General features: G+C 30.4%; 4 protein-coding genes across 5 annotated transcripts in view; 1 reads left to right on the forward strand and 3 right to left on the reverse strand.

The window, feature by feature from the left end:
- The window catches only part of LOC112777118 (uncharacterized), a 5,481-nt gene extending 4,692 nt beyond the window's left edge, over positions 1-789 (reverse strand). The window contains exons 1-2 of one of the 2 annotated variants that reach the window (XM_025821401.3): positions 128-789; positions 1-16 (exon numbers count right to left, since the gene is read on the reverse strand). The exon at positions 1-16 is cut by the window's left edge and continues 40 nt beyond it. In XM_025821401.3, coding sequence (XP_025677186.1) covers positions 1-16; positions 128-609 — 498 coding nt within the window. In that variant the 5' untranslated portion in view covers positions 610-789. The remainder of the gene's footprint in view (positions 17-127) is intronic. The other variant, XM_025821402.3, reaches the window with a different exon arrangement.
- Positions 790-27,245: 26,456 nt separating this feature from the next.
- On the reverse strand, positions 27,246-29,642 carry LOC112779219 (F-box/FBD/LRR-repeat protein At4g26340). The gene is made up of 4 exons (XM_025823469.3): positions 29,366-29,642; positions 28,208-29,181; positions 27,932-28,081; positions 27,246-27,843 (listed from the first exon to the last, which is right to left on the reverse strand). Exons 2-4 carry the CDS (start codon positions 29,168-29,170, stop codon positions 27,559-27,561), a joined length of 1,398 nt encoding a protein of 465 aa, XP_025679254.1. The 5' UTR covers positions 29,171-29,181; positions 29,366-29,642; the 3' UTR covers positions 27,246-27,558.
- Positions 29,643-39,109: 9,467 nt separating this feature from the next.
- On the forward strand, positions 39,110-43,545 carry LOC112779557 (protein CHUP1, chloroplastic). The gene is made up of 4 exons (XM_025823857.3): positions 39,110-39,722; positions 39,928-40,019; positions 41,387-42,175; positions 42,484-43,545. Exons 1-4 carry the CDS (start codon positions 39,536-39,538, stop codon positions 43,318-43,320), a joined length of 1,905 nt encoding a protein of 634 aa, XP_025679642.1. The 5' UTR covers positions 39,110-39,535; the 3' UTR covers positions 43,321-43,545.
- A 399-nt stretch (positions 43,546-43,944) lies between these two features.
- LOC112777663 (GDSL esterase/lipase APG) lies at positions 43,945-47,064 on the reverse strand. Its single transcript, XM_025822062.2, has 5 exons — positions 46,498-47,064; positions 45,717-45,847; positions 45,253-45,486; positions 44,649-44,904; positions 43,945-44,385 (listed from the first exon to the last, which is right to left on the reverse strand). The coding sequence occupies exons 1-5, from the start codon at positions 46,745-46,747 to the stop codon at positions 44,189-44,191; spliced, it is 1,068 nt and encodes a 355-aa protein (XP_025677847.1). The 5' UTR covers positions 46,748-47,064; the 3' UTR covers positions 43,945-44,188.
- Positions 47,065-72,089: the final 25,025 nt, after the last annotated feature.

A 72,089-nucleotide genomic window follows, 5' to 3' on the forward strand; every position in this document is an offset into this window, starting at 1 on the left:
TCCACAAGGACCATTTCTGAAATCAAAGCAAACCACAAAAAATATAACACTTGCCACATTGTTTCTTCAATGGTAAATTGCAAACAAATGATCCATTTAAAGCTTGTATCTTTTTGAAAGAACCTACAATGGAATCCTCCAATGAAGCTGATCAAGACCTCTATTGACCTCAGACAATCTCAATGGACGCAACTGAGTTTCTTCCTGGTGAGGTAGCCATGACCCAACAGCACCATCCATAACAGCAAAACCACTCACCTTGTTGTCACTTCCTTTGGTTTCATGAAACTCTTTCATGGTTCCAGCTTCACCACATGACCTGCACACACCCCACCATTGCCCTGCACTGTAGCCGCAATTGCTGCAAACCCAGTGAACCTTCTCCTTGGCCTTCTTCTTCTTCGGAGCGCCACCGATTCCCTGAACTGGGTTTGTGGCAAAGTCTTGAGCTTTGTGATCAGAAGAAGAGGGGTTTGCATTGGCGGTGAATGGGTGTTGTGGGTTGTGAAGGTGAAGGTGAAAGGTTGAATTTGGTGGAAATGATGATTGGTTTAAAGGAAGCAAATGGAAACGAGAGAAGAAGGGCACGGAAGCCATTTGGATTTGCATGGATTGAAGCTCGTCCAAATAAACCCTAGTGGAGGGTTTTAACTTTTGACTCTTGAGAGTTTCAGTTGAAAAAAATCAAATAGACATGAATTTTTTCACTTTTTTATTTTTGATATTGGGTTAGTGGTGGTGTATAACCGCACTATGGGGGTGCATTGGTGCAAGGTGCTTGACGGGAGTGTGGCACTTAGAAATCGTTGGGTCCGAATTTATGGTTCCCAAAAATTTTTTCCATCTTGCCAAGAAATTGTTGAGTCCGATTTCTTTGTGCAAAAGAAAAATCTGAACGTTAAGCATGAAATTGGTGGGTCCGATTTCCATGCACTGCCCTCCATGAACCACAAATCGGACGATCCAATTTGTATCCCTTTTCAGCTGCAGTAAATCGGACCGTTTGATTACTTCTCTTCACCTGAATGCCGTCACACCGATGTAAAATTCTCCATAGTTTCATAACCCAGCATTACACCACAGTCGGTGTCATATCAAAAAAAATTAGCCGAATTTTTTTCCTGACCAACAAAAAAAAAGACATGAATTTAAGCAAGTATTGTGACAATTATATTTCTTACATTTTAATCTCTTCTTGTCTAATAATCCTTTTATATATATTTGCAAAGCTACATGGAAAACATATTTTAGTAACTAAATTTAATTAAATTAATCAAATAATTTATTGACATAATAAAAGTTAATTAAAGATAAAGAATGAGACATATAAAAAAGACTTGATTAAATTTAATTATATATATTAGCGGTTCAACAGATACGTTGAATCGCATTTTTATTGTTTTTAAAAATTAATTTTATTTTTTGTTAATATATCATTTACTCTTTAAATTTATTAGATAAGTATTTTTTTATTTTAATATTGATGTGATTTTATTTATATCATATTTTATTAAAATTAAAATTACTATAAATCAAAATATAATTAAAAAATAATAATAATAACATTATTTTGATTCAAAAAGAGTATATATAAACCAAAATACATGAGTAAGTTGTTATTCAAATTTTGAATTTTGAAATGGAGAGTGGAGAGAGCGGGGGAGAGTCTTCGAGGGTGGCACATAGCGAGGCAGCCGGCCATGCCGGCGAGAGCAATAAGGGGGAGAGTGGAGGTGGGCATGCATCAGGTGAAAAGGAGGGAATTAAAGGAGACAATAACAAGATTCAAGGTCAGCGGATATCGTTCAGAGATAAAGTTGTGGGTGCCTCAACAAGGAGAGCTTTGGAGGTTGCTGATTCTCTTGATGGGGATAAGATGGCTACAGTAGTTGGTAAGCAAGGCGATTCGGAGATACCAACTGTGACGTTCACTGAAGAAGCAAAGGAGATATTGGCAGAGCCCTACAAAGATGCCATCGTGATCAAAGTTCTTGGAAAAAACTTTAGCTATACGGCGATCACGCACAGGCTTAAAGGAGTCTGGAGAACCAAAGGAGGATATGAGGTACTAGATGTCGGTTTTGGCTATTTCTTAGTTAAATTTGATCTCTTGGAGGATAGAGAAAAAGTTCTCCTTGGCGGACCGTGGATGATTACTGGTAGTTATGTTGCGGTTAAACCTTGGAGTTCTTCATTCAGACCTTGTGAAAATACTTTTGGATCTACCATGGTTTGGATAAGAATTACAGGTTTAAACATTAACTATTATCAAGAGAAAGCCATGAAAATGATTGCGTCAGCTGTTGGTAAACCGATCCGCATCGATTTAGCCACCAAGTCTGCAGAGAGGGGAAAATATGCAAGAGCATGTGTGCAAATTAACTTGGGACTTCCAGTCATAAAAAAGATTCAAGTTGATGGTCATATGTATGACATAGAATATGAGCACTTGAATTTAATTTGTGAAAAATGTAGCTGCTTTGGGCATGTAACAAGAGAATGTGCGAAAGAGAACAACAATGACATTGGGAAGGAAACCATGGTGAAGGAGAAAAATTTGCCGTCACTGTTTTCGGTGGATAATAATGAGAAAACGGCAGAAGGTAGTCAAATCCCAGTAAAAAATCAAAATTCAACTTTTGAATTTGGAATTAATGCCAAATCAATTCCAATTATGGAGAAGCATGGAGCAGCGGGTCTTGTGCATGATAATTTACAAGAATCACGCATGGATAGGGATACTAAAGCAAAAGAGGATGAATGGGTTACAGTTAGTAGAAAAGGCAAGGAAAAAGTGGGTAAAGGCCCCAATGTAGTGCCAAAAAAAGCCAATGTAGCAATATGCTCCAATTTGGGGAGTAAGAAATTTTCTTTTGGGTCTAATAAAATGCATGCTGGATCCTCATCAAATGCAAAGGTGAAGTCTTTATCAAATGCAAAGGTGGAGCCTAAGGAAAAGAAAGATCCTCCATCCACGCTTGGCTCTTTGGGAACAACTCAAGTGGCTTTCAAGGATCAGAGTACTCCTTTTTTTAAAGCAGGGCACAAAAGGCAGCGTCCTATTTCGCTTCAAAACTCACCTATTGAAGCATTGTCAACGGATTCTCGAGTACAAAAAGAGCTTGATAAAGCTAGTGTAACAACAAACTTGGAGAACCAACCTCAACAGAAGAATGATGGTTCTGCGACGCAAGTCCACCAGAAGACAATTGGAGACAGGGGTCCATCAACGTGAGGTAGAATGATTATAAATTCCAATTATTTAATTTATTTTTATGGATTGTGACCATTTAAATATTATTAGTTGGAATGTAAGGGGAGCGTCAAATAAGATGTCTCGGGTGCACTGTAAGGAGTTAGTACGAAAATTTCAACCAACTTTTTTTATTTTGGTGGAAACTCATATTGGGTTTGAAACTATGAAAGAATTTTGGGGGAGATTAGGCTATTATCCTGTAGGGATTGTAGATGCTGTTGGACATAAGGGAGGAATTTGGTTCCTCTCTGCTAATTTAAAATTTTCTTGTAAAATTCTTTGGGTTATGAATCAATGTGTAACTTTGGAAATTGATGGTGGTGGGCGAAGATGGATTTGCAGTGCGGTTTATGGCAGCCCTCAAGCCACTAATAGAGTAGAATTATGGAGTCATCTGCTTGATATTGGTTTGTGCATTCAGGACCCATGGGTGGTGGTTGGGGATTTTAATGATATTTTGAGTATTCATGAGGTGAAGGGGGGTAATTACTATTCGACTCGCAGTAGTGTCTTTGCAAGTACTCTAGATTCTTGTGGTCTTTTTGATCTGACAACCTCTGGAAGACGGTTTACTTGGTTCCGTAAAATTCAAGGAAACAGAGAAATTGCAAAGAGATTAGATAGAGTTTGCTGTACTGCAGAATGGCGTCTTCTTTTTCCAGAAGCTTTTGTTGAAGTTCTTAGCCGTTCCCACTCTGATCATTGTCCCCTACTTATCCGATGTCAAGGAGTTCCTATCAAGAAAGGAAACCGGCCTTTTAGATTCCAAGCGGCATGGGCAACGCATCCTGATTACAAGGCCATTGTTCAGAAATCTTGGAATAGTACAGACTTTGGCATCCATAGGAAGTTGTTGGGGGTTCAAGAAACTTCGTTGGAATTCAACTCTACGGTCTTCGGCAATATTTTTATTAAAAAGAGGGAATTGGAGGCTTATTTGAATTGTATTCAACGAAAAATGGAGGCTGACGATGATCCGATTTTGAAGCACAAAGAAGAAGAATTGAGAGTTGAGTATAATCTAGTTTTGGCCCAGGAAGAATTGCTTTGGTACCAGAAGTCAAGAGATCAATGGGTTCGGTATGGTGATAGAAATACTAGCTTTTTCCATATGCAAACCATCATTAGAAGAAAATCTAACAAGGTTCATGGGTTGCTGGTCAGTGATGGGTCCTGGTCTGATGATCCGGAAGTTTTGCAAAGAGAGGTCGTTCATTTTTTCAAAAATATTTTTTGCTCTACTGAGCCTGTTGAGGTTAATTGCATGGGAGAAATTCCTATGCCATCTCTTAGCCAGGATGCTTGTGATAATTTGTCTAAACCAGTAACAATGTTGGAGGTTAAAGAAGCTCTGGATAATATGAGCTCGTTCAAAGCTCCTGGGCCGGATGGTTTTCAAGTTTTTTTCTTCAGGGAATATTGGGATGTGGTGGGTCATGAGGTGTGGCGTACTGTTCAGAAAGCATTCTTAGGGGAGACTTTAAGCCATTCTTTGTTAGAAACTTTGATTGTTCTTATCCCTAAATGCGACCCTCCAACTAGATTGAAGGATTTTCGGCCAATAAGCCTTTGTAATGTAATTTATAAGCTAGTGACTAAAGTGCTGGTTAATAGATTACGACCTTTTTTGGATGAGATTGTTAGCCCAACTCAGGGAGGGTTTATACATGGTAGAGGAGCGCCTGATAATATTATTGTGGCCCAAGAAGTTCTTCACTTTCTTAAGCGGACAAAGTCTAGAAAAGGAGCTATGGCTTTTAAGATTGATTTAGAAAAGGCTTATGATAGAGTTGATTGGAATTTTCTTGAGCACACTCTTGAATCTTTTGGCTTTCCTTCTCTAATTATTCGGCTTGTAATGAATTGTGTTCAGGCTTCAAATCTTTCCATCCTTTGGAATGGGAATAGATTGGACAGCTTCCAACCTCGCAGAGGGCTCAGGCAAGGAGATCCAATTTCTCCTTATTTATTTGTTTTGTGCATGGAAAGATTGGCGTGCTTCATTTCCAAACAAGTTGACGAGGGTATTTGGGATGGTGTGGCTGTTTCTAGAGGAGGACCTAGAGTTTCTCACTTGATGTTTGCAGATGACCTCCTCCTTTTTTGTAAAGCAAAGAAAAATCAAGTTCGGAATGTTGTGCACACCTTGGAGTTGTTCTGCAAAGCTTCAGGTATGAAGGTTAACATTGAAAAATCTAAAGCTATTTGTTCTAGAAATATCTCTAATAGAAGGAAGGAAATGTTGTCTGGTGTTTCTCATATTCCTTTTACTAGTGACCTAGGCAAATACTTGGGAGTGAACCTTAATCATCCTCGAGCTGCTAGGTCTCTTTTTTCGGACTCTTTAGAGAAGATCAAGAATAGGCTGGCTAGTTGGAAAGGTCGGCTCCTTAACAGAGCAGGCAGGCTTTGCTTAATTAAATCTATTGCTTCTTCTCTTCCTATTTATCAGATGCAAGTGACTCTTTTTCCTACTTCAATTTGTCAAAAGATTGATTCTGTGCTTAGACAATTCTTGTGGAAGGGAAAGGTGGGGGAGCGATGCTTAAATTATGTCAAGTGGAGCAAAGTTGTCACTCCAAGAAAATATGGAGGCTTGGGAATTAGAGATACCCAGTGTGTAAATTTTGCTTTATTAGGAAAGCTTGTTTGGCAATTACTGCATAATAATGATAAGCTTTGGGTAAGAATTATGTTGGCAAAATATTTATCTGGGAGGTCTTGCTTTTCATCCAGTTTTTCTAATAATGTTTCAAGCACTTGGCGAGCGATTTATAAGACAATAGAAAAGCTTCGTGATGGTTTTGATTGGTGTACAGGCAGGATGTCTCAATCCTTTTGGTATCATGCTTGGCGACCATGTGGAACGCTAGCTCCTTTGGTTCCTTTTGTGCACATCTCTGATTCTCACTTGAAGCTAGAAGATGTCTGGTACCATGGACATTGGCGATGGGATATTCTTTGCACAATGATTCCGGAAGAAGTTAAACTTGATTTGATGCTCTTTGATCCTATCAAGCAGGCAGGAGATAAAACAGGTTGGTTTTGGACAAATTCAAATACTCTCACCTACTCGACTAAAAGCGGGTATGAATGGCTATTGAAGAAGAAATTTGGCTGGAACGATAATGAAAATTGGCTTTGGCTTTGGCGCTTGAGAATACCGGAAAAGATAAAGTGTCTGCTCTGGCTTTGTCTCAACAACGGAGTTCCCACAGCTAGTTACCGGTTTCAAAGAGGTCTTGCTACTTCTGATTTTTGTCAGCGATGTTATCTTGCTCTAGAGGATATTAACCACTGCTTTAGGACTTGCCAAAAAGCTCGTCAGATTTGGATTAGCTTAAATTTGGGAATGACCGCTGAGGACTCTAGTTTGGATTTTGTGTCTTGGATTCGTTCTAACCTCAACAAAAATGAGTTTCTCTTTGCAGCGGCCTTTTGGTGGATTTGGAGGGATAGGAACAATGACATCTTCCATCAAGATGATCCATGGAGTAAGGAGAAAATTGTTCACTTAGTTCAACATGCTGCTCGCGATTTCTCTAAGGTTGTTACTAACCAAAAACATATTATTCCTTCCTCTTTGCAATATAACTGGGAACCACCTCCAATGAATGTCTGTAAAGTGAACTGCGATGCAAGCGTTTTTGAAAATGGGCAATTAGCGGGCTTTGGATGTATTATTAGAGACAGCATGGGAATTTGGATGAAAGGTTGTTCTGCCAGTATACCTCTTTCTAGTGTTCTCTCTTGTGAGCTTCATGCTATTTGGAGAGGGCTTGTTATGGCTTGGGATTGCGAGTGTAAAGAGGTCATATGTGAAACTGATAATCTTGATGCATTTCTTCTTGTTTCGCGAGGCACAACCAGCATGATTACGAATGACTCTGATCTGCTTGGCAAAATCAAAGAGATGCTTCAGCGCAATTGGACAGCTACTTTAGTGCTCATCCAGCGTACAGCAAACAGAGCGGCTGATTTAATGGCTAAGACTGCTGCTTTAAACAAGCAGGTGTACCTAGAGTGGTTACAACCCCCTAATAATTTAGACATTATTATTAGAGAGGAGTACTACTCTTTCTCTTAGGTGTTTTTTTTTCTTTGTGTTATGTTCAGTCACCAAAAAAAAAAACCAAAATACATGTTAGTTATTTACAGAAGATAATTTTTACTTAAATGTCATGGATACTTATATTTGTCTTCTTCTTTTTTAAATGGTAGGTCAAAATATGAATCTAAATACGAAGAGGTCTTCATTTTTTATAAATAGTGAAAAAATAGAATAAATGAAAATGCTTATTTTTTTGTTTTTAAATATCAAAATATAAGAATAATTAATAAACAAAATAGGAGAGTATAAAAATTGTGTATCTGAAAAAAATCTTTCGTAATTCATCATATATCTTCTTATCAATAATTTCTTTAGTCTTAAAAAATCGCCAAATTTATTGACCATAAAAATAAATATATAAATCCTTCAAGATTATTCAATTAAAAATTATGTGTAACAAAATCAAAATAAAAATTTAAAAATAGTATTTACAAATTAACTATTTTTAAACGTTATTAAGTTTAATTATTTATTTTTAATTAGTATTTAATTTGAAGCCCAAATAAAAATTTATATTCAAAGCATTCTCTATCTTCATGCATAATTTCAATTGTTAAAAAATATTTTATTTTTTTTAATTTTATATTTAATTTTTTAAATTATCTTTAATTTTATTATTTTTTCAAAATTATTAATTTATATTTTTATTATATCCCTTACTATATCAAACACTATTCTCTCTTGCTATTATTCTCTATATGACAAATACAATACTTTACATAATTAAATATCAAATCTAGTACTCTAAATAATTAATTATTTAGAGAAAAGAGTAATTCTCCACATACAAGTGATTTTCCATACAAGTCCTACAAGTCATTTATAAAAACGCCGTTTCACGTTTTTTTTTGTGCTTCTTCTTCTTCTTTCTCCGTACTTTCTCTTCCTCTTCTTCTTCTTCGTGTTAGGCCCAACTTGTAAGACTTGTAAACAAAAATGACTTGTATGTGTAGCACTTCTCTTTAGAAAATTAGTATACTAATATTTTAAGAAACACTTGATAGGTGTGATTTTCTTGGATGCATTATATACCAATTAAATAACTAAGCCAATATGCCAAACAAATAATATTATAAAAGATAAAATTAATAAATTTTTTTGTAATATAATTATTTATTTTAGTTTAATTTAAAAATATTTATATACTCAAATTTTAAATACAATATTCTAAGTAATTAAGTATTTTAGAAAATTAAAAAAAATTATCTCATTAAAAGTAATTAAAAAAAATATTAAAAAATATTTATAAAATTTTTTCATCCTATTGGTGACAAATAGTTAAATACAAACATGTCAAAAAAAATAAATAAAATATACATATAAAATGTAAAGAAACTATTTTTTTTGTCAAATCAAATTAATGAGAGAAAAAGACATAACGCTATTTGTCTACATAAAAAATTGGTAACAAATTAAAAAAATAAAAAATAGATTAAAAATATAAATTGAGTAAATAAATTAAAAAAAAATTGTAACCGCAGTGGAAGAAGGCAAAAAAGGAGGACGAAGGCAATTCAATTGAGAATGTTAAAGAAAGGAAAAGAAAAATATCAAAAGAAATACCAAAATGATAATTTTTTTTAAGAAACTACAACAAAAACTCTAATAAAATAATTAGAGTGAAGCTAATTATTACATTGTACTCAGAACACGGTACAAACTAAAACTAAGATAAAACTAAATAAAATATAATTTAAATAAAGAGAAATGTTAGGGGCCAGCAACTTTTAGAATTTATAGCCATCAAATAGTCATCAATGAGGCTTTTAATGGTGTAAGATTAGTGTGAGATTTCATCCAATGGCTCACTCTTCTTTGATCGTTACATGCTGGCCAGAATTTGATAAAGTTGCTGGCATCTAGACTTTTCCTTTAAATAAATTAGGGGCTGCCGTGTCTGTTCAGCCGCTTTTTTTTTTATAGGATTTAAAGTTAATTATTTTAATAAATTTTAAAATTTTAAATTCGAATAATATAAAAATAATAATATAGTATGTGAAAAAATAAATTAATAAATTTTAAAGTTAATTATTTTTAATAAATTTTCTTGTAATATAATTTATTTATTTTAGTTTAATTTAAAAATATTTATATACTCAAATTTTAAATACAATATTATAAGTAATCAAGTATTTTAGAAAATAAAAAAAATTATCCCATTAAAAGCAATTTAAAAAGAAAAATATTAAAAAATATTTATAAAATTTTTTCATCCCATCATTGACAGATAGTTAAATACTGACATGTCAAAAAAATAAATAAAATGTACATATAAAATGTAAAGAAACTATTTTTTTTTGTCAAATCAAATTAATGAGAGAAAAAGACATAACGCTATTTGTCTACGTAAAAAATTGGTAACAAATTAAAAAAATAAAAAATGGATTAAAAATATAGATTGAGTAAGTAAATTGAAAAAAAAAAAAATTATAACCACAATGGAGGAAGGCAAAGGAGTAGGATGGAGGCAATTCAAATGAGAATGTAAAAAAAAAAAGGAGAAGAAAAACATCAAAAAAAATACAAAAATGATAAATTTTTTTAAGAAACTACAACAAAAATTCTAATAAAATAATTAGAGTGAAGCTACAGATTACATTGTACTCAAAACAAAACGGTACAAACTAAAACTAAGATAAAACTAAATAAAATATAATTTAAATGAATATCACAAAATATAATAAAATTTACCAAAAATTACTTACCAATACGACATATAATTTAATTGAACACTTCCTCCATCATAAATTATTCTTTTATTCTTTTCGTACATGCTTCTAAAACCAACATTTATCATAGTCATAGTCTATTTTCAAAAGGTGAAAATATTAGAGTTGAGTAAGAGAAGTAAAGAAAATGAAAGAAATGATAAAAAAATAGATTATTTAAGTGGAGGATTGAGAAAGAAGTTACGTGTGAATTTTTTTGTAACTGATAGTGAAATGCATAACTGTAAAGTTAGTTTTGGATTGTGTTGACACTTAGCAGGGTTAAAATAGAAAAGAAAATTGGACACCAAATTTGAGGTTTTCGCATTATATATTGTTATAGATAAATAAATATCACAAAATATAATAAAATTTACCAAAAATTACTTATCACTATTATTGATGATAATTGACTACTTCTTTCATCCTAAATTATTCTTTTGTTCTTCTCGTACATGCTTTTAAAACCAACATTTATCATAGTCATAATTTATTTTAGAAAGTTGTCTAAAGAGTTATTCAAAAGGTAAAAATGTTAGAGTTGAGTAAGAGAAGTAAAGAAAATTAAAGAAATGATAAAAAAAAATAGATTATTTAAGTGGAGGATTGAGAAAGAAGTTACGTGTGAATTTTCTTTGTAACTGGTAGTGAAATGCATAACTGTAAAATTAGTTTTGGATTATGTTGGCACTTAGTAGGGTTAAAATAGGAAAGAAAATTGGACACCAAACTTGAGGTATTCGCATTACTAGCGGCTCAACAGGCACTAACGTGCCTCTTCAGCCGCTTTTCTATTGTTTTTAAGAAATTTATTTATTTTTTTTATTAATATATTATTCACTCTTTAAATTTATTAGATAAGTATGTTTTTATTTTAATGTTGACGTGACTTTATTTATATCATATTTTATTAAAATTAAAATTATTATAAACCAAAATATAATTCAAAAAATAATGATAATAACATTATTCTAATTCAAAAAGAGTATATATAAACTAAAATACATGTTAATTATTTACAAAAAATAATTTTTACTTACATATCATGGATATTCATATTTGTCTTTATTTTTTTTAAGTGGTAGGCCAAAATATGAATCTAAATATGAAGAGGTCTTCATTTTTTTATAAATAGTGAAAAAATAGAATAAATGAGAATGCTTATTTTTTTCGTTTTTAAATATCAAAATATAAGAATAATTAATAAACAAAATAGGAGAGTATAAAATTGTGTATCTGGACAAAACTCTTTGTAATTCATCATATATCTTCTTATCAATAACTTCTTTAGTTTTGAAAAACTGTCAGATTTATTGACCATAAAAATAAATATATAAGCGCTTCAAAATTATTAAATTAAAAATTATGTGTAACAAAATCAAAATACAAATTTAAAAATATTATTTACAAATTAACTATTTATAAACGTTATTAAGTTTAATTATTTATTTTTAATTAGTATTTAATTTGAAGTCGAGATAAAAATTTATATTCAAAACACTCTCTATCTTCATGCATAATTTCAATTGTTAAAAAATATTTTATTTTTCTTTTTAATTTTATATTTAATTTTATTAAATTTTTAAAATTATTAATTTATATTTTTATTATATCCCTTACAATATCAAACACTATTCTTTCTCTCGCTATTATTCTCTATACAAATACATGCCATTGTCTCATCGTCATTATTATTACTAGCGGCTCAACAGGCACTATCGTGCCTGTTCGGCCGCTTTTCTATTATTTTTAAGAAATTAATTTTTATGTTTTTATTTTAAAATTATAAATTTAATAAAATAAAATATAAAAAAATTTTATTATGTTGTTATTATGTGAAAACAAAAATCAAAATAAAGATTTAAAAATATTATTTATAAAATAAATATTTATAAATGTTATTATGTTTATTTATTTATTTTTAATAGTATTTAATTTGAATTAGAGACAAAAAATTATATTTAAAGTATTCTTTATTTTTATGTATAATTATAATTGATAAAAAATATTTTTTAAAATTTATTATTCATTTTTTAAAATTATCTTTAATTTTATTTTTTTAAATTATTAATTCATATTTTTATTATTGTCTCAACGCCACTATGATATTGCATTATTCTCCTTTCTCGTCTTCTTCTCCTTCCACCTTCTCTTCACTCTATGGTTATTAATTATCACCAAATATCATTATCACAACTTTTAATTTTGTCTATCACTTTTATTTATAACCAACTATTTTGTTAAATTTTATAAGTTGTTTAAGTTTTACTAAAAAATTTTTTTGTGTCTTTTGAATATCTGAATGTATAAAAATTATATTTTTTTTTTTGATGTGCGTGTTAGTTGTCTTATTTTGTTCGATTGAGAAAAAATTTAAGACAAAAAACATTCAAAATTTTTGTTATATTAGCAAAATTTGATGTCAATAATTCTAAAAAATAATATCAAACTATATTATTTTTAACTAAATAATAAAAATATAAAAATACATCGTTGCAAGTTTTTTAATTAATAATTGTAAATTAAAGTCCAGTTTAATATAGTACCTTGGACAAAAAGTAATCATTGTTATTATCGTATTTGACTGCTACTATATAAGTTTTATGTTTATTTTATTATGCACATTAATTAAACTGTACTTTATTATTTCATTTTGCGTGTTTTGAAATAATGTCATCGTATTATAAAAGTGAAATTAATTTATCATTTGAATATTATCGCTAAAAAATAGTTACTTAAAGTGAAACGCTAAATAAAGATAAATAGAAAAATTTTGTAATTAGTTAGAAAATTTTATATCTCTCTCTCCAAACTCAATTTTGTTATGAAATTTTTTTTAGGTAAAAATATTTTTAATTTCCTATATAATAAGTGTTATTTAAATTATCTAATGCATAAAATGTCACATCTTTTTATTTATCTTCAAAATTAAAGTTAATTTTTGTTACTTTTTTACTTTCTTTTGGTTTTCTAAATTAGCCCATATATTATCAACTTATATCTGTTATTTATGCAATAATTTATCTCTTCTAGTAGTTATTCATTAATAAATGTTAAATTACCCAAATTCAAATCTATTCTCTTAAACCACTTTTTAATCATCTGGTTTGAATCGTTTGAATAGGAGTTCTTTAGACTATAAAATTTTTAAAATAAAAAAAAAAACAATAAAATAAATTAAAATGCCTAATAAAATAAAATAATCCAAAAAATAAAAGATATATAAAAAACTAATAAATTAAAAAATCAAAATTAATTAACAAAGTTCTTATCTTATCCATTTTAATGTTATATGGAGTTTGTTCACTTTATTATTGATATGTGCATACTTTTTGTGTCTTCTGTATGACAAATACAATACTTTATATAATTAAATATCAAATCCAGTACTCTAAATAATTAATTATTTAAAAAATTAGTATACGAATATTTTAAGAAACACTTGATAGGTGTGATTTTCTTGCATGCATTATATACCAATTAAATAACTAAGCCAATATGCCAAACAAATAATATTGTAAAAGGCAAAATTAATAAATTTTTTTGTAATATAATTTATTTATTTTAGTTTAATTTAAAAATATTTATATACTCAAATTTTAAATACAATATTCTAAGTAATCAAGTATTTTAGAAAATAAAAAAATTATCCAATTAAAAGCAATTTAAAAAGAAAAATATTAAAAAATATTTATAAAATTTTTTCATCCCATCATTGACAGATAGTTAAATACAGACATGTCAAAAAAATAAATAAAATGTACATATAAAATGTAAAGAAACTATTTTTTTTTGTCAAATCAAATTAACGAGAGAAAAAGACATCACGTAATTTGTCTACGTAAAAAATGGTAACAAATTAAAAAAAATAAAAAATGGATTAAAAATATAGATTGAGTAAGTAAATTGAAAAAAAAAAATTATAACCGCAGTAGAGGAAGACAAATGAGTAGGATGGAGACAATTCAACTGAGAATGTTAAAGAAAGAAGAAGAAAAACATAAAAAAAAATACAAAAATGATAATTTTTTTTTTTAAAAAACTACAACAAAAACTCTAATAAAATAATTAGAGTGAAGCTACAGAGTACATTCAGAACAAAACCGTACAAACGAAAACTAAGATAAAACTAAATAAAATATAATTTAATTGAATATTACAAAATATAATAAAATTTACCAAAAATTACTTATCACTATTATTGATGATAATTGAACACTTTCTCCATCATAAATTATTCTTTTGTTCTTTTCACACATGCTTCTAAAACCAACATTTATCATAATCATAGTCTATTTTAGGAAGTTGTCTAAAGAGTTATTCAAAAGGTGAAAATATTATAGTTGAGCAAGAGAAGTAAAGAAAATTAAAGAAATGATAAAAAAAATAGATTATTTAAGTGGAGGATTGAAAAAGAAGTTACGTGTGAATTTTTTTTGCAACTGATAGTGAAATGCATAACTATAAAATTAGTTTTGAATTATGTTGGCATTTAGCAGGGTTAAAATAGGTTATAGATTATTATATTGTTATAGATTATAGATTATTATATTACCTTGTTCTCCTTTCTCGTTTTTTTCTTCTCTTTTCATTTTCTCTTCACCCGAATTAATTATTACCAAGTATTATTATCGCAAGTTCGCAACTTTTAATCTTGTCTATTACGTTGATTTATAATAATCTATTCTGTTAACTTTTATGAGTTGTTGAAGTTTCGCTAAAAAAAATAAGACATAAAGCATTTAATTTTTTTACCCAAATTATCAAATTAATTTTTAGAATGTATAAAATTTATAAATTTAAATTAAATAAGATATTAAACAAATTTATTATGTTGTTATTATGCATAAAAAAATTAAAATAAAAATTTAGAAACATTATTTACAAATTAACTATTTATAAATGTTATTAAGTTTAATTATTTATTTTTAATAGTATTTAATTTGAAGTCGAAATAAAAATTTATATTCAAAGGACTCTTTATCTTCATGTATAATTTCAATTGATAAAAGATATTTTATTTTTCTTTTTTAATTTTATATTTAATTTTTTAAATTTTCTTTAATTTCATTATTTTTTAAAATTATTAATTTATAACTTTTATTATATCCCCTTACTATATCAAACATTATTCTTTGTCTAATTATTATTATTCTTTGTACACATATCTGTCATTGTCTAGTCACGGTTATTATATCACTATGTTCTTTCTAGTTTTTTCTTCTCCTTCCACCTTCTCTTCACTCACCGTAATCAATTTTCACTAAGTATTTATATGTTACATCTTTTTATATGTTAATTAAATAACCAGTGTCATGTGCCAAACAAATGATATTATAGAAGTCAAAATAAATTATATTTTTGTAATATAATTCATTTATTTTAGTTTAATTTAAAAATAAATATTCATGTACTCAAATTTTAAATATAATATTTTGTATAATTAATAATTTAAAAATTAAAAAATATTATCCCATATGAAGTAATTTAGAAAAGAAAAAAAAATAAATTTAACAAAATATTAGACTTTTCAATTCATCATTGATAGGCACAGACATACTTAAAAGAATAAAAAATATATATGAGATGAAAAAAAATAATTCTTCCTTAGTAAGAGAAAAAGATAGAACATTATCTTTGTACATGAAAGATTGGGGACAAATTAAAAAGATAAAAGAATGATGAAAATATTAATTGAGTAAGTAAATTAAAGAGAAAAAAATATAGGTGGAAGTTATATGTAAATGTAGTAACTGCAGTAAAACTAAATGAAATTTGTAACAATGGATGTGATGAAATTGATAGTGTTGAAGGTAAAAAAAAATAATAGTAGCAAGAGAAATATAACAAAGTGTATTAAGAAGTAAAAAAAAAACAGTAGAATAGATAAAATTATAAAAAAAAAATAAAAAGATATATTTTTTATGGTTACAAAAGAAATTCTAATAGAATAATTAGAACCAGGCTAAATTGCTGGATAGACCATCAGAGTACAGTACTCACAGACATACTCAAAATAACACTATAAACAAAGACTAACATAAAATTAAACAAAATATAATTTAAATGAACAGAATATAATAGGATCTATAAAAAAAATTATTTATCACTACTAGTTAAACACTTGTTTTGGCTTCTAATTTTTTTTCATTTCATATATAGCCAAAAAAAATTAAAAAATAAAAAAGAGAGATTGTGGGGGTAAAGAATTGAATAGAAGTTATGCGTGAGTTTTTGCAACTGTTAGTAAAATATAGTAGAAAAATAAATAAGTGTAAAATATTTTTGAATTATGTTAGTAGGGTTAAAATAGGAAATAGAAAATTGGACACTAAATCTCATGTTTTGGCATTATATATTGTTATAGATATATTGTTATAGATATAGAAAAAAAAAATACAATAATAATAAAAGAGGATGAAAAAAAAACTAAAACAAAAGAAGAAAAATAAAAAAAAGCCGACATTATTAAAAAGAACCGCATAGAAGAAAAAAAAAGACAATGATGATATAAAGAAGAAGAAGTAAAAGAAGAAAAATATAGCAATGATGATAATAAATTATATTTTTTATTTATTACATATTTTTATATTATTTAGGTATTATATTAATTTATAAATATTTTATAAAAAATACATGTTATACATATAAGCGTTTTTTGCTTACAAGTCATACAAGTTGGGTCAAACCCAACAAAAAGAACGCTCACCCATACCACTGTATTAACACGTGCTACTCAACGGTTTTTATAGCGCACTCACTCACCATTATGAAAAACGCTTCTTTTTCTTACTCGAACGAAATCACAACTGTCGTTTTTCTTTTTCGCGTTCCTTCTCCTCCTCATTCTCTTCCTTTTTCTTCTCATTCTTCTTTGGATTTCTCTTCCTTTTTCTTCACGTGTTTCATCTTCATCGTCATTTTTTATTACTGTTGTTGTTGTATTTTTTCTCCTTCTCTCTCTATTGATTTTGCAACATTATGAATTTTTTTCTTTTTTTGATTTTTTCCTCCCAAAAAGAATTATGAGAATATGAAATAAGAAGAAGCAGCAGAAGATGAGGAGGAAGGAAAGGAAGAATTTTGAATTATACAGAACTTATTAACACACATACACCAAAAATTCTTAAACAATATGCCCAAATATCTTCGTGTTACACCCAAATTTGCTGCAAATATTGAAAAATATTTGTTCTAATGTTGCATTTTTTTTGTTCTTTTTTTTATTTCTTTCTTTCTTTTAGTTGAACAATGTAAGTCCATCCTCTTTCAAATAATTTTGTACCATTATGTATTTTTTCTTCTTCTTTGTTTGATTTTTTTTATTCTTGTTAAAAGAGTAAAATAAAAAGAAACTTGAGAGGATAAAACAAGAAAAAAAAATATAGATAAGAAAGAAAAAGAAGAAGAAGATGATGATGATAAAAAGAAGAAGCAAAAGATGAGAAGAAGGGAGAAGAAGAGTTTGAATTATGCAGAACTTATCAGCACACATATACCGAAAATTCTTAAATAATACACTCAAATATCTTCGTATTACACCCAAATATAAAAAAATATTTTCTTTAATACAAAATTTTTACATTATATTCAATTCAAATCATCAACGATGAACAACAATTTTCACAAACAAAAACAACATTATTCACCTACAAAATCATAAACTACTAACGAAAACATTAATTAGAATCGAATCACACCATAGCCACTTGATTGGATTCAAAATAATCAATTTTGTTCTGATTCAATTGACAATCTGAATTTGAATTATTCATTATTTTCAACAACGAGATAACTGATGATGGAGGAGAAGGAGAAAAAGAAAAGAGGAGAAAAAATTTCTAATGAAAAAAGAAGGAGAAAGAAGAGGAGGAGGAGGAGGAGGTGTTGGTGAGAGAGTAAAACAAAAAGAAACTTGAGAAGTTAAAACAAAAAGAAAAAGATGAATAAGAAAAGAAAAAGAAGAAGAAGAAGATGGTGATGATGATGAAAAAAAGAAGAAGTAAAAGATGAGGAGGAGGAAGAGGAAAAGTTTTGAATTATGCATAACTTATCAGCACACATAGACCGAAAATTCTTAAACAATATATCCAAATATTTTCGTGTTACACACAAATATCTTCGTATTACACCCAAATTTGACAGAAAAATATTTTCTCTAATGCTGCATTTTTCTTCTTCTTCTTTTGTCTTTATTTCTTTCTTTCTTTTAGTTGAATGAATGTAAGTTCACAATCTTCCAAATAATTTTGTACCATTATGTGTTTCTTCTTATTCTTCTTTGTTTGATTTTTTTTGTTTTTATTTTTGTTAAAAGAGTAAAACAAGAAGAAACTTGAGAAGATAAAACAAGAAAAAAAAGATTAATAAGAAAAAAAAAGATGATGTTAATGATGATGAAAAAGAAGAAGAAGAAGCAGCAGAAGATGAGGAGGATGGAGAAGAAGAGTTTTGAATTATGCAGAATTTATCAGCACACATACAACGAAAATTCTTAAAGAATACACCAAATATCTTCGTGTTACACCCAAATTTGCTGCAAATTTGTTACATTACATTCAATTCAAACTATCAACGATGAAATATTATTCACCTACAAAATCATAAACTACTAACAAAAAAATTAATTAGAATCGAACCACATATTAGCTACTTGATTGTCAAAATAATAATCAATTTCGTTTTGGTTCTGTTTTGTAAAGGATACTCTTTTTCGAGCTATACGTTGGTCTTTCACTATTCCGAGGTATCTACTCAATCCAGAATTGGAGTACCCTCGTGAACTCGGATCCAAGTGTGGTACTTGCAAAAAAGACTCCGATACTCAAGTCAGTAAGAAATCACTTAAGAAAATGAGTGTATAATTAGTGGAGTGATACTGAATGCTTTGCCCCGTATCGTGGGCCCTCATCCTAATTTATAGTTTGATTGGTGCCGAGATCTTCGTAGCCAACATCAGAGAGAGAAATTTGGGAAGAGGTTTGTTACGTTGAGGGGTTTGATTTGATTTTAATTTAATTTGATTTGACCGAAATATAAGCCAGTTTCTCCGACGTATAAGAGATACGATACATAGCTCCCAAACTTAACTTGTTGAACTTACGTTTTAGTAAGTTGAACTTTAGAATGTGGTTACACTTCGGTCATGAGTAAGTATACTAGCCCCCAAGCTCAACGTGTGTTGGCGTTCCTCAAGCTTGAGTTGTAAGTAAAGAATAATAACAAAATAAAAAAAAAATTTACTTTGTGAACCGTGTTTGTAATAAATGCATGTTTTTTTTTTGGTCAGCTAATAAATGCACGGTTTTTTTTTTTTGGGCAGAGATAAATGCATGGTTTAATTTCTCTGATTGGTTTTGGGCCTTGGAAGCCTCTCGAGCATTTGAACAGTTCAACAGTTACGCTTCAAATTGCCCACTAAGTTAGTGGGTTATAATCTACCTTTATTACCGTTTTTCTCTTAGAAAAAGACACAAAAGTTGACCCAAATTTTTTCTACTTAAGTGAAAAAGACATTATTTCTAGAGGTTAGTTTCTTTGTCATTTTACCTTCACAATGGTTAGAAAAAGAGAAAGAGAGTGAGAGAAAGATAAAGAAAAGAAAAAGGTGGTTGAAGTGAAAAGTGAAAACCCTTACCATTGGGTATAACTTGATGTGAAGACTCGTTCTTCTTCCTACTGCGACGAGGAATCACTTCGTGAGCTTAGGGCTTTGAAGTTAGTTAAGTATGGTTTGAATGTGGGTGTTGAGTTACTTCCTTGCGACAGTGATCAGAGAGTGTGTGAAAAGAAGGGGGATTGGGGTTATCAATGTAACTTCCAAGATGAAGGAGAGGGAGGAGGAGGTTTACCGCCTTCAAGATCAGATTCGGTTGCTGCAGAATGAAATAAAAGAGAATGATAAAACTAAGGGTGAGATGACTTCCCGTATCCATGAAATTAAAGAGGAGGGAATGGAGATGTTCGTCGCTGGTTTTGACTTAACTGTCAGTCAAGTAATGCTGTTTTCTCCTAAGTTTGATGTCAGGAGACTTGACGTAGCTAAAATAGTGGTCCATGAGAAGCTTGTAGAAGACGAATCTTCAACACCACTTCTGTGAAAATTATGCTAACTAGCGGCTCAACAGGCACGTTGTGCCTATTCAGCCGTTTTTCTATTGTTTTTAATAAATTAATTTATTTTTTTGTTAATATATTATTTACTTTTCAAATTTATTAGATAAGTATTTTTTTTATTTTAATATTGACGTGATCTTATTTATATCATATTTTGTTGAAATTAAAATTACTATAAAACACTTTAAAATGTTAAATTATAAAATAACACAATAAAGAGGTAATATAAAATGATCATTGTTTAAAGTTCTAGGTAATATATAAGGTGAAATATTCGATAGAGTAAATTTTTATTCTTAACTATACTAAAATATACAAAAAGTATTTTCAGAATGATAATGCTTCTATTATATTTCTTTAAAAGTTTTGAATGTTGTCTATTAATTTATAATATTTTTAATTTAATTTTTTAAATTTATTATGACAAAATAATGATATGACGAGGATTTTGTCCGCTAAAATTGCAAAAATATTTTTAAAAATTAGTTTATTCATTGTACTTTATTTTGTTTTTTTATTTTTGGGTATTTATGTTATATTCCATACATTATTAAATTTTAATTTAATAAGTTTTTTTTTTTTATCATCAAGAGCTTATTATCTAGTTACTGTAATTTAATTAAGATTTATTTTTCATCACTAAATGATGTTATGTGTATTACGGTTATTGCCATTAAATAATATTTGTAGTAGCATTTTTTTTAGTTTGTACTTAAATTAGTTATTCAATAAAAATTTGTCCGGTAACTCATAAAAATATATACAATGTTATCTATGTTTTTAATTTGAGAATATTTAATTTAGTTACCTATTGACTTGTAATATTTAATATAGTATTTAGATATTTTTTTAAGAAATTAGAACACATTTTGCTATGATCAAATTTTACTATCTATTAAATTTTTAATTGGATAAATATTCTATAATAAAAAGGATCCATATAATTTGTACAATACATTAATAAATACATGAGATAAAATAAGACATATTTTTGTACTATTTTTCAATAGTTGTTGTTTTGTGTTTAAGGTAGATTTTTTCTAATTTTACTATTTAATTTTAAAAGATATATGTTGTTACCAAAATTTTATTACAAAGTTATTGTTATTATTAGTCTTATGAATGTATTGCCTATTTAAAATTTATAGTATTTGTTAATTATTTGTTTTATTTTTTTATTATAGAATTCATAATTTTGTTTGACAATAGGCATTTTATATAGTAGTGTATAATATCAAACCTCTTAATTTATTCAATACAAAAAATATTTTAAATGAATATTATACGATGAAGATAAAATATTAAAAATATAAGTAGAGTAAGTGAGTACTAACTATTCATATTTGCATGGCTTTTAGCATTGTTTGTAAGTGATTCATTATAAAAGATTGATGGAGGCATTGAATTAGTAGCAGTGGTGTCTCGACCTACACTTATAAAAAAAAAAAAAATACAAACTTAATATGTTGAAGATTATCTTAAAAGAATTAAAAATTAGTTCTTAATTTTGTTAATCTTCTATATTAAAATTTAATGTATAGGCAAAATGACTTAAAATAACGTGATTACATGTTTTAAATATATAGGGTACTAATCAGTTAGGATATCACCACATCTTTTACTTGAACAACTTTATTATAATGTGATTCCACACCTATATTTTTAAAGAGCAATACAAATAATAAGCATAATTTAAATTCATAAGAGTAAAATTAGTTATCATGATTAAAGTTAACTTTTATGTCGCGTATAAAGGTGATTTTAATTATTTTAAATTTGTTTAATTTTATTCTAAAACAGAGAATATTTTAAAAATAATATGCTTCTATTATATTTTTTTATTGATTTTTTCAAAGTTTGAATATCGTCCATTAATTTGTGACATTTTTAAATTTATTTTTTTAATTTATTATGATAAATTAACAATATGATAAGTATTTTGTCCGTTAAGATTGCAGAAATATTTTTTAAAAAATAGTTTATTTGTTATACTCTAATTTATCTTTATTTTTTGTGTTTATATGTTAACATTTCACATTAGGAATTTATTACATATTTAATATTATTAAATTAATATATTTTTTAATAATAAATAATGTTACGTGTTTCATGATTATTAACATTGGCTGATATAGTAGCATTTTTTTATAATTGATATTTAAGATAGTTATTCAATAAAAATTGATTCAGTAACTCATAAATATGTAAAGCGTTATCTATGTTTCTAGAGGAGGACCTAGAGTTTCTCACTTGATGTTTGCAGATGACCTCCTCCTTTTTTGTAAAGCAAAGAAAAATCAAGTTCAGAATGTTGTGCACACCTTGGAGTTGTTCTGCAAAGCTTCAAGTATGAAGGTTAACATTGAAAAATCTAAAACTATTTGTTCTAGAAATATCTCTAATAGAAGGAAGGAAATGTTGTCTGGTGTTTCTCATATTCCTTTTACTAGTGACCTAGGCAAATACTTGGGGGTGAACCTTAACCATCCTCGAGCTGTTAGGTCTATTTTTTCGGACTCTTTAGAGAAGATCAAGAATAGGCTGGCTAGTTGAAAAGGTCGGCTCCTTAACAGAGCAGGCAGGCTTTGCTTAATTAAATCTGTTGCTTCTTCTCTTCCTATTTATCAGATGCAAGTGACTCTTTTTCCTACTTCGATTTGTCAAAAGATTGATTCTGTGCTTAGACAATTTTTGTGGAAGGGAAAGGTGGGGGAGCGATGCTTAAATTATGTCAAGTGGAGCAAAGTTGTCACTCTAAGAAAATATGGAGGCTTGGGAATTAGAGATACCCAGTGTGTAAATTTTGCTTTATTAGGAAAGCTTGTTTGGCAATTACTGCATAATAATGATAAGCTTTAGGTAAGAATTATGTTGGCAAAATATTTATCTGGGAGGTCTTGCTTTTCATCCAATTTTTCTAATAATGTTTCAAGCACTTGGCGAGCGATTTATAAGACAATAGAAAAGCTTCGTGATGGTTTTGATTGGTGTACAGGCAGGATGTCTCAATCCTTTTGGTATCATGCTTGGCGACCATGTGGAACACTAGCTCCTTTGGTTCCTTTTGTGCACATCTCTGATTCTCACTTGAAGTTAGAAGATGTCTGGTACCATGGACATTGGCGGTGGGATATTCTTTGCACAATGATTCCGGAAGAAGTTAAACTTGATTTGATGCTCTTTGATCCTATCAAGCAGGCAGGAGATAAAACAGGTTGGTTTTGGACAAACTCAAATACTCTCACCTACTCGACTAAAAGCGGGTATGAATGGCTATTGAAGAAGAAATTTGGCTGGAACGATAATGAAAATTGGCTTTGGCTTTGGCGCTTGAGAATACCGGAGAAGATAAAGTGTCTGCTCTGGCTTTATCTCAACAACGGAGTTCCCACAGCTAGTTACCGGTTTCAAAGAGGTCTTGCTACTTCTGATTTTTGTCAGCGATGTTATCTTGCTCTAGAGGATATTAACCACTGCTTTAGGACTTGCCAAAAAGCTCGTCAGATTTGGATTAGCTTAAATTTGGGAATGACCACTGAGGACTCTAGTTTAGATTTTGTGTCTTGGATTCGTTCTAACCTCAACAAAAAAGAGTTTCTCTTTGCAGCGGCCTTTTGGTGGATTTGGAGGGATAGGAACAATGACATCTTCCATCAAGATGATCTATGGAGTAAGGAGAAAATTGTTCACTTAGTTCAACATGCTGCTCGCGATTTCTCTAAGGTTGTTACCAACCAAAAACATATTATTCATTCCTCTTTGCAATATAACTGGGAACCACCTCCAATAAATGTCTGTAAAGTGAACTGCGATGCAAGCGTTTTTGAAAATGGGCAATTAGCGGGCTTTGGATGTATTATTAGAGACAGCATGGGAATTTGGATGAAAGGTTGTTCTGCCAGTATACCTCTTTCTAGTGTTCTCTCTTGTGAGCTTCATGCTATTTGGAGAGGGCTTGTTATGGCTTGGGATTGCGAGTGTAAAGAGGTCATATGTGAAACTGATAATCTTGATGCATTTCTTCTTGTTTCGCGAGGCACAACCAGCATGATTACAAATGACTCTGATCGGCTTGGCAAAATCAAAGAGATGCTTCAGCTCAATTGGACAGCTACTTTAGTGCTCATCCAGCGTACAGCAAACAGAGCGGCTGATTTAATGGCTAAGACTGCTGCTTTAAACAAGCAGGTGTACCTAGAGTGGTTACAACCCCCTAATAATTTAGACATTATTATTAGAGAGGAGTGTTACTCTTTCTCTTAAGTGTTTTTTCTTTGTGTTATGTTCAGTCACAAAAAAAAAAGTGTTATCTATATTTTTAATTTTAGAATTTGAAAATTATTTATCCAATCACTGTTTGTAATATTTAATATAGTATTTAGATTTTTTATAAAATTATGACCCATTTTACCGTGATAAAATTTTGGTATTTGTTAAATTTTTAAATAGATAGTAAGAAGGATTAATTTTTATTTATGCCATGTATTTTTAAATACATGAGATAAAATATCAATATTCTTGTATTCTTCTTCTATCATTATGTTTGTATTTAAGTCAGATTTGTCCTGGTTTTATTTTAAAATTATAAAAAATATATATATTATTACCAAAATTTTAAAATATGAAAATATAAATTAAAATAAAAACTAAAAATAAAATAAATTAAAGTATATTAAAAATCATTATGTTACATTAATTTAACACAATATATAAATACTATTTTGATAATAAAATTATTATGTTTGACAACTTTTTGTAATTATCTTATAACGTAGTATTTTTGTATATAAAATGACTTCATTTATTTTTTAATATAAGAATACAATGCATATTTTTTTTATTTTTAATATTTTATCCCAAGCATCTACATTAATTTGAAACATAAATATATTTTTTTGTAATAAATTTATAATAAAAGTTTTAGTTAAAGAGTACTCAATACTTATTTTTATAATTTAGAACAATAAATTTATTTTCATTTCATAGTTATTACTTTGTAAAATATATTTAATCACTCAGATTTAAAAATACACATAGCAAAAAATAAGCAATATGTTAATATTTTTTCTCTTTATTCTATTTGTTCTTATTAGTTTTATGAATACATTGTTTATTTTAATTTTTTAATTATTTATATATTATATGATAAAGATGGAATATTAAAAAAAATTATTATTTTGTCTATTAAATTTATTTTATAAAATAAATTATGTAAGGATATACGAAGTCTATAAAAAATTGGACACCAAATTCTAATAATTTTTTGTATTTTTTTTATTAAGAAGTGCTCTGCTATATGTAATTTTTTTAAGTTAAATAATAAGCATCAGAAATATATAAATAGTGTATATTAAGTTAATTAATTTTGTTATAGAATACCAACCAATTATGTTATTATGACGTCTGTTATTTGGATCAATTCCATTATCATACTCTTTCAATCCTAGATTTTTCAAAGAATAGAATATAAATATTAAGCAAAAATTAAATTTATAGTCCAAAAAAATTAAATTATCATAATACATATTAAGTTTTATGTTACCTGAAACAAAATGATGACGACGATGATGGGTGGCTCTGACCATTTGTCTAATTGTAGTTAATCCTGTACTTGGCAATGGATTTGGAATAGGAATTATATTAGTTGATATAATGTGATTGCTGATTCGTTAAATTCCAATTATAGGTAGCAAGACGCAAAGAAGAAAAACGATTGGAAGAGCACGATTGAAAGTAAAACATATATTTAACTCTTTTGGGTAAAGTACGATTGAAGGCAGAAAATTTTTTTTATTGAAAGTGAATCGGTATTTAAATTGAGTACGCATATTGAAAGTGTTTCAGCTTTAAACTCTGGTGCGTTGAAACTCTCGTGCGTTGAAAGTGAATCAGTTTTAAATCTGTTGTGGGGTAAAGCCAGTTTTTGAAAAAATAAAATAAAAAGAATTAAGTACGTAATAGACTAATAGCAGTTTTTTTTATTAAAATTAGTTTTTAAATTCTGTTGTGGGATTGTTTATTTTAATTTTTTAATTATTTATATATTATATGATAAAGATGGAATATTAAAAAAAATTATTATTTTGTCTATTAAATTTATTTTATGAAATAAATTATGTAAGGATATACGAAGTCTATAAAAAATTGGACACCAAATTCTAATAATTTTTTGTATTTTTTTTATTAAGAAGTGCTTTGCTATATGTAATTTTTTTAAGTTAAATAATAAGCATCAGAAATATATAAATAGTGTATATTAAGTTAATTAATTTTGTTATAGAATACCAACCAATTATGTTATTATGACGTCTGTTATTTGGATCAATTCCATTATCATACTCTTTCAATCCTAGATTTTTCAAAGAATAGAATATAAATATTAAGCAAAAATTAAATTTATAGTCCAAAAAAATTAAATTATCATAATACATATTAAGTTTTATGTTACCTGAAACAAAATGATGACGACGATGATGGGTGGCTCTGACTATTTGTCTAATTGTAGTTAATCCTGTACTTGGCAATGGATTTGGAATAGGAATTATATTAGTTGATATAACGTGATTGCTGATTCGTTAAATTCCAATTATAGGTAGCAAGACGCAAAGAAGAAAAACGATTGGAAGAGCACGATTGAAAGTAAAACATATATTTAACTCTTTTGGGTAAAGTACGATTGAAGGCAGAAAATTTTTTGAAAGTGAATCGGTATTTAAATTGAGTACGCATATTGAAAGTGTTTCAGCTTTAAACTCTGGTGCGTTGAAACTCTCGTGCGTTGAAAGTGAATCAGTTTTAAATCTGTTGTGGGGTAAAGCCAGTTTTTGAAAAAATAAAATAAAAAGAATTAAGTACGTAATAGACTACTAGCAGTTTTTTTTATTAAAATTAGTTTTTAAATTCTGTTGTGGGATAAAGCCAGTTTTTAATAAAAAGAAAACAGTGGTAAAATATGAAGAAAGAATTGAATACCATACTTACGTATCCCATTATATATTGGTATAGATATATTGATAAAAAACAGCCTGTATGTTTTGTGAAACAACCACCAAAAGAGTAAAAAACATTGTGAAAATTATGCATATTCTAATATGTTTAGGGAAACAGACATCAAAGAAGTCAAAGATATTCTACCGACATTGAGGGAGAAGGCACAAGCAAATTCCAGAACTACCAAACCAAACCCCAGCAATGATTTGAAAAGTCATTCAAATAATCCGATCAGACAAATTAATCCATGTAAAAAGTAACCAAAGCTTCAACAAATATTTGAACAACACAAGTGACATTGACGCATGAATCTAAGGCAAATCAAGAAGAGAGAATAGAGATGGTGAGAGATTGTATCATATGTAACTGTTGGCTCTTCAGGTTATAACTTTTAATTGGCATGTTTTGGAGCTCCTTGGTACCCTAGATAATTCCTTGTGGATGCGCTTTTTATACTTTCGGCCAAGACTAGGTTCAGCATGGATTTTCATTGTCTCCAAAATAGGTCCTCTCTCTAAAAGATATGCAGCAAATGCATGTTCATCTGCAGAGTCTTGATATCCTTTAAATTCAAAAATCTTGAGATGTGATATAACACAATCAGGATCCTTCATTGGCAGTTTCCAATAATTAGGTTCCTCAAGTTCCAATGTGGAAACTTTCTGGCAACAATAAACAAAACTTTTCAAAATATGAAAGCAAGTAATGAATGGAAATAGACACACAGCTAAACTAGAAAAGAGATCATACCTCCCGGTTATGAAGAGTGAGAACTTGAAGCATATTGCAGTTATGAAGCAATTCTATCATAAATCCAGAGTCGAAATATGGAATTTCAAGCTCTAGATTAACTAAACGGGAAAATTCCGGCAACTCAAAAGGGGAAGCACGAAGCAAGCACTGTGTGTAGAAGACAAGAATATAATAAACACAACACATAACTACAATTAAACTTCACCAAAAATTGGAATAAGTGACATGGAGTAAGCCGTTGAATGGACAATGTAATTTCGATAAGAATATTACCTCCATAGTGGAAAGTTTCAAGTCCAACAGTTTGGTTTGGCGGAGTGCCTTGAAAAGCTCAAGCACCCAACCAACCTGCTCTTGGTCTTGATCAATATCAAGATGAGCTTCCACCATGTTGGGATAATCATCGCTAATTGAAACCTGTAAGCATCTTGCCCATAATGTGATACTCAGGTATTCGAGTAACGGGGTGTTTATCGCAAGTTCCTGAATATCATTAAGATCTTCTTCAGTGTCAGCCTGTATTAGGGTTAAACGCTTCAACGTACGAGGCATGTGGAGTTCAGCAGTTTCCCATGACTTAGTTGGGAATGCTTCACGTAAAGTGAGCTTGAGATTTTCAAGAGCCCGGCAACTGCATATAACATAGTTCGGGTCCACACAGTCTAGATCCAACTCTAGGTTCTTGAGAGATGGCAATCGAACCCATCCAAATCCTTCGTAAACAGCCAAATACATACGACCTCTCAAAACAAGGGACTCGAGTGATGTACTGGTTAATACCTTTACCGGCAATTTGACTCTTCCATATCCTTTGTTGTGATGGAGAGATAAATCGAGATACAGCTCTTTGAGGTGGGGACCAACAACACTACGAAACCATGTTTTGGAGCTTTTCCTTTTATCTATAGGTATTTCACAGGTGAGGCGAAGCTTCTCGACGTGGGAAGCCGTGCGCTGAGCGAAAACAGAGTCGACGAAAGCAATAAATCGATCTCTCCCTCCGGACAGATAATAAGGACTCTCTTCGCTATTGTCTAAATCCAAGACTAGAAGATCCTTCCAGAGGTGGCGCCACCGGCGAGCCAGGACGCTGGTGGCCATGGCACATCTTGTTGGGAGGAACGAGAGAATATGGAAAAGCAAGAAATCCGGTAAGTTACTGATTAGGTCTATTTTTTGGGTTGTTGTTGTTCTTGTTGATTCCTTTCCTGATTTCTTTGGCTTCCGTTTTCCCATTGTAGACACTACTGAAAAATCAAAATGAAAACGAACGAACGAATGAATGAATTGATTCTGCTGGATTTGTTTTTTATTAAAAACCTTTTACATGCATAGCATGAGAGTAACACAACTCAGTTAAATAACTGTACATTCTCAAATGAATGAATGCTAGTCAATCATCGTCAAACAAAAATGAGTGCTTAGACATACCAGAGTTGATGATAACTTCTGAGTTGTGAGTGGGTCTGTTAGAGTTAGACCGTTTATTGTGAAATCTTGGGCGGTGGCGTGGTGGTTGCTTGGGTGTGGAGAAGGACGGTAGCGGAGGTGGTTAGGGGACTGGCTACTTGTATGTGTGTGTCTGTGTGAGAGACTGAGGAGAAGGAGCACAAATTGGACCGTTGTATGATTTTCACCACGTGTCGTGCATGCTTTTCTCCTCACAGCGGTGCTACTCATACCAATATGCCTCTTCCTGTACTGGTACTTGTGTGTGTCTGTGTGAGAAACTGAGGAGAAGGAGCACAAATACAGTTGTGTAATTTTCACCACGTGTCGTGCATGCTTTTCTCTTCACAGCGGTGCCACTTATACCAATGTGCCTCTTTGTGTACCTATTCTTTTCCTCCGAGTTTACTTTCACTTTGAACCCACCTAGTACTCTAGTAGCACCTTTCTCTCTCCTTTTTCTTCGGCCGCTTAACAACTTCTTCTTCTATTTTTATGAAAAAAATTACAATACTAAAAAAATAAAAATGTAAAAATATTAATGGTCTTAAATTTCATATTATAAATTATCTTTTTTATTTTGATTATGTAAATTTATTTTTTAAATTTTTATATTTTAGAATTATTATTATTAAAAATTTAAAAATATATATTTAAATGAAGTAAATGATATATGATATAGAATTTGTAGGGTAAATTATCTAAATGAAATGGATGAAAAAAATGTTTACACAAACACAACAATTGAGAATCGTTTACCTTCATGTTCTGTTACTGTTTTATATAATGCAGTAATCTACTAGGTTTTAGTAAAATACACATCAACCGTGATAGGTACGGTTTATAAAGAGTACATAATGAACATAAACTTTGGTAACTTACCACGGTTTACGAGAAAGAAAATTCTATATATACAACACCGTAAAAATCTTATGTAAATGAATAATACTTTATATTAAATTATTAATTTTATATTAAATTATTAATTTTAGTTACACTTAAAAATAAATAATACTTTAAAAATAACTAAAAAAAATTTAAAAATCTTATGTCAATTAACATGTACATAAAATATTATATGAAGATAAGTATAAATATCAGGATAGTCAATAAGTAATTACCGAAGAATAAAAAAAGTAAAAATAATTATAAATTCTAAGAGTTGAAATAGTAAAAAGAACGAGTAAGAAAAAGTTAGATATATATCAATTAAATAATATTATAAATAAAAAATTTAATTTATTATTTTATAATATCATTTTAAAAAAAAATGCATGTATGTATATAATAAATTCTCTATTTATATTTGTTAAAAGTTGAAACTACAAGTCAGAGTACATTACAGTATATCACAGAGTACGTAGTGAGTACTAAACCATATAAGTTAAAACTATTTTTTTTCCTCTTCATCCCTTCTAAAGTATACCCTTTTTTTTTTAAATCGCTTCATTCTTAATTTTTTTTATGTAAGCCATATAAATGCAAAAAAATATATACTCCATTTACTCTCAATTTTTCTTTGACTGTACATTAATTCAGTATAAATAAACATCTTTCATGCTACCATAAATTGTTAAAAAAGTTATAACCACTTTTCTAATAGTTATCATAAAAATGGAGAAATTTTTGGCATGATTAATTATGAATCATTTTTTTCTTGCAATTTTTTAGAGAAAAAAATAAAAATAATAGATAATTAATTTAATAAATAGAAAAAGATGCAAAGAGATAAAAAAAATTAATAAAAGTAGACAAATAGCTGAAAGAAGATAATGGAATAAAAAAGAAGACGAAGTGATTGGAAGTTATGTGTAGAATGAAAAAATAATCGCAATATAAATAAAAAAAAAGTTAATTAATAATTTACTTTTTGACCTTTTTCAAAATAAAAAGATATATCAGTTACTCTTTATTATTAGGGTTAAGATAAAGAAGTAGAAATTGGACAACAAACTTCCCTATCCTTTATAAATTATTATAGATTATAGATATATATATGTCTGTGTGTGTTTTTTGTGAAACAATTAGTGAATGTAGACTTTGTCGTTAAGCAAGTATTAGTCAGATTTTAAAATATGTTTCTACTAAACAGTAAGCAAGTTAGGTCATTAATAGTTTATTATTGTTTGATTTAATTTTTTATTTATAAATAAAGAGCTAAAGTTCTATTCAGACTATAAACATAGAATAATAAATTATTAGCTACATAACTTTACTAGTAGATTAATTTTTTTGCAATAAAATGAATATCATAATAATATAAGAAGATTGTATTATAAATTATCAAATATTATATTATGAGAATATTATTAATATAATTTTTTCTCGTATAAATTTTTACATCTGTTTTTCAACTTTCAACATAATTTTACAACAATTGGGATTCGTTTTCTTTCAATTGCATATAGTTTATTTTTCTTATAAATAATTTGTTTCCAAAAAAATGATATTTGTATTACCTTTTTGTTAATACTTAATAGTAGTTTTTGAACAAAAAAAATGTCAAGATAACCGAAAAAAAAAATTACTAGTGTCTAAGAGTATCGGTGGCTGGGTTTAGTAGTTTTTTTTTTTTTTTTTCACGCTGTTTGTGGCTGGGTTAAGTAAATAATGAATTATTACATACAGAATAGGAAAGATTCGAATTCAACCAACCTAAGTTGGTTTGGGTGAAGTACATTTAACAAGATTTTTCTATTCAATTTAAACTTGTGAATTTTGCAAATTTTTTGTCTTTTCAATCCTAACCTTCCAACCAACCGCATATCATGGCCTCCGACAAACCGAGTAACGTGAATTTTTTGTTTTTGTTTTTATCAGCGTAACGTGAATTTTGAACAAATTTGCATTGCAACAGTCATTGAGCCTAAATCCATAAGTTAATGGGTTGATCCATATTATTCAAAATCAATAGACGTGTTTTTTTTTGTCTGTATACACCAATATATCTTTATGTGCTTATGTATTTTTACTAATTTAAAACCGTGAAGAATTTTTTGGGTTAGGCATGCTTCACAGGGGGATCGGCAGCTTCAACTTACGTCTTCGCTAAGGCCAACGACTGGCTCCACCATGGATACTAGCGGCACAACGACGAAGTTCGATGGTAGGATTGAACCCAGATTTTTGTCTGGGCAGAACCTCGATCGGCACAGGGGCGGCAGCGGAGAAACCATGAGCAAAAGACCACCATTTGAAGGAAGAATCCAACGAAGCCAAGAAGGAAGCATCACAGGATCAGCAACATGCAAGACGGTTCCGTTGTCGACGGCGAGACGCGAAGAAGAAGCAGGTCCAACATGATAGAATCGGGCAGAGAGGGTGGAGAGAAGAGCGAATTCGGGTTTAGGGGTAGGGATCCAGGCTTGGGCGGGTTGGGGAAGCGGGTGTGAGCCGGGTCAGTCTTCTGGCCGTGGCCAAGTCCAAAAAAAAAAAAAAAAAAAAAAACCGTGAAGAACATGCTTGGGAATGGCGAGACAAAGAAAGTGGAAGCGGTAGTGGCGCTAGAAAATTTGGAATGGTTATAGAGAAAAGTCTTGTAGGGGTGATGACGAAACCTATTGATTTCACCTCGTTGAGGGAAATGGTAGTAATTTCTCTGCCTGTCGTCTATATTCGGAAAATGGGAGTTTGCAAAGCACTTCTTCTAACCTTTGACAGTGTTGTGCATACGGACGAGACGTACACCTTTAATTTGAACTGTCTCTTACAAGCTTTTCACAGGGTATGGAAGTGGAAAGAGTCGGAGCGTAGTGAAACCCGTAGGGTATGGCTCGAATGTTTCGGTGTTCCGTTGTCTAGTTGGTCTGTCGACACCTTCAAAATGATAGGTAGTCAGTGGGGAGCGGTTGTTGGGTGTGCAAAGGAGACGAAATTGTGTAGCACGTTGACGGTAGGTCGTGTGCAGTCGTGCAGATTGATACGTGTGTCATGAAAGTGATTCAGGAAAGGATTCGTATCACTGTTGGTTCCAGGAGTTATGACGTTTTGGTGAAGGATGTTGGTCATAAAGCATGAAACATGTAGTGCAAGGGGATTTTCTTTGATAATGAAATCACCAACTGTGAAATTTTGAACCATGATATAACAAAATCCAGTACAACAAAGGATGCATAGCAGAGAAGGCAGCCGAACCCATCAAAGGAGGACGACCATGATGAAGGGTTGATGATGGTGGTGCAACGGGGAGAGGAAGAAGACAAGGACAGATTAGTAATTTTGGATAATATTTAGAATGAATGGTTTAAATGCAGTGCCAATCACAATCGCGGAAATCTAGTAACGTATCAAGCCGTTAATGACATCAATCAAGGGATTTCTGATTTTGGAGTTGGAAACGGTGCTAATTATAAGACAGACTCGGATAGGACAGTTACATGTTATTTTGGTTCTTTGTGCAATGGGTTGAAAAGGGTTACAAAAAATGAAAAACAAAATAACAAAAAGAATAAGAAGGTTGTTATAAGGGCTGGGCCAGGAAAAAAAATAGCTTTGAAGGGAAAGATGGATCCAGCTGGTTGGGCCTTACCCCTTCGGCTGTTGGGCACGACCCGGTTGGGGAGGGGAGCCCAAAGCATCTTCTTCCTCCTGCGCAGCAATGGGACCTGGGTTGCGTGACCTCGTTTGAAGGGGACGATGACCCCTGCGTCGGAGACGGAAACAGTGGAAGTCGGCGGTCAGCAGATCGGGAAAGGTGCCTAGTCCGTGGTGGGGATGGCCTCACTTGATCTGTTGGAGAAGCTGGTGATGGGGAAACCAATGGAGCTGGTCTGACCGGTGGAACAGCAGTCTCACCAGGTCGGGTCGTGGAAGATAAAGCACCTGGCGGCGCGAAATGGATGGTGGTTGGAGTAAGGGCGGTTGGAGTTGGTCACGATGCTGTGGTGGAGGGCGAGTCAATCGCAGCTCTGTCTCCGGAGAATGATGCGGCCGCAGCTTGCGAGGATCAAGACAGGAACCATGCTGAGCTGGGGGCTGGTCAGGGGAATATTCTAGACCAAAGCGGAGGTAGTGGGGTTGTTGGATGGGCTGGGGAAGGTTGTGGAGGTGCTAGACCTGGGCAAGGGGAATGTGATAAAGATAACGGGGATAGTGACTCTCAGTGCTTAGAGGAGCATATGTTGGAAAACAAATTGACCTGGGAGCTGGCGAGGGAATCAGGTGCTGTGTTGTACAATGAGGAAGATGACATAATGGCAATTCTTCAGGTGCAGAACGAAGAAATAGCACAAAAGAGGAAAGTGGCAAAACAAAAGGCGAAGATGAGGTGGTGCAGACCCAAAACTAAAAAACGGGTGTATAAATATAGTTCTAAATGACTTTTAGTTCTTGAAATGTTAGGGGGTTATGGGGTGATGGAAAGATGAGAATGGTAAAGGATTTAAAAAATAAACATAACTTGAGCATGGTAGGTTTGATTGAGACTAAAAGACGGGTTGTGACTAGATTTGATGTTGAAAGGATTTGGGGAAATATTGGGGCAGGGTGGGAATATGTAGGGTCGGATGGTGCATCTGATGGTCTTTTGATGATATGGGATGATATATTTTTTAAAATAAATAATTGCTATAAAGGGAAAAGATGGTTATGCATTGAAGGTGTCTTACTAAAGAATAGCTTCCACTGTATTTTTTTCTTGGTCTATGGTGCGCATAGGAGAGAGGAGAAGAGTTATGTGTGGGAGGAGTTGAGTTACATTGCTGGGTTGTGTCAGGTCCCTTGCTGTTTCATGGGAGACTTTAATGAGATAGTGAATGTGGAGGAACGGAAAGGCATTGTTAATTTACCTCTGTCTACAGAAGAATTCAAGATTTGGATGCAAGATATGCACTTAGTGGATCTGCCACTTATAGATCGCAAGTTTACGTGGTTTCAAGGCCGTTCATGCAGTCGAATTGATAGAACTATGGTTAGTGTAGAATGGCTAGAAGAGTTCCCTGAGACTCGGTTAAGAGGCAGACCAAGGGGCTTGTCAGATCACTGCCCTATTATTGTGGAAGATAAGAGGATGAGGGAAGATCCTAGGCCTTTTCGGAGCCTTGATTCGTGGTTTACACATGAAGGTTTTCTTAGAATGGTTAAGGAGGAATGGAGAGGGTTAGGGGAGTTGCAGTTTACAGAAAAATTGAAGGCGTTGATGGGACCTTTGGGAAGATGGCATAAGGACAACTTTGGTGAGATGGACAAGAAGATCTTGAAGTTTGAGGAAGAGATAAAAAAGGTAGATGACATGGTAAGTAATGGAGTGTATGATGGAACTATGGAGGCTAGAAGGAAGACGTTAGTTACTTGTTGTGAAAGGTAGTATGCAAGGAAAAAAATTCACTAGAAGCAAATGTCTCGGTCTCGTCAAGCAAAGGAAATAGACAGAAACACAAGATACTTTCACAATATAGCGTCGGCAAGAAGAAGGAATAATCGGATTGATGCTCTGATAGTTAATGGCAGACTGATAAGAAACCAAGCTAGAATAAAATTAGCTATTAGATAGTTTTATAAAGATCTGTATCATCAGGGGAGTTCTCCTTTGTTGGGGTTCAGAGATGGTTTGGTGGAAAAGATAGATGAGGAAGAATTTGTGACCTTGGAGGCGATGCCATCGGCTGAGGAAATTAGAGAGGCAGTGCGGGATTGTGAGTCATCGAAGGTGCCAGGCTGTGATGGGTACAACATGAATTTTATTAAAAGGTGCTGGGATGAGATTGGGGCGAAATTTACGGTAGTTGTGATGGGATTCTTTCAGACATCCAGGTTACCGGCAGATTCCAATATTACGTGGGTGGCGCTGGCCCCTAAGTTCATTGGTGCGAAGGAGATTAAAGACCTCAGACCTATTAGTATGGTTGGATGTGTGTACAAGGTTATTTCAAAGGTGCTAGTTAGGTGGATGAGAGCAGTGATGCCAGGATTAGTAGGGGAGACTCAGAGTGCGTTTATGAAGGGTAGAAAATTTCATGATGGGGCTCTCATAACGTGTGAAACAGTGCACTAGCTTAAAAGGAGAAATAAGGAGGCAACCATAATCAAGTTAGATTTTCAAAAAACATATGATAGAGTAAAGTGGAGTTTTGTGGATATTGTGCCACAAAAGATGGGATTTGGGCGTAGGTGGTGTGACCACAGCTTCTATGTCAGTCTTGATTAATGGTTCGCCATCTAAACCGTTTAAAATGGAAAGGGGCTTGAGACAAGGTGACCAGCTTTCTCCTTTCTTGTTTGTGCTAGTTGTGGATGTTCTGCATAGAATGGTTGGTGAGGCAGTCAGGATCGGACGTATTTCTCCTTTGGTGGTTGGTCGAGACTGTGTGGAGCTATCACACATTCAGTTTGCTGATGACACTATTATGTTTTACCCACCAGAAGACGAGACTATGAAGAATTACAAGCGGTTGCTGCGATGGTTTGAGTTAATGTCATGGCTCAATATTAATTTCGAAAAGTCCAGTCTGATTTTAATCAATTGTGAAGAGCAGCGGGTACAACGTATGTATAGATTGTGGGGTTGTAAGGAAGATACCCTCCCTGTTAAGTACCTTGGAGTCCCTTTAGGAGATAATCCAAGGCTGGTTAAGACCTGGAAGCCTATAATCGATAAGGTGGAAGACAAACTAAGCCTTTGAAATGCTAAGGTGCTAAAAAAAGCGGGGAAGTTGGGCTTATCAAATCAGTCTTGAATAGCTTACTAGTGTATTATTTGAGTTTATATAAGATGCCGAAAGCAGTTGTTGAGAAGTTGATTTCATTACAGAGAAGATTTCTATGGAGTAAGGAGGATGGGAGGAATGGTTTGGCGTTGGTGAGATGGGAGTTGGTGCAGGCCCTAAGAAGTTAGGTGGATTAGGAGTTAGAGATGCTATGATTCGTGACACTGCACTGTTGTTTAAGTGGTGGTGGCGCTTTGCTAAGAAAGAGTGCCCATTGTAGAAGAAGGTGATCTGTTTCTGTAATAATCTGAGGCCAAATGAGCTACTATTCACTCAAGTGTTGCCCACTAGAGGAGGCCCATGGAAGGATATTTGCCATATACAGATTAAGGAGCAACATCTAAGGGATAAGATAATTACAGGCCTGGCTATGGAGATTGGTGATGAACGACGGACTCAGTTTTGGGAGGATGTTTGGTTACATTGTGGATCCTTGAAAGATCAGTTCTCCAGGCTCTTCTCTGTTTCCAACCAAGGTGGTTCGGTTATTGGAGATTGTGGGTTTTGGGATGGGTTAGAGTGGGTTTGAAACTTCCAATGGAGGCGAGAGCTGTTTCAATGGGAGTTAGACCTTCTGAGTCAGCTACATGAGGCCTTGAGACCTGTGAGGCTAGCGAATAATAGAGAGGATATAGTTGTGTGGAAATATGATAGACTTGGTATCTTTTCGACTAACTCCTTTATGCAAGTGCTACAAGAAGGAATGCTATCAGAGGATGTTACCAGTTACAGCTTTACGAAGACCATCTGGAAAGGGTTGGTTCCACAAAGGGTGGAGCTGTTTGCTTGGTTTGTCCTGGTAGGCAGGGTGAATATCAAGGAACGGCTAAGTCGGTTCGGGATTATTAGGCAGGTTGATAAGAGTTGTATTTTATGTAATAAGGATGTTGAGCAAGTACATCACTTGTTTCTTGGCTATGAATTTGCTTGGCAGGTGTGGAGTGCTTGGATATCTGTGTTTGGCGAGCACTGGTCTTTTTCGGGGTTAGTGAAGGACCACTTCCTAAGTTGGACAGATGAACCGCGTAGAAAAGAGGATCGAAAGCAGCGTTTGAGGTGCTTCTGTGCGATCATTTGGCACATTTGGATGGAGAGGAATAGGAGGATATTTCAAAATAAAAGCAAAGGCGTAGAAGATATCATCAACATGACCATGCTTAGCTGCGACGAGTGGAGAGGTGTACATTTCTAATGTTGTTGATGGCTATATTGGAGATGACATGCGGATTTCTTTTCTTTGGTTATGGTACTTTTTGGATTTGCCTGCTTGTTTATGTTGTTTGTTGCTTTTTGCTCCACATTAGTGTGTTGAGCTCTTTTGCTTTAATATATATATATATATATTACAAAAATAACTAAGAGAATAAATTAAAATTTTAAATTATTATCATTTTTTAATTAATATATAGTGTTGATATTGAAGATACAAGTTTTGTATTCTTAGCTGAAAATTTTAAAAAACCACGAAAGAAAGAGCTTCTCCAAATGAAACTAAAACAAGTGTATATCACACAGCTAACGTGCCCTTATCATGTTCATAAATTCTTTAGGAAAGTGATCAAATCAAATAAGCAAGCAATTAATGGAGGGAAAGTGCGCAGAATTAATTAGGTGCCTCCATTTACCATATTTGATTTGGTAATTGATACCACAACTTATATGTATATCTCTAAAATTGAAACAACTAATAACACTATGTGACACAAAAATAGCGGTTATCCTATTTTTTCCCAAATTACTTGCATTTTCTCATATTGATCACTCTTACTATTTGATTGGTGATGTTTAATTACATAACTTATCTAGAACCAGAATATTCATTCTTTATTGTTTTCTCATGATTAACTTCCCCCCCAAAAAAAATATATATATCGTTATTTCTGTAAAATAAAAAATCAGTGGCAAAAATTTTTGGTTTTCATGTGAATTTCAAATCGAAACTGTTACCAAGACGGCTTCAAACATCAAAGTTCAGCTCGTGCATTTCATGTTCCTATATATAAATGTAAAGTTCCATTTCTTTTTGCTGTAATATCCTGAAACACAGAACTTGCTCTGCTTCATATGTTGTTGATTTTGCTAATGCAATTTTAATCTTAATGATAATCTGAGTTGGCTCTTTGGCATTCATATCTTCCTTCCTTATGTTTTATCTGCATGATTTGTAATAAGGGTTTTGCTTATTTTCATATATCTTGTGAAACATTTAACTTTATAAAATTTGCTAAACAATCATAATTTTACCAAAATAATATGACAATACTATAATTGACATGTTGCAAGTAATTTACTAAGTTCAATATTTTGCTTAAATCTTCTTATGATGTTCTTTGTTCTTTGTTGTGTTTCTTAGGTATAAAAGAGCATTTGGTTTTGGTTATTCTTTTTCCATTGGAATCATGAGAAGAAGTATAATAATAATGAAGACAAGAACATAGGTGAATAGGTGATGATCATGGAGAACAGGACAATGAGAAGGACTTTTAGTAATATGATTGGAGATGAGAAGGGTATGAAACCTTTGATGCTGAAATGTGGTTTGGCTTTGGCACTTACATTTGGTGGATTTCTCTATTCTCACTTCAGAACCAAAAGAATCAAGTTTCCCTCTTCTATCCCTAAGTGCCTACATTCACGTTCGTTTCCCTCATTCTCTTTTTGTACTATATCTCTGTTCCGATTCCATCTAAAATTATTTCTTAAGATTTGAAAATGATATATTGATCATTGATCACTTAAAAAGAGATAAAACATTAGCCTTTCTTAAAGAAATTATGAGTGGTGATTTTTTAGATGAATTTAGTTTAACTAATATTTTTTATCTATAATGCGAAATTTCAGGTCGTGGGAGTCAAGCTAATTTAGGAAGACGTATAAAGTCATCATCCAATTCTTGCAATATTCATTCGGAAGGAACTAATACTTTAGATTCTGTAAGTTACTTGAAAAAGAGAATACTTACCTGGTATTTCTAGTTGTTGTGTGTTTAGGCTTTGTCATTTTGAATGTTGATGCCATAAAGTATCAATTTCCAATCACTTAATTGGAACTTAGAACTCTAATAATATATATAAAATTACAAATGCTTGAAAGTTGGTAAACATTATTACTAAGAATGTTTTTTATGAAAAAGACATCAAAATTAATCCTTAAAAAATTAGTACCCTGTTTATTTAGTCCTTCAAAAGATTCATTACACAGTCAAGAGTGCCATGATTCTACTGCCACCAAAGTGCCAATGGTTTTCTTAGGGTTAACAACTAACAAAACACGATTTAGCAAATTAGCAGGAATTTAATAGAACAACCGATGTCAGAAGTATCTGATATACCGATAACATAATTTCATAAATTCGAGCGAATCAATTTATAATTCAAAATAAAGTGACAAATAAATTTTTTAAAATTTATATTTCAGATAGGTTTTTAAAAATTAAAACAAATACTAATAAATTTTTTGGGATATCAAATGTGGATATGTTATCTTTAAATTAGTCTTTATAATTAGGATAAAAAATATTAATTTAAACTAAATTATCTACTTTTATTAGTATAGAAAAGTTTATTACTAATTTTTTTGTGAGACTAATATATCCAAAATATAAATCTCAAAAATTTATTTATCATTTTTACTCTATAACTTATTTATATGAGAAAATGATCAAATTAGTCTTTAAAAAATCATTCATTCTTTAAATTAGTTCTCGAAAGATTTTTTTAATCAAATTCATCTTTTAAAGATTTTAAATTAGTTATTTTAGTCCTTCTATCGCATCAAAATTTGTCAATGTGACATGTTAGATGACACCACAACACACACCTAGTAATTTTAATGACCGGCTAACATGATAAGTTTATGAAATTAAATCAAATCAACCCCAAATTGAAGGATTCTAATGCCTCAAATTCTCTACTCAATTAGGTTTTAATTTGATATAATTTTATAAACTTATCATGCTAATAGTCAATTAAAACTCTTATGTGTATTGTAATATCATTTAACATGTCACATTAACAAATTTTAACACCTTCAACCAAAAAATAATAGAAAAACTAACGTTATTAATTTAAAATTTTTAAAAGAAAAATTTAATTAAAAAAATTTTGAAAAACTAATTTTAAAAATGAATAATGTTTTAAAAACTAATTTGACAATTTACTCTTATTTACATACTGAACTACTATAACTATATTTTTCACCTAAAATATTTTAAATGAGCCATTGTGTTCGACGTATCTATTACCAATATTATAATTAGAGGCTAATGTACATGATCTTATCAAACTTTTTCTTATAACAGGAAGAAATTTGCATATCCACGGTGATCAGTACCAATTCCCTAGCTGGAGGTCACTCTCCAAGATCTAAACACAATGGAGACAAAGAGAAAGAGAAAGACGAGTCTATGTTACCTGAATCTGCAGAATTCGGATCCATCATCACTGCTGGAAGAATCTCTTTCAAGAAAGATGTGGAAGTTCCAGCAAGATCATCAGAAATTGCGTCTCCATCAACAGCGCATGGAAGCTGTTCCGAGAGGGACGATTATCACGAACAAGAGATCAAGCAACTGAGCAACGTCATCCGAGTCCTTCAAGAACGAGAAAGAACCCTAGAACTTCAATTGCACGAGTATTGCGGTATCAGAGAGCAAGAAACGGCGGTTATGGAGCTCCAGAACAGGTTGAAGATAAGTAACATGGAGACTCAGATGTTTAATTTGAAGCTCGAGACGTTGCAGTCGGAGAATCGGAGACTGGAGGCTCAGCTGGCGGATCATGCGAAAGCTCTCGGCGAGCTTGAGACGTCGAAGGCGAAGGTGAAGATGTTGAAGAAGAAATTAAGGTATGAAGCTGAACAGAATAAGGAGCAGATCATGAACCTTAAGCAGAAAGTTTCCAAGTTGCAAGATCAAGAATCCAAGTTGAATCGAGAGATTCAAGCCAAAATTGGAAGGCTAAAGGAACTTGAATCTGAGACTCAAGTGTTGAGGGAAGCTAATATGAGATTAGAAATGGAAAATTCTGAATTAGCTTCCAGATTGGAATCTACTCAGATGCTTGCACAAGCTGTTCTAGAAGACCCTGAGGTAAATACATATTCTTATTCATTCATGTCTTATTTAACTTATTTTCAATGCATTTTAGATTGTAAATATTTTTTATGATGTAACTGACTGAATTTTTTATGTGTACTTAACATCATTGAAAAAATTTGTAGATGAAAATTGTTAGATTATTTAATGAAAAATATTATTTGTACACCAAAATCAACCATTAAAATCAGCTACCAATGTATTTGTGTATAAATAATGTGTGATTTTTGTGTACTGGTTTTTGTGTACACATAGCATAACCCTTGTTCTGAAAAAGTACGTGACTACTTTCACATGAACAGGCAGATGTCCATAGAAACGAAAACGAGCTCCTTCGAGAGAAGAACGAGAGCTTGTTGAAGGAAATAGAGCAGTTACAACATGATAGATGTTCAGATGTGGAGGAACTAGTTTACTTGAGATGGATAAATGCATGCTTAAGGCATGAACTAAGGCACTACCAACCGCCGGCGGGAAAAACGGTGGCGCGTGACTTAAGCAAAAGCTTAAGTCCTACGTCGGAGAAGAAAGCCAAGCAGCTTATACTTGAGTATGCAAACAGCATTGATGGACCAGGGAACCTTTCTTGTGCTGATTCCGAATCTTCTTCCCAGGCTTCTTATATGACGGACTCCGGCGAGCTTGACGAGTTATCGCCTCGTCTGGAAAACCCGCCGGTAAGCAAGTCAAAGATCTATCGAAAGCTAATGAAGCTTATTCGCGGTAAAGATAAAGAGAAAGATAAAGAAAAAGATATAGATCGACGCCGGCTCAGCCGAGCCACGTCAAGAGAAAAATCATTTAAATCTCTAGATGGTGGCACTATTTCTCCGAACTACGGCTTGGCTGGAGCCGACGGAATGAGAAGTGAGTATGCAACTCCGGGTAGAAATTCGTTGGACTTAGAAAGGACGACGAGTTTGAAGGAGGAAGGAGATAGGAGGAGTCGAGATTCCAAAGAGGAAGATAATGAATCTTTACAAGAATCTTCATCGGTTAATGAGAAATCTAACAATTTGGTTAAATATGCTGGAGCTTTGAAAGATTCTCCTGGAAATGCAAACGCAAATGCCATTGCCAATGCCGATCCAAAAAGGCTCATTGTACATAGAAGATCGGCAACATATAGTTCATTTTAAGCAAAACTTATAATCCAAAGATTTTTGGTTTTTTTTTCTTTTGTAAATATTATTTCAGGTTAGACAGTAATCCTGATTTAGCATATTATTAAGTATTTAATTTCAAAACATATAGTAACCATTTATTAGATAAGGATGCATTATTTCAAATTGATTAGTATGCATTCATTCATGAACAGTTTTTTAGTTAAGACTTTAAGAGTATATATCACATCATTTTAATTATACTTGTACTGATCATACCTCTATTGTTATTCCTTCCAATTATTGCTTTCTAACTATTTGTTATATTGCAAAGTAATGTTGAAAAGGTTTTGGACTGAGAAGGGTAAACCAGTAGTTGGGATTAGTATGCTTCTTTCTAAGAATTTTCCTAAATGTTAAATTAATTAAAATACGATACAATTAGTATATGTTCAGAAATCAGAAGGATATTTAGAAAAATAAGTCGTTTCTTATGTTCAGCATTCATCATATGTTTTTCCTTCCATATATGGTTATTCTATGATCATTTCATGTCTGGCTTTACATTCTGCCATGATTGCATTTTCTTATATATCTGTATGGTTGGTGGTGGATGGTCCTAATTCAAATACCAAAAATAACTAGAACAATAGTACATTATTCATGAATAATAACAGAAATTTCTATATCATAAAATTATAAATTGGTTTACAAACCTTACCAGAAATTTCATAAGATGTACTGTAATACATACAGAACATATAATGCAGATTTATCTAGACCCCCAGAAAAATATAAAACTTTTACATCACTTAAACATGATGATTGATGAGTAGTATAACACTAAAACATTTAATTTGATATATATAGATATAATGTAACAATGATTATACATATAAATTCCTTATGAGATAAGAGAAATGCCCTGTAGAAGCAAAGAATCAGCAAGAACTTGGTTAGCAGCTTGTGAAGGATGGACACTGTCCCAAAAGACATATTGGGTTGCATTAGGACAAGTTCCTGGTGATTTTGGATTGCACAACAGGATTGTTGTCTCCACTGTCCCTGTTCCACAGCAACCTCTCCTTGCCTCCACAAAACCTATATATATTTAACATCACAAAAGAAAAGTGTCATTTGAAGGAAATACAACATTTTACTATCAAGCCCTGTTTTGTGATTTGTAAGTGTTTGATAAAAAAGAATGTTACATATATTATTTTTGTGTACATCAAGAGTGATTTTATTATTTAAGAAAATAGAGATTTCTCAAAAAAAACTCTAATATTTTCAGTTGGAAAAAAAAAAAAAAGATTTTTTCTAGCAAGAAATGCAATCCTAATAATTTAGATCAGAGTAGGTACCAGATTTTGCAGGGGACTGAACAAGGTCAAGTAGAGGCTTGTAAATATCAAAGACAACAATCTTAAGGCCAGGAAGTTGTTTTTGAAGGCTTGAAGCAGCAGAGTTAATCTTCTTGTTGAATCCTTGAGCATCTGTGTTGAGTCTTGACACACATCCATTCTCATGGAAACCAAATAAAGTTCTTGCTGCTGGTAAACAACCCAATGGTGGCAGTGATGTCACTCCAATTCTCCTTGCTCCCAATCCATACAACCCCTGCATATTTGTTTGAGTATTCAATTTTGCATGATAAATATATTCAAAATCATAGAATAATTATTTAAATTATATGATATAATATTTAATAATTAGGGTCAATTTAGTAAATATCATAGATTAGAAGCAAATAATCCTCAACAACAGCTTAAACTTTGTTTTCTCACTTAACAGAATAAATTCCTTGAAATAATTAAGAGAGTATAAATAATCCATTCCAGTTTCCAGAGAAAACTACCCAAAATTGGAAATTAAGCAACTCTAATTAATATGACAGCACTGCATGATGCATATATATGATAAGGTTTGAAAATTTTGAAATAGTTGCAATATTAATTAATTATGTACCTTAATGAAGCTTGTGAATGAATCCAGAAGGTAAGATGAATATTGGTCAGGAGTGAAGGCCTTGTTGATCCAAGGGTTAACATAGTAATTTTGCACAAAATCACTACTTCCAGCACTCAATAAATACAATGCATCCTTGATTATTGAAGCTGATTTGGCACTTCCAGCCACCTGTGCCAGTTTGCTTTGGTATTCCTTGAAATATTCTAATTGTTGTGACAATGGAATTGCATGCTGCACCAGATAGAAAAAAAAGGGGCTATTATTCTAGAGCAGAATTTTTCATGTAATATATATGCACATTAATTATGAATATATAAAGTTGAGAAATATTATTTTAACAATTGAAACTAACTTGACAAGTAATAACTAGGAAATGAATTATTTAAACTGTCCCTAATTGTTAATAAAAAAAAATTAAGAGAAAAAAATTTAATATTTTCATTACTAGCCAGCTAGCTTACATTCAAAATAGCAGCATTTTCATCATAACCAGATGCAGCTGAAGCAAAGTTTGCACCAATTAAGAGGTTCTTCCCTGATGCCTCTGGACTCAGATATGCTGGTGCATAGCTCTTGAATCCTAGTGTTTCAGCTGCAAATTTAAAGAAAAAATTCAACAACAATTAAAGTTTTAGATAATTAATGGGTGCGTTTGAACAAAACATTTTTAAAATTTTGATTTTAAGACACTAATTATAATTTTTTTAAGAATTTTTTTATCTGTCAAAATAATATTTTTCACTAGGGACAATTTTGTCTAAACATTCTTTCCATATTCAAAATTCCGATCGAAGATCACTTTATTAAAAAAAAAAGAAAATGAATATTTATTACTCTATCCAGCAAATATTTTTTTTTTTTTAAAAAAGAAAAGGTTAGTGACCAATATTTTTCGTATAAAAAATAGAAGAGTTGATTAATATTAGTTCAAAAATAAATTAAACAAAAAATGTTAGTCACCTATAATTTTTTATTTAAAAAAACACACAAAAGAAAAAACATTTTTTTTTAACACATCATGTTTTATTAATAGTGAAAATCTAGGTACAGCTAATTTTTTGTGAAGTTATTAATTTTATGTGAAGTTATAACTAAGAGCCGATAGATGATAATTTAGTCAAATTTGTCAATTCATTTAACGATTCTTATTTATCAACCTCAAATGAAGCACTTAAATTTCCACCTTCATTAATGACTAAATATTCAAAGTAAATCCAAAATTAGAAGCCTTTTTACACTTACCAGTAATATCAGTAGCTAGTTTGCCATTACAAAACCTCCCTGTAGCTTGGTGATTAACAAAGTCCCTCCCATAAGGAGGGTAATTTGCTTTAAAGATAGTTGGGAGATAGTCATTGTTTCCGACATCGACGACGGAGTCTCCGAACGTTATGATTGCCGGAACAAGTGTTGTTGTATCTTGTGCATACCCGGAATATGCCAAGATCAACAACACATAATAAGTAAAGAACACAACAACAAAGTTCTTCATTTTTTTATTTTTTTTTTCAAAATGGATAATTAACAATGCAATGAGCTTGGGTTAGCTCAGTATATAGTATTCTTGAGGCATTGTTGTTGTTGTGTGATGAAATTTTATATGGAGAAGACAATGACCTAGCTAGCTCTTAATTGGAACATTCATGGAGGAGGGTGGAAGTTAGATAGATGCCATTAAATGTGAACGCGTAGTAGTAGTTCCTAATTTCCTATGCATTAGGCATATATAGTTTAGCTCAAACTATTTTTGAATGAATAATGAAAAAGGTTTAGAGCAAGAAAAAAAATTATAAAAAAAAATGAACTCCAAATTAAGGCTTTTTTTTATATATATATAGAAAAAATATTGATATTTTTTTTTGAAAATGAGATTATTTGATGTACAGGTAGATGGATTTTTTTTGAATGCATCGTGTGTTAGACACGTGTTATCATTTTGGCAACACGCAGAGTTTATGTTGGACACTTTTTTTACATATTCACAATACTATAATATGGTGAAAACTCAGGTACAATTGACTTCACGTGAAGTTGATAGTTGATAGTCGTTAGATAAAAATTTAGTCAAATCAGTCAAATCATCTTACAGCTCTCAACTATCAATTTCACGTGAAGTCGACTGCACCTGAGTTTCCACTCTATAATATACTTCAAATATCAATATTCAATCAAAATACCATCTTTATCTCCATATTAAAAATAATTTTTGCCAAATTAACTTAGAACTCAATTCATTTTGGTTAGGTTAATTTTTTTAATGTTTGATTTTGTTGAGTCGATTCAATGTAAGTAGCTTTGCATTTTATATATATAGATTGCATTGAAAAATAATGAAATTTAATTTGCTGGATTGGAGATTTAAAAGTGCTAATAAATGATAACAAGAAAATTTGTGATGGAGCTCAATAATGCTACTAATATCTTTGGATTCATTAAGGGATAGTAGTATATATATTGCTCTTAGATATTTGCAGTTGTTTAGAATTATTTAACTTAAAAGTTCACCAGTGAGATTATCCCATGGTCGTCAAAATAGGATGACATCGATCGTTGAATTAGATTAATCGAAAATTAGTTACCTAATTGATCCTTTTCAAATAAAAAAATTAGTCACAAAAAAAAGTTGGTAAAAAATAATAAATTGATTGAATTGGTAATTTTTTTTTATTGAAAAGCCAGTTAAGAAATTTTTTTTTAAATATAAATTTTAGATTAAAAATATATTATTTTATTATATTCAATTTAATTTAAATGAAACTTTGATCAAGTTTTTAAATTTAAAATTAATTTTTTTTAAACTTCTAACTTCGTTAGATGATCGATATATATATATATATATATTTGAAGAGTAAACAAGCTCAACATACTAAGTGGAGTATACAAAATATAGAACATAAATTTAAGTAACCCCTATGTCATTTTCGACATAACCATCAACAACATAGGTTATTTGCACCAATCCTTAGGACAACAAAACGACCTAGCAACACAATCTACTGCATCTATTGACTTATTCTGAAAAATAAACTCGTTCCTACACAACCAGATATTTCATATAACTGAGAAGAACTCCAATAACCATGTTTTTCGCGCGTCTTTCCTCAAGGGCAATGACCTCCAACTCTCAAAGTGCTCTTTTATGGACCCTGAGATACTCCATGCACGACCCACATAACTAATCTACGCGCGCCACACCTGCCATGCATACTCACACGTAATAAACAAATGTTGTACAATTTCGATTTCCTTTTTACACATCACACAAATGTTATCAGTTCGTTCAATGATACCCAAACTACTCAGTCGATCCTTTGTATTAACTCGGCCTACCAACACAAACCAAGTAAACAACTCTACTCGAGGGGGAACAAGTCCTTTCCATATTCCATTTGTGAACTTGTAGCTGAGAATATCTTCCGTCACAGTCTGTACCTGCAACATCTGCATAAATGAATTAGTAGTATAAACGCCTTCTTTATCAAATTTTCACACCACTCTATCTTGTACGCCTTCTATCAATCTCACAGCTTGCAAGATATCTAGAACTTGGTTCAAACTGTTAGTCTCCCATTGGCGAAGTTTCCTCCTCCACTGAAAGTTCCAAACCCACTCTATCCCATCCCAAAATCCATAGTCTCCAATCACGGATCCTTTGTTATTTGAAATCAAGTAGAGTCTCGGAAAGGAGTCTTTCAACTTTTTCGACTGTAGCCATGTATCTTCCCAAAATCTGGTTGATCTGCCATCACCTACTTTCATAACCAGACCGTTAATCATCTTTTGTCTGACATGTTGTTCTTTGATTTGCAAATGACAGATATCTCTCCACGGGCCTCTTTTTGCTGGTATAGTTTGAGTAGATAATAACTGCCCAGAGTTCATATTATTACAGGAGCAAACAACCTTCTTCCACAAAGAACAATCTTCCTTAGAAAATCTCCACCACCACTTAAACAATAAAGCGGTATTCCGAATCATCGCATCTCCCACACTCAGCTCTCCTAGTTTTTTCGGTGCCTGTATCAACTCCCACTTTACAAAAATCACTTCAGGGCGTCCATCATCCTTCCCCCAAAAGAATCTCCTTTGCAGTGAAATTAATTTTTTTGCCACTGTAGCTGGCATTTTATACAAACTCAAATAATAAATAGGCAGACTATTAATTACTACTGACTTGATGAGGATCAACTTCCCAACTTTGCTTAGCACCTTCGCTTTCCACAAACTAAGTTTCTCCACTACTTTATCTATTACTGGCTTCCATGTTTTAACTAACCTCGGGTTTGCTTCTAGTTCAATGCCCAAGTACTTCACTGGTAGACTCGCCGCCTGACAACCTAACAAATGGCACATTCGACCAACCCACTCTTAACTACAATTCACCAGTATCAAATTGGACTTATCAAAATTAATGCTAACCCCGACATCACTTCAAAACATCACTTCAAAGTTAATCTTAGTTTTGGACACTTTTATATGTCAGATAAATAATTCAGCAAATTAACTATGTGTTAGTTGAGGAGTTAATACTCAAATTGGCCCCTGAAATTTGATCCCCGACTCAATTTAGCCCTTTTGGTTTCAATTGACTCAAATTGTACCCTGAAATTTTGACTCGCGCCTCAAATTGGCCCTTCTGGCGTATTCCGTCACCGGAGAGCTGACCTGGCAATTTTAAATGACACCTGGCAGTATCAAAACGACGCCGTTTTACTATTGGCGCCGAAATGCTTAGAACGACGTCGTTGACATGAAAAAAAGGGGTTAAATGAAATCCAAACAGTAACCACTTTTGAAGTAAAACCCAATTGACCCTTTCTCTTCCTTCTCTTCCCGTCGTATACGTTCCCTTCCCTTCAGAGAAGCACCATGGGTGTCTCAGTAATGGAGGTTTGAAAATTTTCTTACTTGGTTCGCTCTCCATTGTGAAGATTAATTAACTGCGAGTCATCTTTTGAAAAATAGGTTAGTAACAAAAACGCTGCTCTCAACTTTCATGCTCTGTTTTTTCTCAAAATGTTGGTTGTGGGTTGTTTTCAATTTTTTCAGTCCACTTCATCATTGTAACTTTGGGAGAATGTGGTTGATTATGGTTGTTGATGATAATAGAGTTTTTGTTTGTTAGGGTTTAATTTTTTTGCATGTGTGTGACTGTGATCAACTGAATCGTTCAGTTCTTTGTCCGTTTGAGCAGTCTTTGATTCTTCATATTCTATTTTAAAATAACGAATTTACTCCTTCATATCCCACTACTAATGAACACACCTGACAAGTTTGCTTTCATGTGTTTTCTTGTTTCTTCTTGTACTATTGTTTACAAGAGTACTGATATAGTGTAAAGAGAGTACTGCATTATGTAATGATCATAACAAGAATATAATTTTGATTAAAAAATCCTATTTTTATACATGAACTTTAAAGGTGTGATTACTAGTTGGAATCTTTGAGGGAAAGAATGACTTACTGATTAAAGTGGAGTCTATTTTATTTATCAAGAACCCTTCCTTTAAAATAACAATTTTACTCCTTCATATCCTACTACTAATGAACACACCTGACAAGTTTGCTTTCATGTATTTTCTTGTTCCTTCTTGTACTATTATTTACAAGAGTACTGATATAGTGGAAAGGGAGTACTGCATTATGTAATGATCATAACAAGAATATAATTTTGATAAAAAAAAATCCTATTTTAATACATGAACTTTGAAGGTGTGATTACTAGTTGGAATCTTTGAGGGAATGAATGACTTAATGATTAAAGTGTAGTCTATTTTATTTATCAAGAACCCTTCTCTTAAGCTGTTAAATGGGAAATGAAATGAATTTTTTTTGCTTCTGGTGTCTGAATTACTCTGCCATTAATTATCCTTGTAAAAAGTATAATCCTTCATGTTTAGGTATTTCAGACACTTGTGACTGTTAGTTATGTAATTGATTGTGTGAAGATTTTAATTACTTTGTTCTATTTTGGCAATCAGTTGTGAAAAATATTTGCCCTGTCATTTTTTTAGATAGGACAATGAGTTTCTCTTATTTGCTTTTCTACTTAAAGATTGAAAATAATGTTCATTGATTTTAACAATGATTAAAACACAAATAAAAATAGTATGTTTTGTTAATTATTTCTCTGTTTATTATTATTATTATTATTATTATTATGATGGTTAAAGATCTCTGGTCTCTTAGTCCCTATTCATTTTGGCTATTCATTTTTTTTGTGAGAATTTTGATTTTAGTACTTTGTACATAGTTTTGTTTTGACTAGGATGAGTAATTCTTTTGGTACCTGGTGTTTGACCGATTCTTCCAGTGAACCTTGTAAAATAGCTCTATATTATTCTTGTTGTGTTGTTATTATTTTAGTTTTACCTTGAATTTTGTGGATTGAAATGTTCTGATTATTGTTGTGTGGGTTTGTATGATTGTTGTATTCAATGTTCTTATTTTAATTTTGTCATTTCATTTGATTTTTGTGGGTTTGTATGATTGTTGTGTGGGTTTTTAACCATTGTGTCTCCTGAATCTTATTTATAAATGGACGAAGATATAACGATTGTGTATCATCATGGAGGCAATTTTGTCACCAAACCAAATGGCAGTTTGGTTTATGACAATGATCACACTGATGAGTTGACTGGGCTGGATGAGGACGTATTAGATATATTTTCACTAAGAGACTACTACAAAATCCTAGGTTATGATAACATGGTTGAGTGTTGGTGGCTTGTTCCTGGTAGACCTATGAAGAGTGGACTGCGAGCACTAAGTCATGACAAAGAGTTAATAGAGATGTGCTTCTATGCAAAGAACAATGGGGGAACAGTGCACATATACTATGAGCATGGAGTTTCCCAACCCCTGGTAGAGGAAGAAGCACTTGAATTGATGGAGCTAACACCCAATGGCACTGGTGCAGAAAACGTTGTCAAGGAGACCACACCTAGCCCAAAAAATGATACACCAACCATTCCATCCCATATCAAATCATCCCACAACCGCACCAATGCGGAACCTTTCCACCTCTGTCACCTCTGTCACCTCTGTCACGGTGTGCATTCTTCACCCACCCACCATGCGAACAAGCTCTACTAGAGCTACCTGAGTCTTGGCTGCTGCTTCCCAACATTCTTCTCAACTCTTCGAGACACTCTTGCGATTTGGGAAAATTGGGACTTCTAGGTTTTATTTAAAATTTTTAGGGGTTAAATTGATGCCTTCAAACATTTTGCCATGTCATCTAACTGCAAGGATGCCATGTGTCAACGAAAATTGACAGCTCAGCTTTCCGGTGACGGAAAACGCCAGAAGGGCCAATTTGAGGCGCGGGTCAAAATTTCAGGGTACAATTTGAGTCAATTGAAACCAAAAGGACTAAATTGAGTCGGGGGTCAAATTTCAGGGACCAATTTGAGTATTAACTTGTTAGTTGAGCAATTAATTTACTTTATTATTTTGCGCATACATTAATTTATTATTCACCGATGATAATTCTTTAAATTGAATTCTGATTTTCAATAGATTTATTTTTTGTCAGTCGGGATGAAAAATTCTGGAAAAAGAAAATTAACTAATTTTAAAATTTTAAAATTTTTTATAGAATTAAGATAATAAAGATAAAATTATTTTAATTAAATAAAAATTTAAGTGTAATTAATTTTACATAAAGTTAATATTTAAAATTCGTTAAATAATTTAATTAATTTAACTAAATTTTTATTTAACGGTTTTCAGATATCAATTTTACGTAAAATTGATTTCATCTGAATTTTCGCCTTCGTTTCTAATTAACCACGCCTCTGGTTGGAGCTAGCTGCTTTGGGTTATTAGTACAATATTATATGTTTTCGTACTAGTTTGTGAGAGTAATTATATATTCTACCACAAAGCGAATTATTATATAATCAGATAAAACCAACCGTTTCTTTAAATAAATATAAAAAATTTATATTTATCACTTTATACTAAAATACAAATATTTATCATTATACATAATATTTTTTAATTTCGCAGTCAATACTTACAAAATAAAAAAAGAAAATTTAAGATTTTAATTTTGCAGACAGTACTAATTAAATTAGACTGGTAAAAAATAAATTATTAATATTTCATACTCTTAAGTTAATTATTAACTTTAAGACATAATAGTAATAAAAAAATACTTTCTATTTGAATTATTTAAATAAAATTAAAAAAAATTAAATGAATAAAAATAAAAATTTAAAATTTGTATTTTAGTTTAAATTTTAAAAAATTTATATTTTTACAAAGTTATAAATTTAAAATGAAATGATAAATAATTTTTAAAAAATCATCTTTTGATTCATGAATATATAATTAGGATAAAATATTAAATTAGTTTCTTACATTTGAGCGTAATTCTATTTTAGTCCTTAAAATTTAAAGTATGTTATTTAAATCCAAAAAAATTTCATTTAACTTAAATGTAGTCCCACCATAAGATCAAAGTTAAATAATTAACGGAATGTCCTACATAATAGCCGTACAAGAATAAGATCGATAATTTGGAGAACAAGTACAAGCTCTAGAGGCACAAAATCAATCGTAGATGTATCAATACATTTATTTATCATTTTTTTAATTTTTATAGAAAATATTTCATTTAAATTATAAGAAGAATGATAAATAAATATATTGATACATTCACAACTGATTTTGTGCCTCTAATTTATTTATCATTTCATTTCAAGTTCATAAATCTGGAAAAGTGCATATTTTTTAGAAGTTGAACTAAAATACAAAATTTAAATTTTTTATGTTTATTCATTTTATTTTATTTTTTGATATTTTATTTAAATTCAAATAAAAAATATTTTTTATAGATATTTATATTTTAAAATTAAAAAATATCAATAATTTGTTTGCTGTTAGTCTAAGGCTTGGTTTGGTAAAGCTTTTTGAAGAGGTGCTTGTGCTTTTTAAAAGCTCAAGCTTCTCATTTTGTGTTTGGTAAATTAAAAAGATCATGTGCTTGTGTTTGTAGCTTTTAAAAGATCGGGGTACTTTTGAAAGCACCTAAGGTAGAGCTTTTCAAAGTTGGCTTATGCTTTTCAAAATTTAAAAGTCTAATATAACCTCATATGTTAACTAATTTTCAAATTTAATGCTTGTATTTATGTCTATTATAGTATTTTTAAATTTTAAAAGCTATTTTACCAAACGCAATTGTTGTTGCTTGTATTTATTAAAAGTTATTTTTAATTTAATTTACCAAACATAAATGCTACAATTTTTAAAAAATCATCTTTTAAAAGTTAGCTTTTATAAGCTACTTTTAAAAAATAAAAACTTTACCAAATCAAGTCTAATTTTACTGATATTGTCTTGCAAAATTGAAAATTAATTTTTTTTGCCTATTTCACAAGTATTGGAAGTAAAATTAATAGTAAATATTTATATTTTAGTGTAAAATGATAAATATAATTTTATTTTATTTATGTATAAAAAAAGCCAATAATGCCATTATCGTAAGTATATTTTTAATTTAATAATTGGACAGCAGCTAAAATTTATACTTTTTTATTTAAATAAAATAAAGAAATCCAAAATTATTTTATATTTTTAAATTAATTTTTAAAATGCAAATCTTCCATTCATATTAATATATAAATCATTTTAAGGTACTGTGTTTTGGATTATATGTAAAACGTTATATCCTATGACGATTTATGTTTGGAAGTCTTCTTAAAATTATTCATAAATCGTCCTAAAGTTATGGACATCCCAAATTAAATGTAAATCGTCACACATTATGATGATTTACGCTTTTTACTCTTAAAATACAACAGTCTGAAATAATTTATATTCAAACTTAAACTTCAAAAATCTGTGACAATTTACGTATTGGAAACTAACCTTCAAAGTTCTGTGACTATTTATGTACTGATACATATCTCTCTTATTAATTGGCAGTCATCCTTGTCTTAGCGCTGATTTTTCCCATTCCGCTGCAAACTAGCCACTCTGCCGTACTCCAACGCAACCTAGCCGCTATATGCCGTACTCCGGTGCTCACTACCCTTTCATTCACTGCCTCAACTTTCTCTCCAAAAACTTCGATACGGTGACAATAGTAGTTCTTTAACTATAACGTTAATCACGATAAGGTCTTGAGCTTTATCTATTCGCATGTAAATTGTCACAGGATTTTAAAGGTTAGCCTCCAACACGTAAATCGTCATAGATTTCTAAAGTTTAAGTTTGAATATAAATCATCTCAGACGGTTGTGTTTTAAGAGTAAAAAATATAAATCATCATAGAATGAGGCGATTTATGTTCAATTTAGGAGGCTCATTGCCCTAGAACGATTTATGAACAATTTTTAAAAAAACTTTCAAGTATAAATTATTCTAAAATATAACGTTTAACATATAATCCAAAACACATTGTCCTGGAACAATTTATATATTAATAAAAAATTTGTGTTTTGAAAATTAATTTTAAAAAATCAAATAATTTTAGAATCCCTTTATTTTATTTAAGTAAATAAAGCTAAAAACTTATATACATGAAATTGATGAATGAAGCTGATATCAAATAATAAATAAATAAATAAATGATCAACAAATTATATTTCAAATAACATAATTTTTTCATCCTCACTCATAGTTATAGGTTTTGAGTTCGAGTCTGATTCCTAACTTTAAAAAAAAATTAATAAATACCAATGAACAATAGGTCAAATAACACAGTATCTGAAGGTCTCATGTTAGAGTCTCACTTTTAATTTTAAAAAAAAATAATAAATTAATAAACAATTATATGTTGACTTTAGCTTCTTTCATTTACTTTGGACTTTGGAGTAGTTGAGATTTATGTAGGTAAAAGATGTGGTGGCATACACTGCTAGAGTTGCATGTGCAGGAATTATTTCGGTTGTTCATTATAAAAAGATTTTGAATTCGTACACTGACTTCGCTTTAATTACATTTACATCATTACATGTAAGTTGGCGTGTCAACCTTTGAGTTTGCATGCTCTCTCGTTTTCTTATTTTTCGTTTTAAATAAATAAACCAAGAAAAGAAATGTTTAACCTAACGGCGATTGTCATAATATTATTTCTCAAAAAATTGCATAAATAATTAAATTTTTAATATATATTTTTTTACATTTATATGAATTTTTTAATAATTTTTTTATTTATCTTTTTTTTGGAAAATTTATTTTTTTAAATTAATAAACAAAGATTTTTTTTTTCATTTACTTAATAGTGATTGTCGTGATATCATTCTTCTATGAATATTGTATCTTTAGCACTTTTTTTACGTAATTTTTTTTAGATTTATATAAACTTTTACATAAATTCGTTTAATTATTTACTTATCTTTTTGGAAAAAACAAGAATCGAATTTTAAACAAATAAAAAAAATACGTGAATTGAGTCTATCTTTAAACCCAAAGAAGCTAAAGGAGAATGCAATTAGTTATCATCAAAATGTTGTATCTCTCATTGAATTAGACATAATAAATATACCATAGTAGCTGTGTTTTTATGGTATTTTCATAAATAACAATCCATGGGATATACATGCATATTCTAATTATTCCTTTGTCTACGTACTGACACATGCAACCTTATGGTGTTATCATTCAATAAAAGGAAATAAACCATGACAAATATTTGCCAATTATAATTTGATTTCTTTAGTTTCGATTAAATCAATTTGATTTTCTCAATTTAATATTATAACTATTAGTATTATAACTAATAAACATATTATTATTTGATATATAGTAAACTTTTTTTGACTAGTAACAAATTTAATTTTTTATTTCTTTAAACTAAATTAATAATTCTATTATGTTTTATTTCATTTAGTATTAATAGTCAATTCATAGTGTATTTTAGTGCAAAGATATCAAATAGAATTATTAATTTAGTTTAAAAAGATAAAAAATTAAATTTGTTATTAGTCAAAAAAAGTTTACTATATATCAAATAATGTGTTCATTAGTTTTCACTTTATTGTGAAAATTAGCTAGATCATAATACTAATAGTATATCATAGGGTTATTATTATTAATGTATTAACTGAATTTTAATGTTTATTATTTATATATTTAAAAATTATTTATTTAGTTTCATAATAAATGATATTTTTAAATTTGAATAATTTATTAATTAGTTTGTACTTATTTATTAAAAAAATATTAATATAATGAATAAAAAAATAAAAAATATTGTTTAAAGAATAATAAGGACAAATAAACTCCTAACTAATTTAAATTTATAGACAATTAGGTCCCTGTCCATTTTTGAACCTGACACGTCAGCAATTTTCGTCGAGTTTTCGCCATAAAACTGACAGAAGGACCGGATTGGCAGACGGAGTACAGGATCAGGGACCGTAATGAAACGTGTTTTTGGTTAAGGGTCGTCTTGTCATTTTAGAAAATAGACAGTGACTGGATTGATACTATACTACAAAACAAATAGCATTAGTCAAAACAATTCATTTAGATTGGTCGAATAATTAATTTATTTATCTGTTTAAATAAGTATTAAGAATTTTAATCCTACTTTGTATGAAATTTAAATTTATGATAAATTAATTTTTAATTTGTTAGATTAGAGGATATTATGCAAAAAAATAAAATTAATTAGAGCATTATAAACACGTGCCTTAAAGGTATTAATTGAAAATATAATAAATAAGAAATTTTAACAACAAAAAGTAACTTTTTTTAAGATTTCATGAATGCATTAATAATACACTACAAGAGTTAATAAAATTTTATATTTTAATTCTTTTACCTAATATCCTTAAAATATTATTGTTAGTTTTGCTAATTAATTTTAAATTATACTCTTGTTGTTAGGTGGGCTCCATGAAAATAAATGAAACTCGATCTATTATTACTATATACACTGTTCTTTATTTTACATTTTAATTTGGAAATTAAATTACTTTGACAATGTTTATTGCCCAATTTGCTAGTTAAAGGATATTTACAAATTTATATATATTAATATTAATTTTATTAATAATTAATATTAATATTTAAGTGAGCGGTTAAAATCTTAACCGATTTTGAGTTAGTTATTTGTTAATCGGTGATATATATTTATGTATGTGATGGTTAGTGTGTGAAATGATACATTATGCTTATTCACACAACAAATAAAGAGTTGTGACTATTCACACAGCAACAAAGGGTCACAACCATTCAACATGGTACGTGACTTCTAGTTATTCATGCAACACATATATATAAATATCCCTTATACTCAAAACGGACAACGAGAGAAAATTGTTTTCTTTAAGCCTTATTTTCTCCTTCTTCTAAAGTTCAAGAGAGTTAAGAATTTCTTACTATTACTAATTAAGAAATTCTTAGGTTTCATTGTATCCTGGGAGAGTATTGTCATCAACCCTATAGCAACTAAGTGTGGGGACAAATATCTCTCTAAAGAAAGCGATCTAATCGTGCCTTGAAACCAATACACAAATATAAGATTGTCATCTTCTCATACTATATACACAACAATTTTAGAGAGATATTTTTTGAAGATGGCACAAGATCAAAACACTACGTTCAAGGTCATGAATCAAGAGTTTGTCAAATTAGATCGCTTTGATGGAACGAACTTCAACCGTTGGAAAGACAAGATGATGTTTCTTCTTTCAGTTCTCAATCTTGCATATGTGATTGACCCAAAGACTACACCAATTGCCGATGCCGCTGAAAATTCCACACCGGAAGAGAAAGAAAAGATCGTTCAATTGAAAAAGAAACGTGATGAAGATACTTTTGCATGTCGAGGTCATATTCTCAATACTTTATCCGACCGACTCTATGATCTCTACATGTCAATTCAATCACCATTAGAGATTTGGAAATCTTTGGAAGAAAAGTACAATACCGAACGACAAGGAACAGATAAGTTTATTATGTTGAAATATTTTGAATTTATTATGAATGATACTATGCCTGTCATGGATCAAATTCATGAATTACAAATCCTTGTAAGTAGACTTCGTGATCTACAAGTGGTGATCCCTGAATCATTACAAGTTGGAGCAATTATTTCAAAATTGCCTTCATCTTGGAATGGTTATAGGAAGAAACTTTTACATCTTGGTGAGGACTTCACAATTGAGAAATTACTAAGGCATATACGTATAGAGGAGGAAACTCGAAAACGTGATGCTGTGTATCTTTCTCAAAGTTCTAAAGTGAATCATATTGGTGAAAACAACACCAATAAGAAGAAAAGAAAGTTCTCTAAAGATTCAAAGCAAGATAAGAAGAGACAAAGAGAGTGTTATCATTGTCACAAGAAAGGACACTATATCAAAAAATGTAGACTTCTGAAAAGGGAAGCACCAAAGACCAACTTAGTGGAAGAGAAGGATCTAATTGCTATGGTTGTAGAAAAAGTACAAAACATGCATATTGGCATGGTTACAGAAGTCAACATAGCAACACAAGGAAAATCACTTGAGTGGTGGTTAGATTCTGGGGCTACTGTTTACGTTTGCAATGATCGCAACCAATTCAAAACATATGAAGAAGTGAACAATAGAGAAGTCTTGATGGGCAATGACAACTCAGCCAAAGTTTGTGGTCAAGGAAGTGTGGAATTAAATTTTACATCTGGAAAGAAATTAAGTTTAATAAATGTACTTCATGTTCCAGATTTGAGAAAAAATTTAGTTTCTGTTAGTCTCTTGTGTAAGAAAGGATTCAAAGTTGTAATGGAATCCGATAAAGTGATCTTGCTTAAGAATGATGTATTCATAGGAAAAGGATATTGTACTGAAGGCATGTTTAAACTTAGTATTAATAAAGTGAATGTTTCCTTGTATGTTGTTGATTCTTGTGATTTATGGCATAGTAGATTAGCACACTTAAATTACAAATCAATTGAATATATGCAAAAGAATAACTATATTGATCTTAGTAACAAGGATTTTAATAAGAAATGTGATATTTGCATACAATCTAAAATTACTAAGAAACCTTTTCCTAAGGTTGAAAGAAATACACATTTATTAGAATTGATTCATAGTGATATTTGTGAGCTAAATGGCAATATTACTAGAGGAGGAAAAAGATACTTTATAACTTTCATTGATGATTGTTCTAGATTTACTTATGTGTATTTGCTTAGAAATAAAGATGAAGCTTTTGAAATGTTTAAGAAATATAAAATGGAAGTAGAAAATATGCATGATAAGAAAATAAAAGTTTTTCGTAGTGATCGAGGTGGAAAATATTTTTCTAATGAATTTGATCACTTTTGTGAATTACATGGTATTGTGCATGAATCTTCCGCTCCATATACTCCGCAACAAAATGGTTTGGCGGAAAGAAAAAACCGTACCTTAGTGGATATGGTTAATTCAATGTTATTAAACGCAAAATTGCCTTACAATTTGTGGGGTGAAGCATTATTGACATCATGTCATATCCATAATAGGATACCATCAAGACATAGAAAGGTTTCTCCTTATGAAATTTGGAAAGGAAGGAAACCTAATTTAAATTATTTTAAAGTGTGGGGGTGTTTAGCCTTTTATCGAGTTCCTGATCAAAAGAGAACCAAATTGGGGCCAAGAGCCATAAAAGGCGCTTTTATAGGATATGCTCAAAATTCTAAAGCATATAGAATATTAGACTTAGTGTCTAATGTAGTTGTTGAATCAAGAGAAGTAGAATTTATTGAAAATAAATTTATCAATGATTCAACTTCTAATTCAGAGTATCTACAAAATGATACTAATATTTCACAAGAAATAAATAATCAAAATAATAAACGTCTAAATGACAAAGAGTTGATTGAACCAAGGAAGAGCTTGAGAGTAAGAAAAGAAAAGGACTTGGGTCCGGATTTTATTTCTTCTCAGGCTATCACCTTTTTGGTAGAAGGAACTAGGAATTCTGTAACAAACAAGATTCCTATTGTGATGAACATAGAGGGTGATCCTCAAACGTTCAAAGAGGCTATGGCTTCAAGGGATTCTGCCTTTTGGAAAGAAGCAATAAACGATGAAATGGACTCAATATTATCTAACAATACTTGGGTCTTGGTTGATTTGCCTCCAGGATCAAAGCCTATAGGATGTAAGTGGGTATTTAGAAGAAAGTATAACACTGATGGTTCATTACAAACCTTTAAAGCAAGGTTAGTGGCCAAGGGGTTTAGACAACAAGAAGGTCTAGACTATTTTGATACCTACGCACCTGTGGCAAGAATGACTTCTATTAGGGCTCTTATAGCATTAGCATCCATACATAAGCTTCATATACATCAAATGGATGTTAAAACGGCTTTTTTAAATGGAGATCTTAATGAAGAAATTTATATGGAGCAACCGAAAGGCTATGTGCTACCCGGAAATGAAAAGAAAGTTTGCAAATTAATAAAGTCTTTGTATGGGCTAAAACAAGCTCCTAAACAATGGCATGAGAAGTTTGATTCAGTGGTGTTATCAAATGGCTTCTCACATAATAATGCGGATAAATGTATTTACTCAAAATTTACTAAAGATTATGGAGTAATTATTTGTTTATATGTTGATGATATGTTGATCATCGGAACAAATTTAGAAGGAATTCGTATAACGAAGGAGTATCTAACCTCTAAATTCAAGATGAAGGATTTGAATGAAGTTGATACAATATTAGGCATAAAGGTGCATAAGAATGAAGTTGGCTTTACTTTAAGTCAATCTCATTATATTAAAAAGGTATTGGAAAAGTTTGATCATCTCACAATTAAAGAATCCAATACGCCGTATGATCCTAATCTTAAATTAGAAGGAAACATGGGAAGACCTATAGCACAATTAGAATATGCTAGTGCTATAGGAAGTTTAATGTATGCAATGCATTGTACTAGACCTGATATAGCATTTGCTGTGTGCAAATTATCAAGGTTTACAGAAAAGCCTAGCAATCAACATTGGAAAGCTATAACAAGAGTTCTTGGTTATCTCAAGAAAACCATAAACTTGGGATTACATTATAGTGATTATCCCGCGGTTTTAGAAGGTTATTCCGACGCAAGTTGGATTACAAATCTTAGTGATAACAAATCCACTTCAGGATGGATTTTCACCATAGGTGGTGGAGCAATAAGTTGGGCCTCAAAGAAACAAACATGTATTACACATTCTACTATGGAGGCTGAGTTTGTAGCTTTATCAGCCGCAGGTAAAGAAGCGGAATGGTTAAGAAATTTGTTATATGATATAAAGCTGTGGCCACAGCAGACGACAGCCATTTCAATCTTCTGTGATAGTGAATCAACCATGTCTCGAGCATATAACAAGGTTTATAATGGAAAGTCTAGACATATAAGTTTGAGACATGAGTTTGTGAGGCAACTAATAGATGATGGTGTAATTACCATTACTTATACAAGATCTCAAGGAAATTTAGCAGACCCTTTGACTAAAGGTTTGTCAAGGGATAAAATCAAAGAAACTACTGCTAAAATGGGATTAAAACCTATTATTGCTAAATGATGGGAACCCAACCTTATTCTAGTAGACCACTAGTTTCAAGGTTTAATGGGTAATAACAAGTTATTTAGCAATTGGAGCACTAAGGTATAGGATTTAGTGCTATTTACAATAAATTAGGAGGGTGAGTTTAAACTCTTAATGGAATGATAATATTATCTATCAAAAGATTCCACCTATATGAATATAAGAGTGGTGCCGCTCTAATCGAGAATTTTAGAGGTTTTATTCTCGTAAATATTCATGAAACCAGGATGAGCACAAGGCCATATAAGTGCTTAAAATTGTAAACTCTTGAACTTGGAGGATATAAGTAATGTGTGTGATTTTTTGGTACTAGCATATGGAGTATAGGTTTAATCGATTAGACACCTATTATTTCGTTAGAACTTTAAAATTTACACTAAAAGAATGTTTAATCTTAGTGACACATTCTTTATGCATATACTTGTATGGTATTTAAATTTTGTAAATAGTGAGAGATTAAAGGATATTTACAAATTTATATATATTAATATTAATTTTATTAATAATTAATATTAATATTTAAGTGAGCGGTTAAAATCTTAACCGGTTTTGAGTTAGTTATTTGTTAACCGGTGATATATATTTATGTATGTGATGGTTAGTGTGTGAAATGATACATTATGCTTATTCACACAACAAATAAAGAGTTGTGACTATTCACACAGCAACAAAGGGTCACAACCATTCAACATGGTACGTGACTTCTAGTTATTCATGCAACACATATATATAAATATCCCTTATACTCAAAACGGACAACGAGAGAAAATTGTTTTCTTTAAGCCTTATTTTCTCCTTCTTCTAAAGTAAAGTTCAAGAGAGTTAAGAATTTCTTACTATTGCTAATTAAGAAATTCTTAGGTTTCATTGTATCCTGGGAGAGTATTGTCATCAACCCTATAACAACTAAGTGTGAGGACAAATATCTCTCTAAAGAAAGCGATCTAATCGTGCCTTGAAACCAATACACAAATATAAGATTGTCATCTTCTCATACTATATACACAACACTAGTTTTAGCTAAAAATGAGCACACAATCAATCAAACACCTTTGGATGGGGGATCTCTATTTGTTGAGAAAAAAAATTGACTAATAAATTATTATATACATAAAATAAATTTTTAATTTTTAATATTTATTTAAATAAATAAATTAAATAACTAATTACTCGAACATCTCAAATTGATTAGATTCACACTATTATATATGCATAGATAAAACCGTACGTAGGCATGATCATATAACTTCTTGTGCACTAGCATAAAAGTTTCAATTAATTATGGTTTGGAACCAAGTTTGTATAATTAATGTATGTATATATATAGGCATATTAATTAGATGGATTGATATTAATTAAAGCCGTGATTTATAGAGTAGTGGATCTATCATAAGATTGGATCTATCTCCAGCTCCAAGAATTGACACCAAAAAGGAATTGAAGTCGGTGCCAGTTGTTATCATCATCATACTTATCAAGACATTGTTTGGTTCCTTTCTATTTACTTTAGTAGGGTTTGGATACATATGGTGCCTCATATATTATTGGAGATATCATGTGAACAAAATAAAATAAAAATAGAAATAAATAAAAGGAGAGTAATAAATATATAAATATGTATATAGTGCCATGATTTCTTTTTTTTTTTTTTTGTGTTCCGAATGAATCACAGACACGTTATCAAAAACTCAATTAATAACTTAATTTGATATAATTAATGAAACTCAACTAATATATACGAGTTTAATCATGATACATTGATAATGTAAAATATTTTATATAATTATATATGATTTTTTAGATAATTATTTATATTATCAATTAAAAATAATTATTTTTATTGATATAACATTATAATGTGTAAAATTATTTTACATTGTTAGTATAAATTATATATATAAATAAAATATGGATACTATAGTACTGTGTGGAATGAAAGCATTTACTCCCATCAATTTCATATATCAGAGCTCAACACAAATGTTAGAGGATATAATTATGTGTCTCTACCTATATTTTTTTATTTTTAGTTTTTTGTAATATATAAGTGATGTTTCATGTAAAACAATTATATTATATAATTTCTCTATTAAAAAAATAGAATATAAATTATTCTCTTCAATGGTTAATTATGGCTGCTATATATATTGAAAGTACAAATAAATACCATGAGAGAATAATTCACAATGCATAGGAGGGTTTTAGTTATTAGGTCAACGCTAGACAATACACGTTTCTATTCTACGATGGATAAGAAGAACTCTATCTCCAATTAAGATGGTACCAATATAATGTATACGTTAGGTGAATTTAGGGGAAAGTGTTGTGTACCTTCTCATCTCTCTCCTCAACACTTAATGACTTTTTGACTTAAGTCATCAATCCTTTTTTGGTAGAAAATTGTTATTGTTAGGTATAAATTTATGGTGGATATTTGTATGAAGATATTTTTATATAAAAATAATATTATAAATTATTAGATAATTTAATATATTTAATTAAATATATTTGTATTGATTAATTATTTAAAAATTTATAATATTATTTTCATATGAAGATGTTATTATGTGAATATTCTCTTAAATGTATTAATACAATATATATTATAAATTTTACGTCATTTAAAAATAAAATTTCTAAATAATTTATAAGTATGAAATATTCTTCAACTTATAAATAATTAAGTTTTGAAATTAAATTAGACTACTTATCCAATAATCTTAATTTTAATATAATATAAAAACATATTTAATACAATATATTATAGATAAAAAAAAAACGTATTACTAATTACACATCCACTAAAAAATAAGTCTCTAAATAATAAGACCGAGTCAATCTCAAATCTACAATATATAGGTTACTTTTGCAAGACATATGTCATGCTATGTAATGACAAATTCCATATACATACACACATGTTCACAATTTGGATGTCTCCATAATCGAAAAAGGGTAATAAATAAAAAAATCAACTACATATCTAAGTATTATTATTATCTAAGTTCAGTTAAGTAGATTTAACATTGATAAAAATTACTCTTGTTAAAAGAACGTAATTATATATATTTAACCAAGTTATTTACGTTCATGTGTGGGATTTTACGTTATCGTCGTCGTCACCGTCTTTTTTCTTTGCATTCCTCCTCCTCCTCCTCCTTCTCCTCCTTATTTGCGTTCCTTCTTCTTCGCGTATTTTCTCCTTATCGTCATTCTTTTCTTGCTACTAACTATTGTTGCTGTATTTTTTTTTCTTTTCCTCTTCGTCTCCTTGATGATTTTGTAGCATTATATATTCCTTTTTCTTCTTTATTTGATTTTTCTTCTCTTTTTTTTGATTTTATTTCTCTTAATAGAGTAAAAAAATAAGAATTATAATAAAATAAAATAAGAAAAAGATGAAGAAAAAATAAAAAAGAAGAAGAAGAAGCAGTAGAAGATAAGGAGGAAGAGTTTTGAATTGTGCAAAACGATTAACGAGATCACCTTAATTCAGTCACAAATGAACCAAAATTAAACTGAGAAATGAATCAAAATTTCTTAAAAAATAAAAAATTTGGTCAATATTTAACAGTAGCATCAAGTGAACTTCAATTAAATAAACTGAAATTATTTTAGATTTGAACAAAACAAACTAAACAACCACACATGAACAAGTTCAGCAAATTCAAATGAAACAAAACTAAATGAACCTAAATTAAACTAAGAAATGAACCAAAATTAAATTTCTTAAGAATAAAAAATTTGGTCAATACTTAACAGAAGCATCAAGCAAACCTCAATTAATTCATAAATGAACCAAAATTAGTTTTGATTTGAACAAAAACTAACTAAACAACTACACATGAACTCAAGTTCAGCAAATTCAAGTGAAACGAAACCAAATGAACCTAAATTAAACTTATAAAAAATGAACCGAAATTTCTTAAGAAATAAAAAAATTTGTCAATACTTAACAGCAGCATCAAGTGAACCTCGGTTAATTTACAAAGGAACCGAAATTAGTTCGAATTTGAACAAAAACTAACTAAACAACCACACATGAACAAGTTCGGCAAATAATTGAAGCAAAACGAAACTAATTAAATGAACATAAACTAAACTAAGAAATGAACCAAAATTTCTTAAGGAATAAAAAATGTGGTCAATAGTTAACAGTAACATCAAGTGAATCTCAGTTAATTCTCAAATGAACTGAAAATTAAATTTCAAATAAAACGAAATTACTTAATGACGATGATACACGGACAAACTCGTTTCAAAACAAGCACAGACCAAGTCATTTTTGAACAAAAATACATCCAAATCAATTTTGGATCAGACAATGTTATCAATATGACAAAAATTTGATAATAACGATAACAATAACGACGATACGTATTAGAAGAAGACAATGACGATAACGATGATGATCATGATGATAATGAAGGAGAAGGATGAAAAGGAAGAAATAGAAGAAATTCCAATTAAAAAAGAAGGAGAATGAAGAGGAGGAAGAGGAGATATTGTTAGTGACGACGGCAACAAAATTGAAAAATAATGAAAAAGAAGAAAAAAATAAGACGTAGCATTAGGGGTAAAAAAGAATATGCGTGCGTGAATTTTAAAAAAAAATAAGAAGAAAACATAAAAAAGTGCATAAATCTAAAAGTTAAATTTGATTGGTTAAATTATTTGGACTTGGAGCTTTATTGTAATTAAAAACATATTTTGTTCCCTTTCTGGCACTTTCCTAAAAGATTAATTATTGATGAGTTTGGAAAACTCCAAATTAATTTGATGATGATCAAACATTATTAAAAGAATTAATCACAAAATTATTAATTTGAATTCTAATTCACATTTATAAATTAATAATTTTGTTGTTTGCAAATTTTGTTTTGGGCCAAAAATGACAAGCCCAATGTGAAGTAAAAATTAAGCCTTGGTACAAAAATATTTTAATCATTATGGCTGAATCAATGCTTGGTTAGTTGGGCCAGAATATTATTAATCAAGTCCAATTAAAATCCTTGTTACTAGACTAAAAATGTTTGGTCTGAATTTGAAAAGGAAAGAAAGCAAATGCTTTATGCTTCCCACGGACACCAACTCACTCCATGATTGGAATTTAAATTTGATTAAATAGAGTTAATGCAGACATTGGTAACATGAGAGAGAAATTGTAATTGATTTGATAGCAATTAATTTTTCACACGTTACAAAGCATGAAAGAGAGAAGTGGGTTTTAATTAAGTGTAATTAATTTTAATTTCCTTCTTTATTTTCTTTGAAAGCATTCTCTCTCTTCTCTCTCTTCTCTTTCTTCTTTGTTCGGTGGTCACATCCATCAAGAAAGATGGAAGCAAAAACAAGTTATCAGAAGAAAGAAGAAGAAGCTAGAAGCAAGCATGAAACCATTGTGATGATGGCGTTAGGAAAAAGAAGATCCACAGTAGAGTGTGGCTGAGATCTTTGCCACTTATGGTAAGCAGTGGTGAGGACGTCTCAAACTCTCCATATCCGAAAATAGAGAAGATCCAACTCGGTCAGAGAAGAAGAACTCTGAAGCATGACTCGTCTTTACTTTGTGGTCACGCATCACAGAAGGTAGCTAGAGAGGCTACGTGAAGGAGGAAACAAAAGTGGAGCAGGAAAGAGCTGTCAAGTATCAAGGACTCATCAAGAGTCAGGAATCCTTCTTGTGGAGCAAGTCAAGATGGAAGGCCTGGATTGATGAAGTTTGGTGAGAAGGGATGACACAAAGGTAATTGCATGTTGGTTTTAACATTCAGTTTTCTCTTTTCTCTCTCTGGCCAAACCGGTTTTTGTTTAAAGAAGAAGAAGATTAGCTCGGTTCAACAATTTCAACCTTGGAGGCTTCCCCTTCTATAAATAAGGGAGAACAGTCAGGGATTGGAGTAAAGAGAAAATAGCGTAAAGCACAGAATTCTCATAGCTACCCAAACTAACAGAAGTTTTTCTCCTTCAATGTGTTTCATGTTGTAATTTTCTGTTTAGTTTTGTCTGTCTTAAGTCTCATGGAAAAAGACAAATAGTGAAATTTGTATGAAAAAGTCATAGAGTAGAAAAAGGCAAAGTATACAAAATTAAAAGAAAAATCCATAGATGTCCTAGAGGTCCTTTGTACTGTACATCTGTGTTGTGTATCATGATTCTGTGAGAATCCCCTTGCAAGTTGGGTTAGCACTTAGCAGTTGAAAGTTTGGTAGGTGACCAAGTCAAGTTCAGAATTGGGGTTAGATTCTAGACTTGTCCTAGATAAGAAGGGTAGTTCCTAGGGAGAATTGGTGTTTGTAATCTGTTTGATTATAGTAAAATTCCATCATTGTTGTGATGGAGACTGGATGTAGGCTGCATTACACTTAGCAGCTGAACCAGGATACTTTTGGGTGTGATTCTCTCTCTTTACTCTACTCAAATTCTGATTCCGTTCGAAGGAGACAAAATTGAAAAATATCTCATCATTGGTTACGAGACAAAAAAAAAATCTCCTGACTAGTGACGAAACAAAAAGCAGAAATATCTCCTTAAGCATTATAAAAGGGCAGCAAGATTTACTTAGCAAAAAGGGGCTAAGATTCAACCTCCTTCTCTTAACCACTGATAACCATCAATTATATATACATATTTTGAGTTTAACACTTTATTTATGGAAAATTAAATTGTACACTTTAGTCCCACAAACATTTTTTCCTTCAATACGATTGCTAAAACATAAAGAGAAAATTTTACGCTTTCTTTTGAGATATGTTAAAATAACACTTCTCTCATTTCTATTTGTAAAATGTACACTCTTTTTCTTTATAACTTTTAGAAAATCTCCTCTTTAATTCATTTTAATTTTTGTTATGTTGACTAATGTTAACTTTACTCATTTAAAAAAATTATTTTTTAAAAAATATCTTTTAACAAAAATTTTATTTTTTTGTGATTAAATTTTGTTTATAAAAATACCTTGTAACAAATTATTTTTTATTAATTAAATTATATTTTTACTAATTTTTTTTAAAGAATTTAATAATTAAATTATCTTTTTAAGATAACATTATTTTTTTAATCATCAAATTATTTTTTTCAAAAACACAAATGACCATTACCCTTATTTCTGAAGGTTATCATTGCAAGATCTATATTTCTCTTTGTGCATATGGCTTTCTTTTTAGATTTTTCTAAATCTTTTAAAAAAAAATTGGTATAAATATAATTTAATCAATACAAAAATAATTTATTAAAAAATATTTTGATAAATAAAATTTAATAAAAAAATTTGTTAAAAGGTATTTTTATAAAAAATAATTTATTTTTTTTAAAATGAATAAAGATAATGTTAGATAACACAAAAAATTTAAAATAGACTAAAAATAAAATTTTTAAAAATTATAAAAGAGGAGAATATATATTTTACAAATAAAAAAAAAAGATAGTGTTACTTTAGTATTTTTCAGAAAAAAAAAAGTGAAAATTTCTCAAACATAAATTACATACATTTTTAATTAAAAAATATAGACAATAAAATTTTAATTAGTTATATTAATTAATTTTATAATTTAAATTTAAGATAAATAAAATAATTTTAAAAATTAATTAATATTGACTTAAAAAGTTAATTATCTAATATTATTCTTTAATTAATTATCAAATTTTGTAAAAGAATATTCTTTTAAGTGAACAAATAGTAAAATAAAAAGCTGAGAATTTAATTATTATTAAATTTATAATTTTTATCGTATATAAATTTTACTATTTTAATTCAAAAATAATTAAATTATTATTTTTTACTTTAATAATATTCTCACATTAGAGTTTAGAGGAGCTTAATCTCATTCTATAAAATATAACACAATAGGCCTTTAACCTCTCTTTTTTTTTTCCCCTTTAACGGGATCCTGCATAGTGTTCGTGTTTTGTTTTCCATTTATGAGTTTTTTTTTTTTTTTTTTAGCTTTTTTTATATTATTATTGGATCTTATATTTCTGAGATTTTTTTTTTGTGTGATACAACTCCCACACGTTTATACTCTCACGTACACACACTCTATAAGAGCGTTCATGAATCGGATCTGATCCGCATATCTGCGGTACTTATTCGAATCCGATTTGAAAATTACGGATATAAATTCGATCCACATACTAATAGGATCAAATTGCAAATTTTGCGTAGGTATCCGCATATCTGCAAAAATAAATAAATAAATAAATAAATATTCTTTTTATGTTTTAACAATTTATCCATAATCTCTAGTAAGACTTAAATCCATATATTTTTTTTGGTCAATGGATTGGACAATTTCTAATTCTAAATACACAACACATTCACACACTCTTCACACATTTTATCACTTTTTTTTTAATTGTAATGTCTAGAGTTTAAACTCTAGACCTTTAAAGTAAAGAGAAAAAGAGATGCCATGCGAGTTAAGGCTCATTAACTGAATCCAATTTTAAATGTAGTTTAAATTTGTGATGAATGCCATGCGAGTTAAGGCTCATTAACTGAATCCAATTTTAAATGTAGTTTAAATTTGTGATGGATTAGGCTTTTAACTTATGGAATTAATTGAGGGATACTATGGAGTATATGGACAACCAAAAAGAAAAGTGCATGATGATGAACTACTCACCTAAAACCTTAGCTGTTGGATTTTTTTTTTGGACAGTTAGCTGCTGGAGTTCAATGATCTACACGTTGTCTTTTTATTTTTTGGTCTCGATCCAGCTAACACTTTGGGCTAAATTACAAACCAGATTGTACCTTCTGTGGGGCTCAATGGGCCGGATGTACTTTTCTCAATTCTACCTAACCTTAACAAAAATATATCTTCAAGATGCTTTTAACATCAGAGATCATTGTGTAGATAAAAATTTTCACACACAAACTTGTAGGTTACGTTGGTTTTTTGAGAATAAGATAAGACCTTGACCAAAAAAAAAAACTTGACCAAAAACAAAAAAAAAAAGAATAAGATAAGATAAGATACTGAAAATAAAGCACAAAAAATAGATACAAAATTTTGTGTTTTTATATTTTGTTTAGTAATAAATTATAACAAATTATAAAAGAGTAATTTATTCTTATTTTCTTTTATTCAAAAAATTTGAGACAAATATAATAATAAGAAATATAATTATAAAAAATTAACAAGAATAATGAAAAAAATGAAAATTAGATTGTGTCGCTTCTGTGTCCTTCCTGTAAGGATGGACACAAAATATACTAATTCAGTATTTCTAGACACAATATCTTTATTTGTATCTCATCTGTTAAATACGATTTTGTGTCTCTGTGTTTCTGTCTCAGTATCCCATCTC

The sequence above is a fragment of the Arachis hypogaea genome, chromosome 19, assembly GCF_003086295.3.
Source record: "Arachis hypogaea cultivar Tifrunner chromosome 19, arahy.Tifrunner.gnm2.J5K5, whole genome shotgun sequence".
In the NCBI taxonomy this organism is placed as follows: domain Eukaryota; kingdom Viridiplantae; phylum Streptophyta; class Magnoliopsida; order Fabales; family Fabaceae; genus Arachis; species Arachis hypogaea.

What these genes read in the sequence shown, in the direction of transcription:
- LOC112779219 (XM_025823469.3), bottom strand. Translation starts at nt 29,170, where the DNA reads ATGGGAAAACGGAAGCCAAAGAAATCAGGAAAGGAATCAACAAGAACA. An exon ending in TGAAACTTTCCACTATGGAG is followed by an intron (nt 28,082 to 28,207) that starts GTAATATTCTTA and finishes TTCTACACACAG; the next exon opens with TGCTTGCTTCGTGCTTCCCC. An exon ending in TCACTCTTCATAACCGGGAG is followed by an intron (nt 27,844 to 27,931) that starts GTATGATCTCTT and finishes TATTGTTGCCAG; the next exon opens with AAAGTTTCCACATTGGAACT.
- LOC112779557 (XM_025823857.3), top strand. Translation starts at nt 39,536, where the DNA reads ATGATCATGGAGAACAGGACAATGAGAAGGACTTTTAGTAATATGATT. An exon ending in CCCTAAGTGCCTACATTCAC is followed by an intron (nt 39,723 to 39,927) that starts GTTCGTTTCCCT and finishes GCGAAATTTCAG; the next exon opens with GTCGTGGGAGTCAAGCTAAT. An exon ending in GAACTAATACTTTAGATTCT is followed by an intron (nt 40,020 to 41,386) that starts GTAAGTTACTTG and finishes TTCTTATAACAG; the next exon opens with GAAGAAATTTGCATATCCAC.
- LOC112777663 (XM_025822062.2), bottom strand. Translation starts at nt 46,747, where the DNA reads ATGAAGAACTTTGTTGTTGTGTTCTTTACTTATTATGTGTTGTTGATC. An exon ending in AAAATGCTGCTATTTTGAAT is followed by an intron (nt 45,487 to 45,716) that starts GTAAGCTAGCTG and finishes TATCTGGTGCAG; the next exon opens with CATGCAATTCCATTGTCACA. An exon ending in TCAGTCCCCTGCAAAATCTG is followed by an intron (nt 44,386 to 44,648) that starts GTACCTACTCTG and finishes AAATATATATAG; the next exon opens with GTTTTGTGGAGGCAAGGAGA.